This window comes from Homarus americanus, unplaced genomic scaffold, assembly GCF_018991925.1.
Source record: "Homarus americanus isolate GMGI-L3 unplaced genomic scaffold, GMGI_Hamer_2.0 scaffold18703, whole genome shotgun sequence".
Taxonomy (NCBI): Eukaryota; Metazoa; Arthropoda; class Malacostraca; order Decapoda; family Nephropidae; genus Homarus; species Homarus americanus.
Window position 1 is genome coordinate 2,142,281 of NW_024749779.1, and position 72,089 is coordinate 2,214,369.

General features: G+C 40.0%; 1 protein-coding gene across 1 annotated transcript; it reads right to left on the reverse strand.

Annotated features, from left to right (window-relative positions):
• Positions 1-15,646: 15,646 nt before the first annotated feature.
• Positions 15,647-51,627, reverse strand: LOC121853934 (carotenoid isomerooxygenase-like). Its single transcript, XM_042348345.1, has 12 exons — positions 51,502-51,627; positions 41,130-41,230; positions 36,186-36,297; positions 33,603-33,743; positions 31,654-31,798; positions 30,134-30,269; positions 28,310-28,509; positions 27,651-27,830; positions 26,452-26,598; positions 24,496-24,627; positions 23,914-24,012; positions 15,647-21,733 (listed from the first exon to the last, which is right to left on the reverse strand). Coding segments are annotated over exons 1-12 (1,572 nt in total). The 5' UTR covers positions 51,504-51,627; the 3' UTR covers positions 15,647-21,556.
• Between the last annotated feature and the right edge of the window lie 20,462 nt (positions 51,628-72,089).

Genomic DNA, 72,089 nt, shown 5'->3' on the forward strand with positions numbered 1-72,089 from the left:
CACTAATTAGCAGGTCAGTAAGTCCTCCTCTCATTCATTAGGAGGTCAGCAAGTCCTTCCCTCATTTACGAACATCACTACATGTCCTTCTCTAGGTCCTACACAATACTGAAGTCCTTCCCTCAATACTACACAATACTGCATGTCCTTCCCTCAGTCCTACAGTAATCAGTAGATAAACTTTCAATACACCGTTATAATCTATTTTAGCATTTATAAAGACTTGTCGAACCAACAGTAAATATTATACACAATACAACTTCCTGTCATGTCGGGTAGACTGACTTATTTAGGATATATTCATCTTTTTCTGTACACAGACATTAGGAGCATCAATTCACCCCCATAGTCACAAGTACATTAGCTCTCAAAGAGCCTCACACATCTCCAAGTTGATGTTCACAATATAGCCACAAACAGCCTCTGGTTGGATAAGACTATCCCTGACAACCCTACATAGTCCTTAAATCTAATATACAACCACCTATGATCATCACACAGCCCTAATTAGCCAAACAGTCCGTGGCGGCTGCATATACGCCCTGGGGGCCTCAATTAGCCCCTAGGAGTGACATACTGCCTCAGAACATTTACAACAAATACAAACTTTTTTTTTTACAATTTCAAAAGTTTGCCCACAGGAAATGCTCATTGGTTACAAGTAAGTTGTAAAGCTGTAATAATTACTTAATTTTACAGTAAAATCTTAAACTAACATCTTGTATTTCACTGCCAGGAAAAATAAAATATTTTGTTTTGCAAATGAAGATGAAAATAAAGTCCAAAATAATTAAGTTGAACAAATTACTTCCTGACTGTCTAGTTACAAATCCACATAAAAGATTACAAGTGTATTTGAAGATATAGACTTCGCAACACCACAAGTCTACATGGTCACTCCTTTACAAGTCCTTCACTCACTCAAACACAACAGTACAAGACCTTCCCTCACTCATACACAACACTACAAGTCCATCCCTCACCCCTACACCACACTACAAGTCCTTCCCTCACTCCTATACCACACTACAAGTCCTTCCCTCACTCCTACACAACATTAAAAGACCTTCCCTCACTCATACACAAAACCCTACAAGTCCTTCCCCCACTCCTACACCACACTAGAAGTCCTTCCCTCACTCATACACCACACTACAAGTCCTTCCCTCACTCCTACACGACACTACGAGTCCTTCCGTCACTCATACACCACACTACAAGTCCTTCCCTCACTCCTACACAACATTAAAAGACCTTCCCTCACTCATACACAAAACCCTACAAGTCCTTCCCCCACTCCTACACCACACTAGAAGTCCTTCCCTCACTCATACACCACACTACAAGTCCTTCCCTCACTCCTACACGACACTACGAGTCCTTCCGTCACTCATACACCACACTACAAGACCTTCCCTCACTCATACAACACACTACAAGTCCTTCCCTCACTCCTACACAACACTACAAGTCCTTCCATAACTCCGACACAACCCCGCAGGTTATTCCCTCAATCCTACACAACCCTGCAAGTCCTTCCTTCACTCCTACACAACCCTGCAAGTCCTTCCCTCACTCCTACACAACCCTGCAAGTCCTTCCTTCACTCCTACACAACCCTGCAAGTCCTTCCCTCACTCCTACACAACCCTGCAAGTCCTTCCCTTACTCCTACACAAAAAAGCAAGTCCTTCCTTCACTCCTACACAACCCTTCATGTCCTTCCCTTACTCCTACACAAAAAAGCAAGTCCTTCCTTCACTCCTACACAACCCTTCATGTCCTACACATTACTACAAGTATTTCCCTCACACTTACACAACCCTGCAAGTCCTTCCCTCACTCCTACACAATCATGCAAGTCCTTCTTTCACTCCTACACGATACTGCAAGTCCTTCCCTCCCTCCTACACAAACCTAGAAGACATTGCCTTACTCCTACATAATATTGCAAGTCCTTCCCTTATTCCTATGCAATACTAAAAGCACTTCCCTCACTCTTACACAATATAACAAAACCTTCTTTCACTCCTACACAATACTAGAAGTCCTTCCCTCATTTCTACACAACACTGCAAGTCCTTCCCTCACTCCTGCACAACCCTGCAAGTCCTTCCCTCACTCCTACACAATACTAGAAGTCCTTCCTTCACTTATACACAACACTGCAAGTCCTTCCCTCACTCCTACACAGTACTAGAAGTCCTTCCCTCACTCCTACACAGTACTAGAAGTCCTTCCCTCATTTCTACACAACACTGCAAGTCCTTCCCTCACTCCTACATAATACTAGAAGTCCTTCCTTCACTTATACACAACACTACAAGTCCTTCCCTCATTTCTACACAACACTGCAAGTCCTTCCCTCACTCATACACAATACTAGAAGTCCTTCTCTCACTTCTACACAACCCTGCACGACCTTCCCTCACTCCTACACATCACTTCATGTCTTTTCCTCACTCCTACACAACACCACATGTCCTTCCTTCACTCCTACACAATACTAGAAGTCCTTCCCTCATTTCTACACGACACTGCAAGTCCTTCCCTCACTCCTGCACAACCCTGCAAGTCCTTCCCTCACTCCTACACAATACTAGAAGTCCTTCCTTCACTTATACACAACACTGCAAGTCCTTCCCTCACTCCTACACAGTACTAGAAGTCCTTCCCTCACTCCTACACAGTACTAGATGTCCTTCCGTCATTTCTACACAACACTGCAAGTCCTTCCCTCACTCCTACACAGTACTAGAAGTCCTTCCCTCACTCCTACACAGTAATAGAAGTCCTTCCCTCACTCCTACACAGGACTAGAAGTCATTCCCTCACTCCTACACAGTACTAGATGTCCTTCCGTCATTTCTACACAACACTGCAAGTCCTTCCCTCACTCCTACACAGTACTAGAAGTCCTTCCCTCACTCCTACACAGTAATAGAAGTCCTTCCTCATTTCACACACACTGCAAAGTCCTCCTCACACACTCCTGCAAGTCCTTCCCTCACTCCTACATAGTACTAGAAGTCCTTCCAATTCTACACAACACAGCAAGACTTCCCTCACTCCTACACAGTGCCTAGAGTCCCTCCCTCACTCCTACACAACATACCAAGCCCTTCCCTCACTCCTACATAATACTAGAAGTCCTTCCTTCACTTATACACAACACTACAAGTCCTTCCCTCATTTCTACACAACACTGCAAGTCCTTCCCTCACTCATACACAATACTAGAAGTGCTTCTCTCACTTCTACACAACCCTGCACGTCCTTCCCTCACTAATACACATCACTTCATGTCTTTTCCTCACTCCTACACAATACTAGAAGTCCTTCCCTCATTTCTACACAACACTGCAATCCTTCTCTCACCCCTACACAATACTAGAAGTCCTTCCCTCAATTCTACACAACACTGCAAGTCCTTCCCTCACTCCTACACAATACTAGAAGTCCTTCCCTCACTTCTACACAACACTGCAAGTCCATCCCTCAATCCTACACAATACTAGAAGTCCTTCCCTCGTCTACACAACCCTGCAAGTCCTTCCCTCTCTCCTACACATCACTTCATGTCCTTTCCTCACTGCTACACAACACTTCATATCCTTCCCTCACTCCTACACAACACCGCATAACCTTTCCTTACTCCTCCACATCACCGCATGTCCTTCCCTCACACTTACATAATGTTGCTTGTTCTTTCCTCACTCCTACAGTGCTACAGTATCTCTACAGTAGACAGTATATAACATTTCAACACACTGTTATAATCCGTTTTAGTATCTATGTGGACGTATATAACCAACACTTACATATATACAATAAAACTTCCTGTCATATTTGGTAGATTGAGTTATTTGGAGAATGCTCATTCTTTACTGTACTCTTGATCGTTTCTCTGGTTCATCTTGATGTTGCCTCGTCATCTGTACACCAAGTTATGGTCCTCATCCTCCCTGGAGTAGTATTTTCTGTTAATACCTGTGAAATTAAAGTTGTATTAACCAAAAATAGTATTTTTTGTATATATTGCAGGGCGACAAGAATTAAAATCACTCTTTCTTCATACTGTTATGCCAGCACTCCTCTTTTTCAAGAATTTACCACTAGTCAAGTCACACGAGTGGTCACAACAACAACAAGCAGGGTAAACACTATGATGACTCTTATATTATCTCCATCAGGTTCTCAATAATAACCCTCAGATTAACTCAAAATGTAGGTATCATGTTGAAGATGAGTCATGAAATGCATAACTTAGCATTATAAAGTTAAGAGACCACAAACAAAGGTCAAGTAAAGGAACAATTTAAGTACACTACAGATGACCACAGCCTAAACTAACCCAAAACTCAGCCTCACCATACACTAGAAAAGTACAAAAGTAAACACCACTTATCTAAATATAAATATATCCTGAGTCCAGACCAATTGTACGACACTTGCACCAAACACTATCACCAGCCAGGCTCGTCTACCTCCCTGCACTTGCCGTGACCCACACAATGTGGATACCATGCCGCCAATTACCATATTATTTTACCTAACAAATGCACAACGTTAAGCTGATTTACTTATTACATACTTATTATAAATTAATATGTATATATAACATACTAGACAATGTTTACATACAGGAACATATATAAAATATAGTCCTACCTACTGAAGAAGTAGTGTAATTACCTCTCAATCAAATATATTCAGTGCCTTATAAAACTCTCTCCCCAAAGATAAAACACTTGTGTTTTATTTTCAGTCTGGTGAATGAGATAGAGCATTTGCTACGAAATTCTCTCACTCCTACACAATATACCAAGTTCATCCCTCACTCCTACACAACATACCAAGTCCATCCCTCACTCCTACACTACATACCAAGTCCATCCCTAACTCCTACACAATACTACAAGTCCTTCCCTTACTCCTACACAATACTACAAGTCCTTCCCTCACTCCTACACAATACTAAAAGTCATTCCCTCACTCCTACACAATACTACAAGTCATTCCCTCACTCCTACACAATACTGCAACTCCTTCCCCGACTCTTACACAATACTACAAGTCCTTCTCTCACTCCCACACAACATACCAAGTCCATCCCTCACACCTACACAAATTCCAAGTCATTCCCTCACTCCTACACAATACTACAACTCCTTCCCCGACTCTTACACAATACTACAAGTCCTTCTCTCACTCCCACACAACATACCAAGTTCATCCCTCACTCCTACACAACATTCCGAGTCCTTCCCTCACTCCTACACAATACTACAAGTCCTTCCCTCACTTCTACACAATACTACAAGTCCTTCCCTCACCCCTACACAATGCTACAAGAGCTTCCTTCACTCCTACACAACATACCAAGTCCATCCCTCACGCCTACACAATACTACAAGTCCTTCCCTCACTCCTACACAATACTACAAGTCCTTCCCTCACCCCTACACAATGCTACAAGAGCTTCCTTCACTCCTACACAACATACCAAGTCCATCCCTCACGCCCACACAATACTACAAGTCCTTCCCTCACTCCTACACAATACTACAAGTCTTTCCCTCACTCCTACACAATACTACAAGTCCTTCCCTCACTCCTACACAAAACTTCAAGTCCATCCCTCACTCCTACACAACATACTAAGTCCATCCTTCACTCGCACACAACATACCAAGTCCATCCCTCACTCCTACACAATACTGCAAGTCCTTCCCTCACTCCTACACAATACTACAATTCATTCCGTCACTCCTACACAATACTACAAGTCCTTCCCTCACTACTACACAATACTTCAAGTCCTTCCCCTCACTCCTACACAAAACTACAAGTCCTTCTCTCACTCCTACACAATACTATAAGTCCTTCCTCCTTCCCTCACTCCTACACAATACTACAAGACCTTCCCTCACCCCAACACAGTTAAACAAGTCCATCCCTCACTCCTACACAACATAAAAAGTCCTTCCCTCACTCCTACACAACATACCAAGTCCATCCCTCACTTCTACAGAACATACCAAGTCCATCCCTCACTCCTACACAACATACCAAGTCCATCCCTCACTCCTACACAACATACCAAGTCCATCCCTCATTTCTACAGATCATACCAAGTCCATCCCTCACTCCTACACAACATACCAAGTCCATCACTCACTCCTACACAACATACCAAGTCCATCTCTCACTCCTACGCAATACTACAAGTCCATCTCTCACTCCTACATAACATACCAAGTCCATCCCTCATTTCTACAGAACATACCAAGTCCTTCCCTCACTCTTACACAACATACCAAGTCCTTCCCTCACTCCTACACAACATACCATGTCCTTCCCTGCAGAGTTGATCACCATCTATTAAGTCTCTGATTCTTGTTTTTCATTCGACTTCTGAACTGTAATTAATTTTGGTCACTGTAAACTGCAATTCTCTGGTAGGTGTTGCCAAGATATATGTTAAACTTTTCCAATGTCATATGCAGAGCCACAGCTTCTTTCTCTATAGTAGAGTAATTTCATTGCACCAGCCCCAACATCACTGGTAAAACATAAATTTTACTTACGAACCATTCAAAATCCTGTCTCTGCCTCGTCCAGTTCAACACGACTTCAGTCCATCTGGCAGTCAAACCCGAGGCCTCCATCATCCACAACAGGTACCTTGCCAGTGAGCCACCATACTGTGTTGAATAGTATATACACCAGTGTCAACATTAGATCGGGTCAAAAGGGCATACATATTTTAAATTGCAATTTAGAATTTGTAATAGTCTAGAAAAGTTGCTCCTATATAAAGTTTTTCAAACTCCAACACATGGTATTAGTTTTGTATTATTACAGTAAAAGATGGCACCAATTTGCAGCCCTTAACTAATACTACGTAGATCTATCCATACTATTAATACTGAAATGTGCTCCTTAATTTGGGTTACTTGATCAACAAACACCTTTCCCTCAATACCAATATTTTGTTCTTTTTTTCCACCAGTATATAATACAGTTAACTCTTATTTTTCCTCTTCAGTGTACAACAGTTTACATAACCCTTCATCATCTCTGACGTTTGCCTCGAGCTGCCCACCATCCGTGCCTCCACACTCGCCTATTTTATTTTTCTAAGTGGCGCATTTTCACCTATATGAAGGCGTTAATTCATGATAAGAGTGTTAACAAATTATGTTTGATGAATATTGTTCACTTCTTTGATAACTGCCCTGTTCACACGGCACGAGAGATGAAGCGCTGGTCAGAGGAAAGGTAGAATGAAATTGACCTTTTGGACTGGCCAATAGAATAATAATGTTGTATTATATTGAAACACTTAATATCACAAATATAATATTGTATAGGGCCTTGCTTGTGTTAAGATATTACTATGACTGTTTGTGAATGCTACCCAGACCTCAACCCTATAGAGACCATTTGGACCCAGATAGTGAACGCGTGGGAACCCGAAGACAAGCTAAACACTGGTCCCGACTCTTCCTACACACCCAGGACGAGTGTGAGCAGTTTGTGAGAAACCAACCACCTATATAACCTTGTGTCTCAGTCCCAAGAAGGCTCCAGGGGGGCAATATAAAAGGGAGGCCATTGGACAGGCTATTGATATTCTGTAAGACCTGTGTTGGTAAATATCAAAAGTAAATGTGATTTCCACCCTCGTATTTTTCAATATTTATCCTCATATCTACGTTATTATAAATTTCTAATTACTGGTGATTAAAACCTGAACAACAACTTAAAATTTGATAAATATAGAAATGGATGGTACATTATAATGATGTATTAGCCCGTCAGACAGACCGTAATACTTATATTAATGTGGGCTACAAACATTATGTTTATATAATTACATCACCCACGGTACCTAGCCTATGAGCCGCGGTTAAGATACTAAACGCCTGGGCAATATTTCTATAATGTGGGATAGTTTTTATAAGACACAATTGAAGTGATTGTGATTGTGGTGATAGTGTAGACTGTAGTGGTTTTCGTGATGACGAAGATTGTGGTGAGCGATTGTGGTGATAATGTAGACTGTAGTGATTTTGGTGATGATGAAGATTGTGGTGATGGTGGTGAAGCGATTGTGGCGAAATGATTTTGGTGATGGTTAAGTGATTGTAGTGATGGTGAAGTGATTGTGGTAAAATGATTATGGTGAAGTGATTGTGGTGAAGTACTTAAGTATTTAAGTGGGTGAAAGGAATCAATAGAGGAGATATAGATAAAGTTCTTATAATATCCGAGCAGGATAGGACTCGTAGCAACGGATTTAGGTTTTAGGTTTAGGAGGGAGATAGGAAGGAACTGGTTCAAAAACAGGGTGGTGGACTTATGGAACAAGCATAGCAACTTTGTAGTAAGTGCTGGAACGCTGGAAAGTTTTAAAATAAGGCTAGATCGATTCATGGATGATAGAGAGTGGTAGTAACTCTCGACAGGAGCTGCCATGCATAGGTCAACCGGCCTATTGCAGACTCCTTATTTTCTATGTTGGTGAAGTGATGGTGGTGAAGTGTTCGTGGTGATGGTGGTGAAGTGTTTGTGGTGATGGTGGTGAAGTGATTCTGGTGATGGGGTGAACTGATTCTGGTGATATTGGTGGGTGTTTCTGGTAAAGTGATTCTGGTGAGGTGATTGTGGTGGAGGTAGTGAAGCAGTTGTGGTGAAGTTCTAGTGGTGAATTGATAGTGGTAGAGTGATTGTGGTTAAGTGATTGTTGTGGTGAAATGGCGGTGGTGAAATGATTGTGTGGGTGGTGATGAGAAAGTTGTAACAGCACCTTTTGCATTAAATAAATAGTCACCCAAATGAATAACACCAATTATTCACTAAGTTATTAAGCAATGACTTGGTAGTTGTTCACGTTATACGCGGCTCAAACTCTCTCAGAAGTCGAGCGAGGTCACCTGACTAATAAAAACACAGCTTGACGCCCGCTTCTCCGCTCACACGCTCGGAGGAGAGGGCCCAGAGTCTTACCACTAGTTAAGGGGTGAACATGTAACTTAAGTGTTCATAATATAAGTGTACTCAAAACACTTCCCTGGAGATAATTCACAATACATTCTCTCCCAAACTAAGTACTGTGTATATAATTACTTCAACAATAAAGAAAAAACCCAAAAGAAGTGTTTACCTCAGCCTTGCCAATTAAGAGTTCCAGAAATTATTTAAAACAATTAATGTGATACACAACAGGTATTACAAAGTGATAAGAACAAAAGAAAATAAGGAGTCTGCAATAGGTCGGTTGGCCTGTGCATGGCAGCTCATGTCGTGAGTTACTACCACTCTCTATCACCCATGAATCTATCTAGCCTCCTTTTAAAACTTTCCAGCGTTCCACCACTTACTACAAAGTTACTAAGCTTGTTCCACTCGTCAACCACCCTACTTGTGAACCAATTCCTTCCCATCTCCTTCCTAAACCTAAACTTATCCAACTTAAATCCGTTGCTACAAGTCCTATCTTGCTCGAATACTATAAGAACTTTATCAATATCTCCTTTATTGATTCCTTTCACCCACTTAAATACTTCTATCTTATCTCCCACACTCTTCGTCTTTCTAGGGAATGCAAGTTTAGTTTATTTAACCTATCTTGATATGGAAGGTTTCTAAGTCCCGGAATCATTTTCGTCATTCTTCGCTGCACCGACTTCAGTGAATTGATATCCATTCTATAATAAGGGCACTAGAACTGAACCGCATAATGGAGGTGCGGCCTGACTAGCGCAAGATATAGTTACAATAAGACCTCTGCACTCTTATTACTTACACTTCTAGATATAAAACCTAATAATCTGTTTGCCTTATTTCGAACATCAACGCACTGTTTTTTAGGCCGTAGGTACGTGCTTACAAGTACCCCTAAGTCTCTTTCACAAGTCGGCTTCTCTAGATTGATTTTGTTAAGGCTGTATATATGGACAGTATTTGTTCTTCCAATAATAAGTACGCTGCACTTGCTGGTGTTAATTTCATTTGCCATTTTACTGACCACTTCTGCAGTTTAATTAAATCCTCCTGTAGTGTATTTGCATCCTGCCCTGAATTAATCTACCGCCCTATTTTGGTGCCATCCGCAAACTTACTTATGTTACTGCTGATCCCAGTATCTAGATCGTTTATGTAGATTAGGAACAAGAGTGGGTCCAGTATTGACCCCTGGGGAACCCCACTGGTTACACAGCCCCACTCAGATTTAACACCATGTTTGCTGACCCTCTGTGTTCTATCGGTAAGTCATGATTTTATCCAATTTAAAACTTTCCCCTCGATACCATGTGCCTTAACTTTTCTCAGAAGCCTCTGATGCGGTACTCTGTCAAACGCTTTGCTAAAGTCTAAGTAAATAACATCGTAATTTTCGTCATTATCTACTTCCTCGAAGACTTTCCTAAAAAAAACGTCAGCTGATTTTTAGACAAGATTTTCCCTTTGTAAACCCTTGTTGAGAATCGTAGATTAATTTGTTTTCTCTAAATGCGATCGGATGTTATTTGCTATAATTGATTCAAGAAATTTCCCCACTACTGACGTCAAACTAATCGGCCGGTAATTTGACGCTGATGTTCTGTCACCCTTTTTGAATATGGGTACTACATTTGCCTGTTTCCACAAGTCTGGCACAACTCCCGTGTCTAATGATTTTGTAAATAAATTTACGAGGGGTCCGCTAATCTGTTCCTTACAATCTTTCAAAACTGGAGGGAAAATTTCATCCGGCCCTGGGGATTTTGTCTTCTTTAATTTATTTATCTTCCTAAGAACACCCTCTTTTCTCATAGTGATATTCTTTAATTTCTCTTCTTCATTTCCGTAAATATCATTGAATATCTTGCGAAGGTCACAAATATTTTTTCCCACCACAGTAAATACGGTGATAATGGAAAGTAAACTATTTATTTGACCATTATACTTCACTTGACTATGTAATAATTTATAGAACAAAAGTATATTATTCTACTTGTCGAAAATATCACCTTTACACTGGTGATTGGAGGTTGGCAAGTGAGTTACCTACCACCACCACAGACACTTCCCCGCCACCACCACTATAAACACTTCCTCACCACCACCACTATAAACACTTCTCCACCACCACCACTTCCACACCAAAGACACTTCCCCACCACCACCACAAACACTTCCCCGCCACCACCACTATAAACACTTCCCCGCCACCACCACCACCACTATAAACACTTCCCTACCGCCACCACCACAGACACTTCCCCACCACCACCATTCCTCCATAGTGACCAACTGATGTACTCAAGATGGATCTGATTGTTCCTGGCTACAATATTTGACTATCAGGTGAACAAGGTAACACCGCCTCTTACACTGGGATTTAAAACGCTCATAGAAATCGTGTTTGGTTTAAACAAGATAAAATTAAGAAATCACGAAGATATGGCAGCAGACCATCTTATATCACCTGAAGATTAACTACCCTAACACCCCCCCCCCCCCCCAAAAGTGGCAATTCTGTGTATATAAAGTAAAATCTGATTGGGTGCCTAATTTTCAGGTGATGGCTAATGTCGAGCTGAGTTTGGCTGAGCTGAGTGGTTAGTTGCTTACTGTATATTGTTACATACGTTTTAGCCTAAAAGTACTGTTTACATTTTGTTCCCGACAATCATAGACCACTTAGAACACTTATGAATACACCAATGAAGACTGAAGGCATAATGTACACAGTTAAGACATCTCCATTACGCCGACTGGGAACAACCACTTATAAGGTTTGATCATGGACAAGATTAGGTGTTAATCTAATGTTCATAAACCTCTAAAGTCGTGTTAAAGGACTCCGTATAAATGCTAAACCGGATAATGGTCTTGGGGAGTTGGTCGGGTTAATCAGCGTGGGTGGTCGCCTTGTTCTGGTACCTAACCTTAAACTCCTACAAACAAATCACGTTGAAATGGATTTCTACCCCACTGAAGCTGTCAAGATCATTCAGTATAATTAAGTCCCAGTCATCAACATTTCTATACAAATAATGGGCTATCGAATTGACGTAGATTGGGGAGAGAAATAAGTTGTAAGGGAAATATGCACAGCGACATACCTTACAATTTTCAACACCAACACACACATGATGGCGTCTGTATCTTATAATCCTTGACAACAGGATGTATTAATTTAGGAGCATTTTGTAAACGTTAACTTCCGTCACACATCCACTAATCGCCTCGACCGTCTTACTACTGGCCGGCTCCCTCCCTCCACGTCTGGCTGTCCCTGGTATAAAGTTCATCCACATCACCACACACTGAACCATCTCCAGTACGAACATATGCTCTTGTGGTGTTGAAGCACATGATATAAAGCGTCACTTGCGAACCTTAGCAATAACACTTAATCGGATGGCTGGCGTGGCCATATTTGTTTTGCTTAATTTGATACCATAAGAAAGTACTGATACCTTCCAAAGTGACAACTGAGAGCTCGACTCCCAGACACTGAACCACCCGATCGAAATTTCTATCTAACCAACGCTCTTGTAATGATAAGGACCGGATATTACATGTAAATGCTCACTAACAGAAAAACTGAGTTGCTTCTGCAGGAAATAATGGGAAACGTTTTTTATTCAGCTGATCAACAAAAATCACAGATTGTTCAGAGAAATGTGGCTCCAAGCTCGACTCCTAATTCAGCGCTTCGTTGTGGTGCCCAGCCACTCAGAACTCTCGATACAGATTCAGCGCTTCCTTTGTAGTGAGCTGCCACTCAGAACTCATGATACAAACGACAGGTTGACATATTCCCATAGGTAGAGGTTCAGCATGCTGAATACATTCTGAATAAATTACACGTAATGTCATGCAGATAATCTGAATTTATTGCATATGCCAAGCAAAGATTTTTATTTGGTATATTACGATATATTTATTTTATAAGAAAATCTACAAAATGGCGTAAACGAACCGAAATAACCACTAATTTGTACCAACTGACACTGCTGGTAAAGGCGGGCGGGGGAGAGGGCTCAGGGGTGGTAATGTGTGGTGTGAGTGATGATAGATGATAATGACTAATGATGATGATGAATGATGACGAAAATGATGGCGTATATGTGATGACGATGATGAATGATGATAAATAATGAATTATGATGATAATGATGGTGATGATGAATAATGATGATGATTGATGCTGCCGAATGATCCCCAGTTATTATACGACAATTCATCATCACTACAGACACACTTGGTTTGATTTACGGGGGTGAGGTTAGGTTAGGTTTCATTTCACCCCACATTATGGCTTCGTCCCTATGCAATAATAACCTACCTCAGACTTTCTCATTTACTATTTATGAATGTTCAGTCATACTAATTCCCTCAGTGGCAAACCTCTGGATGAAAGGCTAAATATAAAATGATAATACACGCGTAGTTGCTAGTGGCGTGGTTGCTAGTGGTGTAGTTACTCGGGGCGTATCCAAAGGCTGAGTATTTTTGTTTATAATATATGAGAACACCTGATATCGGGACACAAGCCATCTGGGTGGTTAGATTATCCAATGTTGGTGCAGGCGAAAACCGGATATCGTGCTACGTCAGACATACATTTAAACCAGAGGCGATTTGAACCCTGGACTTGTGGGAGAGAAATACGCACGTTACGATATACTGTAGTGGATTTCTCCCATACAAACGCTGTTTGTCGCCGAGTAGCCGACCCCACCAATTCCCCAGTGTATGCCTCGTGGTCTAGGTCAACCAGCAGCGCCATACATCACGGAGCTGGGGTCAACTACTAAGCCACGCCTACCTCCCGCTATTTAAGACCTGACCTCGTTGTGACCTGTCTCTTTCTACCTACACCACCAGCCAGCAACACCTCCTCCTCCTCCGCCGCTGCCTGGCGGCCCTCGCTCCCGCCGGCGAGCATCCTCGCTCCCGCTGGCGACCCACAAGCTGGTCCTCCTCTGAGCATCCTCACCAACCAGCTCTCTCTACATCACGCTTGTAACCATGCTGCCTTCCCAGCACCAAGATGCATTGTACATCCAATACAACATGTATACAGAGAGCACATCGTGAGTTTCCTTTCTCTAACCCATCCTGAGTGTGAACACAAACATTACATCCCCACAATACAACCCAAAATCCAAGTGAACCCCTGTTGTTGGTTCGTCTCCTTCTCCCTGGCTGGATTTTCAACCTGAAGTGATTGCCCTCGGTGGACTGCTCCCGAAATCCCACGTGAACCCTGTTATTCTCTGCAAATACCACCTCTCCAGGATCGCCCACTGGTTTCCAGGTAGGGTCGTCCTCTACACTGATGGTTCTGTTGACCCTGCTACAGGTCGGGCCGGGGCTGGTGTCTACATCTCCCGTCCTGATGCCCCTGAGCCTATCAAACTGTCTCTCAGAGTTTCTGATGGGGCATCCTCCACTCTGGGGAAACTAATAGCCCTCCTTGCTGCCCTTCTCGCTGAAGAAGAAGCAGATGGTTTCGGCCCCTTGCTTGTCTGCTGCGATTCCAGGTCTGCTCTCGATGGGATCGCATTTGGATCAGAGGAAAATAAGGACCTCATCCTCCGAATACGAGGCTTAACATCCACACTTCAGGATCCAGGCCATCCTGTGACATTCCTATGGATACCCAGTCATGTCGGTATCTTGGGGAATGAGGCAGCAGATGGCCTTGCCAAGACTGGCTGCAACAAGGCCACACCTGACTACGTTGTTCCTCGAACACTTTAACAGCTTAGGATCCAAATTCGCCGCAAACAGAGAGACGCTCGGGAAGCAGCCATCCCCCTGGACTCCCCGCCTACCTGGTACGATGTCCTCCGTAAACTTCCTGACCTCTCGTATGTCTATGGGAAAGGGTCCCGGTAAAGGGACGTGATTGCTGCCCGTATCATCATTGGGTTTGACTTTGCTTGGGGAGATTGGTATCCCCGCATCCCCTGAGCAACGCTCTTGTGCATTATGCAGAAGACCCAACAGCCGCACCCTTATCCACTACCTCCCAAGATGTCCCCACACACAACGCTTCCGTGACGCCTGCTGGACCACCACCCCACGATCCCCTGACGGAGACACGATGATCCTCCCCATACTGGCCAGATATTATGTAAATAACATTGTTTATGTGTTAAAGGAATATCCTTCCTTCCTTAGGCTTTAGTAAGCCCCTTTACAATATTTATACTGTATATACTTGACACTTGCCAGATGCTTCTGGTGTTATTGTACAGGGGTACCTAGTGACAGCACTAGGATCCCGCTTCCTCTATCAAGGAATAAACAATTGAAATTGAATTGATCCAAGTGATGCGCTCGGTATTTACACTATCAAGGGCAAATAATTATATTGGAAATGTTGGTTAGTGATCCCATTACATAATTTACTTCAGCAATAGCAGCATATGGGCCCCGGTGACGATACCTACCACTCTTACCCTAACAAAAACTTCAACTGAACAAGGTGTTTAACATGAAATAAGCAGGCTCTTGATACATGCAATAATAGATGGCCCAGTTCTTGAACACAAATAAATATTCTCAATACCATATGGTTCTTACATGACTGCAGTATATAAATGTAAGTTTAGGAATCAAATTAGAGAAATTATTTGCATTTCATTTTATTTGTGCAAAAAGCTTGTTCGTATAAATTCATTATATAGTAGGAAGCCCATAAAACAATGTAAGACTGTATTCCAACTACATATTTTGCACAGTCTTCAACATTCAGCTCAAGCTTGAATCTTCTTATCTTCTTACATATAATAAAGAACTGATAAAGAAGCAAGATACTGCATGGTATTTATTTCCTGAAATATATAACAATTATAAGGTAAACTTACTGAAAGACAATAAACCAAAAATATATAACCACAGATACAAATATCAAAGTGCAGTACAAGCTTGTAAGATCAACTGTCATAATGTTGACATTACAGTACAATACACAACCCTCTCTGATATGAAAGTCCTAATGATCCAGCAATACAAAGTTTAAATACAATACAACCTGGAAGAAGTTATCTTTGCACATCACCTAGTATTACATAAATATTATTTAACTTCGGTTTATAAGCTCATTTTTCTTCAATAATTGTTTATTTCTATATAATACAGCTTCAGCTTAATTCTCATTTAGAACCAGTTAAAGGATACAAAATCTTATGACACACTTATAGTCCCGAGGATATACTGTATATTGTACAGTACTGTATATAGCCTAAATATCCTTTAAGTCTTTCTTCAATACATATCTAAGATAGGTAAATGGAATGTATCACATTCATAGACTTTATTTTAATAACATTGGTAATCACCGAAATGTTATCTATTACCTGTATTTACTTAGAAATACTGTATATTCCTCATAAAAATAAAGCTTCTCACCATATAACAAAATTTGCCTTTGTACAATTTTTGTTTAGTCGATTTAAGGACATTTGTAAATTATATATACTGTATACTTAATTTTTTTTATTACTGTATTTATACAATTATATAATTACAGCGAACTATTGCTTATAGAATAAGTTTTCAACATTACCTGAGAAATTTTGTTAAAAAACCTTATCTGAACATTTTGTTCATAGAGATTGAGTATTTTGAGTATATAATAACTAGACATTTTATTTATACAGGATACAGTAGTCCTTTGAGCTACTGTACACCTAAACATCCAGAAAGTCTAGAGACCAGACTGGTTATACAGTATCTAGACACTTATAAATTTCTGTATAAACTTTCTCCACAAATTTCGGTAATAAACATTCAATCGACTTTTGGTCGTATCATATATATACTTTATATGAACATGGTATGGTTAATAATTTTTTCCAAGCCTCTCAGTAACAAAGGTCAAACCAAAAAGATTCAAAACAAGTAGTGGCGAGTTCTTAATACACTGGCAATCATATCAACGAAGCAGGTTTGCAATTTCTTTGCATTAACAGATAATACAAATGAAAAGCATGAAGGCTGACTCGAGTACAAATTAAAAGGAAAATATATAAATAAAAACAGGGAAAACTAAAATAAAAAACTGGAAACTTTAGTCTTTGGTGGACTATGGACTAAGAAAAGTGGCAAATGTGTCCAAAATGGAATTGCCTATACCCATGTACATTAACTTCCATGACCAAACAACTATGCAAGTAGAACTGTATATGACTGCCCTATAATATAGCACCTTAAGAGACTGGTGTTCAGATTTATACAGCTATGCTTTACATATCATCACCTCCTCTGCCTTTCTGTGTATGGTAACTTGTGTAACATCAGAGTTAACATCAAAAGCTCTGCCTACACGAGAATGAGGTGCCTACATCTGGTTAGAAACAATTTGGATATCAAGGAACCATAAAACTAGCTAAGTGAACTTCTTTGTATTTTGTTATACAATACAGTAATTAAAAATGTTCAACAATGAAAACATCAAGTAAAAGTAAAAATATAGAATCAAAAGCTTAAAACACATGATTAAATACAACTGACACTGCGATATCAGCATACACCCACAAATTCGTGGGGATATGAAAATTATTAAAGTGGTAAAGTATAAACTACCTAGAGGTAACTTTCCTGCCAGCAAAGAAACTGCTTACTGTGTCTCAATGAACACAGTTGGCTATTTAAGAAATAGACATTTAAGACAATAAGGAAATAAGAAAATGGTCATAATATGTTTCATTTAAGTAATAATATTCATAATGCTGTATTCCACTGTACTTCTACTTCACTTAAGTGACTGCTTTCTATGTAGCCAATAACAAACTGTATCTATCAGAATATAATGCCTGTACTGTAATAGTAATAATGTCTTGTTGTAAACATTCCTTACAGCATAGTAGAGTAAAAAACTAGAAAATGCATTACAGGTTGACAACCCTTTATCCGAAATTCCGAAAACCGAAACGCTCTGAAAACCGATTTTTTATTTTATTTTATTTTTTTTTTCTTAACAGGGATCAGCCCACCCGGGCATAGATCACTGACCCACATCGGGGCCTAGGGGGCCAAAATGTAATAGTAATAATAATTATTCTGCCCCAAGGATTTCGGATAAGGGATTGTCAACCTGTAGTAATAAGTAATTGAATACAATGTTATCTAATAAGAACAAGGATTTTTAACAAAATATTCTTTATTACCACCGAGTCTCTCATACACTCCAGATACTGTACAGGTGAACATTCTAACAGGTCAAATTTATAAAGGATATTGTGAGGGGAGAGCACGAGTGAAAACAATGCATGGATAAAGGCACCATGGAAAAGTGGTTCTAATGCATGTTAAAATATTCCCAGGAGTGAGTTGCTTAAAATAGAACAAAGCTTTAAGATGAATGAAGTGGCATAAGTACAGTACCCATGTAAAAACAACTTTGCCAATTACAGCTTTAATAATGAAGTTACAGTACAGCTAATTCCATAATGTTCAGCATAATAATATACCTTGTACGGTAATAACTTTGACTGCTCCCATACTAAACCCACCATAAAAAGTATGTGGCAAATAATTAAATATATCGGTAATTAAGTCGGTAATGTGTAAGCCTTCTATTCAAATGTAACTAAAGTATGAACAGTGATGTAAATGGTTTTCAGAAACTGGGCACATGCTTGAGAGATGGAAAAAATACGAAAGGGTCCACCAACCAAGCAAAATATTTGAAGGTTTTGTCATACATATAATTTTACTGTAAATATATTACCAATCTTAAAACTTCTGCGATTCAATACACATTCTAAGTAGCATTGAAAATACTGTATGTAAGTAAAAAAAAAATATGGCTCAGAAACTAGGCATGTGGCATATACCTATGTGTACCCCCATTTTCATCCCTGGTTATAAGGAAAGGAAAAGTGCAAGAGAGGAAATAGGAGTTGATGAACCAAGTACAGCCATAGGTAAAAGGAAGGAATGCAGAAGGGCAGGACAAAGAGGCGAGTTATGATGATGTACTACCTGTATATTTATACATATGTTTGTGCTTGTAAGTAAGTACATAGAAATTCATGGAAGACTATCTATATGCTCAATTTTTTGTGCATGTGCTCATACCTGTGCATATATGTACTACACACGGAAGTGAGAGTCACGCATGCACATAAACATGCGCGCACACACACACATGTATGTATGTATGTACACATGCACACTTGTGTACCATACACATAAGCACCAACACACTCACAACAAGATGTTCACAACTGGTAGATTAGAACAATTCCAAACAAGAGATATTACATTGTTACTATTGGTATGGATTAATTGCCAGGTTCTAATGTAATTTCATGATTGTGTAATAGCAAAGATGGTTACTACAGAGAGGAACATGCATCATCATACATCCTGAAGCTTTGCTTTCTTCTGTGGGTCACTAGCAATGTGAAAACAATTATGTAGGCAAAATAATTATCTAAAACTATCTTTGAAAAGCTTGCTAATGTCCTCATTCATGATTCCAGAATCATTGATAAAATTATACAGTCTTAAGATTATTTTTAAAAGTATTGTATTGTACAGTACAGTATAGTATAGTAATATACAGGTAATTCTCTTTTATGTCTCTTACAAACATATTAAACAATGAACCTCAACAAAAACTAGTCTTTAATATTAAATATTGAATGGAGAATCTGACCACTTCTCCTACAACACAATATGTTTTGAGTTTGAACATTCAACAATTTCCAAGCTAATCTCTTTCCATTACATTTAATACAGTATTAATGAACTGCATACTTTAGTACTGCTCTATAACCTCTTCTGATTCATATTACAACTGCATAATATTCAAACTCACTGTGCTATTGGAATATCAATGTTTTCTAGTGGGTAATGTCACAAAACGGTTAACATTTGGAAGGGGCAATTCGTAAGCTGTAGTTTTTTACAAATTATACCAGGGTCTGTGCACATAAACTTGCATATGCATACTGATAATATAAAGGGAGAACTCAAGGTACCTATATGATGATTGGGAAGGCCCAATTGGTACGGACTAGTGTAACTACTGTATTGTGAAGAAGAGCGACCGTGTCTGAAGGTTATGGTATTTATGTCTGTGTACGATTAGTAAACATAGCTACCTCAGGTATCAAGAGGAAAATATGAGAGAACAATGATCTGGAAAAAGGATAAATGTACTCCAAGGAAAATATCTTGTGTACCACAGGGTGAGCCCAATACACCTCGTTACCCCATGTGACGAATAGCTACGAACAATGCAATGATTGGAGAATCTTATGAAAGTGTTAAGACAACTGCAAAGTGTGGGGGAGGAACCACACATTCTGAATAAAGTGAGGTGGATATACCCAAGCGAAAAAACCAAGGTTTTGTTCGTTCTGACGCCCAAATCGCCCGTGGCTTCAGTTTCGAGAAAAAGATATACACTATAAGGCATAAAGTCACAATATCTAAGAAAGTGTAAATGTGGGGGCCAGAAAAAAGACATGGTGATTTGTAAACATTGGCACCCATAGGCCTAGTCATGTGGGAGAGGCAGAGGCTTACCCTCAGTAACTCCCCGCATCTTAAACGAGCAGGTGTATGGGCCTGTATGGGAGAGGGTGAGCTGTGTCGACCATGTATGCAGGCAAGCGAGGTCGAAGGGAATGCTTGGCCCAGCAACCACTGTTCTACTTTGAGGAGCCCACCTAGTGTTGTGGGTAATGCCTGGGACCACTATGCAACCTCCAATAAGGATTTCTGGATATCTCACACTTACGGCACCCTGGATGTGAAGAGACGTTGTTGCTACTTTATGTGCTTACGGTCGCTACTTTAAGTGACCTAATGATATCGGACGCAGAACTAGTCCTGGTATGAATGTCCGGGAAGGATCTCGTCTAACTAACAAGAGTAGAGCGTGAGACGAGTACTGGCTGTGTGTACCTTGGTGCTAAGAATGAGCTACAGTAAGTATTGTGTGTATTATCAAGTGCTCCTTATTAAGGTGATATCGAGTATTTTGGTGATATTGGAGGAGTGCTAGTTAAGGAGGTCAATAATTTAGTATAGAGAAAAGACCCTAAGTATTGGGAAGAAGGTCAAGTATTTTTGTGTGGTTCAACTATTTTTGTATTGTGACAATGCAATACTTTTAACATGTCTAAAATAAATTAGTTAAGATACTGGTTGGTGTTTCACCCTTCCTTCCATTCTCAACTTGATTAATGAGAAACATGAACTCACAGTGCCTAGACTGCTTGCCAGCTACCCAAAGAACACTACACATACTGTCTTGTGGTCTGGTGGCAGTGATCTTAAGTTAGGAAAAACCTGGTATTAAGTGACTGCAATAAAGGGCAGACTAAAAGGCAAACAAAAATATTAAATAGTTCAAACCAAGGGAGTACATTTGGTTAATGTTAAAATTATAATCCTTGCAAAAGCAGTTAAATTTAGCAAGAGGGATATAAATGAACCGGTTATCAATATGAAAATCTATGTTTAGCACTTTGGCCAGCAGTAGCTTTTGATGACATTTATTGTACTGTATATCACAGGTTGCTTACTCTTCAGAGGCAGGAATGTAATGACCATGCAGAGGCATTGGAACAGCTGATGGAGTGTTCACGGATGCCCGACATATTTCAGTCATATTTGCAGCATCTAAAACCAGAAGATAAGTTTTCTTCTCATGTTGTGAATCAATACACTGCAGCAAGAGAATTCCATCATCTTCGTTCTTAAAAGAAGAAATATGATCATAATTAGACACAGACTAACCTCATTTGGAAAGAAGAAAAACGGACTGTGAAACATTACAGTATGATCTGTCAGCTTCAGGAGTGGACAAAGGTACGGTATATGACTTAAGATTCAACCTCAAGAAATGGGAAAAGATTCACCTTGTGAATACCAATAGAAAGGAGGCATATAACATGTCCCCATGTGATGAAGAAACCTCAATAACCGAGACCAAAATTTTGAAAAGGTTCTGGGTGCGTATGTTGGTGGTAAAGCAGTAATGCGCGTAATTCTCACCAATATGTCGAGAGTTCGAGCTTCGGCCCGGACACGTGAGAGAAGGGTTTTACCCAGAGTGACTACTAAACACCACAGGTTTCCCAGTCCCCAGTTTCCTCCTGTACTAACAAGGGATAGAGCGCACAAACAGCTGGTAGGCTGATTAATGGCAAAAATGATACAAATATAAATAAAAGAAAAAAAGAAGAAACTGCAGCAGGCCTATTGGCCCATACAGTATAGTCTGGATTTACGCGGTTTTTGTTTATACGTTTGGTCATTTACGCGGTGCCTTGCCAGAATGAAATGTTTTAATTACGCGGTAAATTTAATAATAATAATTAACGGTTTATTGAAAGAGCTTGGCAGCCAGAAGGCTGAAAATATGCAGTTACATATTTGGGGAATGGGTGAGCACACGGTCGCCCAGTCATCAAAACATTACCAAGTTCTTCACCCGCCACCCACCACAGCCAGCCCAAGTCAGTGATAGTGAGGATATGGACTTAGAGGGGTTTGACAAAGAGGCCCTGCAAGCCTCTGTGGTGGATGGTGATACAAGTGATACAGGTGAGGGACAATAATCTGCCCTGTGCCTCGGAACCAACCCCCCATCCCCGTGTTCCCAGCCATCTTTTATACTTACGTAAGTGTTAAAAAACCTAATATTATTGATATTTCTCTTAAATATTAATTGTACGTGCATACCATCATAAAATTAAGATGTCATTTTTACTACAACGTACGTATTGTGTCGGAAAAAGTGGAGTTTGGGAGCCGGCCCAGTTTCTATTTCAATTAATCCCATATGTTCTGTTACTGTATTTCGTTTACGCGTTTCTTGTTTTACACGGACCTCCACGGGTTCAATTGACCGTGTAAATGCAGACTATACTGTACTAGATAGCCCCATTTTGGGACCCAACCCCTATCACTCATATTTGTCCAACAAATATTTGAAGATTCCAAGCACGTTTGAGTTAATGATGATCAGTAACTTTTTCCACTCATCTACTACCGCACTCTACTGTATTTCCAAACCTTAAAGGGCACTACAGTAATATCTCCATTAGCCGGAATCCCTCAAACCCAGAACTCTCCGATAGCCGGAATTTAAATTTTCTCGGAAAATCGTTCCCAAAGCCGTAATTTTCCGGAAAATTCCGGCTTTGGGAAAGATTTTCCAAGGCGCACATTTTCCTGGAAAAATACGACAAAATTTCCCGCTACCAGTAAAATTCCGGGGATGGGTTTTTTCCGGGTTCGAGAGATGAAAATCCGGCACATTTTCTGGAAATTCAGAGAAAAATTTTCGTTACCCAGAAAATTTCGGTGATGAAGGATATTTTTCTGGGTTCGAGATATGATGTAATGGGCAATTTTTGGAACTTCCAAGAACATTTATCCGTTCCCCCAAAAATTACGGGGATGAGGGATTTTTTTCTGGCTTTGAGAGAGTCGTCTCGTTACCCGGAAATCTCTCATTCCGGAAGTGCTCTGCACCAATTGTTCCAGCTAACGGAGACATCACTGTTCTCTGTCAAATGTATATATTCAGGGCTAGCAGAGATCACAGCCTCAAATTAATGAATCTATCGGTACAGAACACTGTAAAATTTAGATTCTTAAGAATAACAGTTGAAAACTCCTGGAATAATCTTCAAGAGAAAGTTATGGCACCTAGTGCGAGCTTATTTAAGACCAGACTTGATCAACGCTAACACAGGTTCAGGTACACTTACTGTACATTCAAGAGCTCATACAAGGCAAGTACTTGCCAACAATGTGTAACAGAACAGACCAACCACCCAACTAGTTTGTAGGAATATAACTGAGGAAGAAGATAACTAAGCAAGCAAGAAAGACCATGTACATTTAGTTCGTTTAAATAATACTTACAGCAGCATCTGGTTTTGCGACAAACTCTGGTGCACCACAATATAATTTGTCTTCAGTAAATATTTTGTTTTCTCCAGAAAAAGTATCCAGTTTCAGCACCTGTCATGAAAACAAAAAAAGACCAATTCAGTATATTAAAGCAGTAAAGTTTTGGATCATTGGGGGGAAGGGGATATTGGTAATGAACTTGCTGACTTAATACATGCACCTCAACTTCGACTCTTCATTCCACAATTGGTGTACTGTATAGTATAATAATGCTCCTAGGTTGACAAGATATGGTAAAGAATCAATTGATTGAAAACTTGCAAAGACCATGCTGATGCCAGCAACGAAACTAACTCAGGGAGCCAAGAACATGGACAGTTATCCTGTTTATACTATAGTACTGTATATATGAGCAAAAGGAGATACACCATTTTAAGAATTATACAAAAATACAGCTTATATAAACAACAGGTTTGATTCTGTGACCTAGGAAATTATCATAAATAAGAATGGTCTTAAAATGCAGTGCCTGAAACCATAATTTATGAACTTAAATTTTATATGGAAAAAAAAAATTATGCACGAACTACTTACGAGGCCTGAATCTCCTCCATCAGGATTTGGTCCCATACCCCAAAGATACTGATGTTTTGTAGCTCTCTTCGTTGGGTTAATACATGGGTTCTCAATTGGGATGTGAGTTAGCTTCTCACTCTGAAGTACAATCTGTAAAGAAATATTGATCCATCATGAGCTTAGTCATTATTATGGAGATATCTGTATAGTATTTATTTATTTTTTACTTTATCTTGAATTATATCATATGAGGGGAAGGGCGAGTCATATTAGTAAAGAAACAGTGAGAGTACAATTTATGTGCCCTAAAGTGTATCTGCACTACACCAGATCAGTACAAGTTACATTCCTAAAAGGACAACCATAATCAAAACTGGCATAAATAAATATGGGTGTCTACAGTAGGAGGGTGGAGGGGTTTGTTCACTAGCTCAACCTAGTCTTCCCTTTGATAATATTTGTGTCCTGTGCTAAATCTTAATGAATGCACAACATTTATGATGATTTAATGTAGTACCATATGTGATCATTGGTAGGTTTTTATGCACGCAGGAAGGGGAAAGTAAGCCATGCGTTTCACCATGACGTCAACTGAGATTCCGTACATTTCTTGGAGAATAATAACTTATGCTACACTTGTATACCTCTACAACATGTACTTTACAACCTACAACAGTTATGAACAACCTTCATTTTCAAGTATGTACAGTATAACATATGAGGTGGTATGAGTAGCAAGAGCAAGCTGACAAAAATAATGTTTTAAGCATTAGATTTTTTTTTCCTATTTTGTTTCATATCCCATGCAAATTTTTAAAAAATTTTGTGTCTTATCTTAGTTTGGAGTAATACATCATGAATATGTCCGAAAAATGTTTAACATCCCATATGTCCGAGTGCTAATGGTAAAAACTACCTGTACAGTAGTAATAAAAAGTAATAAAACGTTTTATGATATAGATTTACAATTTGCTGAAACTTTTAATCAAGATAACATCAAAAACATAGTCAGAATAGGTAATAATGAAAGGATTCACACTCATCATAACCTGTCATGACCTTCTGCTTGCCTGAAGAGTGGGGGGAGGGGGATTAATAACGCAACAACATCATCGTCGTCTGGTGCAGCCTCATTGTCGAGGACTCCTGCAGCACCCTGTGCTTCCCGTTCAGTCACCAGGTCCGCATAAAAGTGCTTGTATGTGGTCTTCAGATCCTTAATGTCTTTCAACTTAATTTGAAGGGGGAAAATGGTAATAATCCTGTGTTCCTGGGTAGCACATGAAAGAACATGGTTTGAGCTACCAGGAACCACAGAAAACAGATTTTCCCACATTTGGTCAGCTCACTCTTGCTACTTGCAATGCCTCATATAAAATGTATAAAATTACGCATTTGCCTTCATATGTCGCCTGTGCTTATGCTATTGACTCCCGAGGTAGACAGAGCAGTGCATAATATTGTTGGAGGCTAGGCAAAAGTTTTACGCCCGCATTATTAAACAACATCTTCCCTTGAAGAGGGTCGTCGTGTTTCAACCCGAATTTTAAACTAAATGAGTCCTGAGGGACACAGCAGTACAGTACAGCACACCACCCCGTTAAGTACAGTACTGTGGTATCCCTCAGGACTCGTTTAGTTTAAAACTCGGGTTGAAACACGACGACCCTCTTCAAGGGAAGAAGATGTTTAATAATATGGGCGTGAATCATTCAATTTGAATGCTTAGCTAATCTAACCTAAGATTATCAAATTTACAATTTCAATAAGTTACAAATTAGTTACACCTATATACCCAAAGGAAACTGAAAGCTAATTAAGCTAGTTTACTACAACTGGGAACAAACTTTACACCAAAAAGCCAAGATAGTGAGAAGCGAGTCATCAAATATTTAAAGTAAAGGTGAAGTTAAAGAAAGAAAATGAAAACTCAAAAGACCGATAGAGATAAACATTACCATGAGAGTAACTTGCCTCCTGTGCAGACCAAGAAGCTGTGCAAGAAGTTCCTGGGAGGGTGATCAACTTCTCCTTGCCTTTAGTATTAAGAGGAATAACAAATCGGTGCATTGTTGACCTGAAGGAATCTACATACTCTTGTGTGTTCCTCCCTCGCTGTTCCTGCAAACCCAATCAATCATTACATTTCATTGCAAAAATTTTACGAATATAAAAACACCGACAGTTCATAACAAGCCATTTCCTTCCATTTGAAAATCTTTGACAAATATAATAAAATTCTACAAGCTGTTCCTACAAATAGTAATGTAAAATTCCATATATTTTTGTAATTAATGGTGCCTCATGTGCAATTATCTTGTAGTTTTGCACTATTATTCATATGCAGCACAATATAAATCAACACTTTCTAATTACTGTACTTTTTTATTAAACTTCAACCCTACTTTGAGAATACTGGTAAATACTAGAGATACATTAATTTTATTTTTTCATCTACTATACTCATATGAATGTAATTGGTCTCTGTTGCCTATCATAAAAAAGTTTTGCATTTGTGCTCTAAATATGACACTTTAAAGTTGGGGAATTAGATCTAGGACATTGTCTACCAGTCCTCATGTCCTATGGGTCCAAGATTTGTTGGTCAATCAGAGTACCATCCTCATACCTGAGGGTTGGTAACCACAGCCCTCCACTAACATTCTCTGGCTGTGTTTTGCCAATCCTGTATGGTTTTATCTCTCTGGGGACCCAGTTTTTAATTTAATTCATTCCAGTCTCTATATCCAGGCCAGTGATGTGCTCAAGACTGACCCTTGAGACCATGAATGAGACCAAAATTATTTTAGCCTTTATGGATCACCTTAATATTACCCCCCCACCCCCACCACACCACACCAGATTGTCTTGTGGTGATATAACTAATAACTGCAGCTGTGGAATGAAACTTCAGGTGAGCACTTTGGGGTTAATCTTACGGTGATCCATAAAAGCAAATATAGGATTGTGAATGGTCCAAATATTTCTCCTTTTTCTTATATTTCAGAATCTAAATTAAAAGACAAATAAACAACTTTCATCTATCATTCATCTGTACATCAATCAAACAGCTCATTCTGCACCGACTAACCATTATTTTATAAGAATAAAATCTAATTCATGCATCTAACGAACCAGTAAATTGTTTAAGTCAAAGAATTATCAAAACTTACTCTAAGGGTTTTAATGAACATGTTGTGCAACATTGAAGAATTCTTGTAGGTTGGCATGTCAATTACGATGTGTTCCCCTTCTTCATAAGCATTGGCTACGTGCATGAAGAAGAATGGGTCTGTGATGTATCTTGTTTTCACTTGCTTCCAGGTTTTTCTATCAATAATGTGAATGAGCACCTGGAAATGAAGTACTGTACAGTAGAATGTAAAAAAAATATATACTATATATATATGTAATTAGTACTGGCTTCATGCATACGTACTTGTAGGAATCCTACAAAATTAGGTGGAATTAGCTTAAAAATTTTCCAACGGGTGCTTGTTACATGTAGACTCAAGCAAGACGTTCACATTTTGCTTCCTAAATCATTTAACTCCGAACGACAATGTTTATATACAGTATATAAGTTTGGTGTTATACATCAGTCGTTTAATTTTGAAATCACTTATAACACTCATTATTAATATTATTATGGAGTATAATACAGTACTACTGTACTCACTGTTGTTTACCCTCCGTACTTTGCTGTTACCCCTCGTTTAACAATAATTTCACTTTATTTTATTTTTTTTTTTTAGGAATGCAACCTTGCCAAGGAATACCTGTACAGTATATGGAGTGCAGTAAAAATACAAAACATGTTGCAAACACTTACTGGATCATTGTGCCACTTGAGGCCATCAATGAACGGTGCATTGCTTACAATATCACTCAACAATTCTGAGAGAGACACTGCTAATGGTTGTTCAATAAGAATAGCATAATTTTCAGTCATAGCCATAGAGTGCATGTATGCTGGAGAGAGTCGCCAACGTGCTGGTACAGTTGCCACAATCTTCCCCTGCTTCAGGTTGCCTGTCAAAAGAAAATAGTGTTATCTTGGCAAGACTGAAAAGCCAGAAAATGAATGCTAGAGGTCAGTAAATGGACATTAGAGATGCACCTTGTACATGAATGACCAGAGCGCGTCGCATCAAACAATTTTTAGGGAAAGATGGGACGTAAATGAGTGATGTTAAAGTGTGTGAAGCAATAGCCAGAGTAAACTACATTTGAAGAATAAATGGATAACAAGAGTGCACTTGTTCGTGATTCTGATGACAAACATGAAAAATGGGGCTGTGTATTCATATCAGCTACACTAATTATGAGGTCATCTTTATATTAACCGAGTTAAACCGAACCTCATAGTCAGCTACACTTCAACCAATGTGGGGAAGATGATAAAAGTACAGTATAGTTGGTAAAATAAACATAACACAGGAATACCTCCCACAGTAGACTACCATACAGGATTTGTTATATTCGATTCTTAAAAATGCAAATGAAAATTCACAATCACGGGACGTACAGTATTTCATGAACTACCAGGGCTACACAATGGAATATCTTTATAGGTATCCATGGTTTAGCAATCGCTTACTGCGCGATATTTCAGTTTTGCAATTTAAAATTTTTAACACTGTTGTTTGAACGATTTGCTATTTTTGGTTTACCGATCTTCCGAGTCACTGGGAAATATTCGGGAGGGAAGTAAGAAAAACTGGAGATTCGGTGCTCAAAGCGTGCATCATTACAATACTGTAATGTGGCTTATACATCCAGAAAATACTGTACTGTATACAGTACAGTATTGTATAGTTTTATAGTATACAGTACTGTATCCTATAGAACTATAAAATGAAGAGCATGGGTGTGTATGTGTGGGAAGTGAAAGTCTGCATTGAGGCAGTGACTGGCCAGCCGCACTATCCCTCCCCCATATGTGACGTCATGGCATACAGGCAGCAACCATACACGTCTCTCTAGGCCGCTTGGCGACCGACCTGATGAACTGTGTCGCATATGTACAGTACTGTACCAGTAAATGTGATGAATAAAAAAATAATAATTATAAATAAAAGAAAAAATAGAACTGTACTTAGCCATTTGGCAATCCTTTCATAGAAAACGAGACAAAAGCCTTAAGATCCCTACGCTGCTCCTCGCTCCCCCGTTCTGTCTTCTACCTGCCGACCATGTAAGAACTGTTTAATCCCTATGTTTTTGATCTTATGGTAATTATTTTTATTTTGTTTGCACTTTCTGGATGAAAGATTGTTTGTGCATGTAAAAGACTAAAAGAAACTGAAGAAAATTATGTATACTGTATAGGTATCTACCCCAAATTACAAGTTGAACAGTAACATACCTCACAGCTCGGCCTCATCCACTCGAGTGGTAAAGGGTTGCAAGTCGACCAGTCGGTGACTCGGCTACACAACTATGTAGCATCTCCACGGATATTATTCCTCGTTATCCCGTTTAGGAAACTATTTCACTTTTCCGTTTGCTTCGCAATCATTTCACTTAGCAATCTCTTTCAGGAACACATCCTCATTGCTAAATGACGGATATTTATTTTGCAATAAGTATAATCCATTCAAAATCTAAAAAATACTAATACCTGTATCAAATTACGCGATGTTATACTACATACCATCAAGAGGGAATCTGAGAATGCTATATTTGGGTCCTGTCACCCCAACACCCTGACCCACGGTGTAGACTCCATCACTTGCTAAAATAGGGTGGGGACTCTGCGTCATCAACCCATATCTCTTGTTGACATTTATCTGCAGAAACATCAATGTTAGACTCATTTTATATAACACTATATTCATATACAGGGTATTTACAATGATTTACAATCCACAAAAATAAACTAATTTCAAGCAGCATAAAGGTTAGAGTAACATCAATAACAGAGACTGAGTTTTAGTACCTCAGGGTTTCATTCAATAGCAAATCATTCTCGACTGAACTGAACATCTGGGAAAAATAGGAGGGGTACCTTAGTAAATATTGAGTAAGAGATTGGCATTTGTGGGAGTTCTTGTAGAGGGTGATCTTAAAATAAGAGAAAAAGTGAAGTTGCAGAGAAGTGAGTTGCAGAGGTAAGTTTTGAGAGCCAAGGGTGCAAATTAAGAAATGGGGAGATAGAGGTTATGGCAAGTAGTGAAATGGGAGGGGGAAGGGATTAGAATTGTAGACAGGCGAAATATAGAGTTGACGCAGGCAGAATAATTTAAATGCTATACTTGGGACTGTAGGTGAAACAAAAGTTATGGATAGGTTGAGTGGGATGCACAAAATGGAAGGAGACTGAAGATGTGTATGACAGAAGAATGCTCAGGAAATTGAAATGGGTGTACAGAGGAGAGACATAGGGCTGAGGAAAGAGGAGGAAGAATTGTTGGAAGAAAGAGATGATGTTGCCTTGGATACTGTGAGTATCACTCAGTGACAAGTTGAAAAATGCAGTTATTAGAACAAGAGTAAGAAAGACATGTAAAAAAGTAATATGGAAAGAGGCAAGGCTGGGGTAGTTTGCTTCATGGAATAAAAAAAAAAAGAGGAAGAGATGATCAAGAGGTCCTAAAGTCACCCATATCATCAATGTGCTGAACAATTGCATTGAATTTTCAACAGAAAAACCCAAATACAGTACTTGTATATTCATATAGATATATTATACTACTACAGTATTATACTTTCACATACTGTACTGTAGAAATTAATGATGTACAAGAAACTGCCTCCCTTGTATGGCAAATTTCATAAACTATTCATTTATGCCTTGCTGTTTTCATTCAGTTTCTGCCTTTGCTCGGAGGCATCACTGAGGGGAGGCCACAACACATTAAGTATCTGTTAATTATGTTACTCCAGTGAAGTGCTGCAATTAATTAACTATGTTAGCCATATAAAAAGTGTAACCAATTGGTATACAGTACTACATTAAGTCCAGGGATTACTACATTCAAGAGTTTACAACACAGTCTGCATATTGCTATAATTTTACTGTAGTATTATATTCAACATACTGTACAGTATAAAGTTCCTAACAACTACTGAATTTATCACTTCACAAAAACTACAATATAAGCATTTCTATTTCACATGAATTTCACATAAATGCTTAGCAATGGTGATTTTTTAACACTATAATTTACTTACTCTCTCTTTAGTATCAAGATTGTCTGGGTTGACTTGGATCATGAATGGGGTTTCACACATGGCAAAGTGCTGACCACCAATGCCAATGACTGATACTAAGGCATTGTCAGAAAACATCTTCTCAGGATCCATGGCATCTAAAAACCTGAGAAGAATTCAAAGAATCAAAATATGAAAAGGTCCATGTCTACATAACATACCCTATACAGTACAGAGACTTATTTTTGTTGCTTGCAGCAAGGGAAAAAGTGGAGACACCTAATTTAGTGTAAAATGTGGAGTAGTAAAGTGGGCAATGAGGGAGCTATGGGTTAAGGAGTGTCTTGTTTGAGTGGTTATGGCATTAAGTGTAGGCTCAAAATCCGCTGATAGAGTAAATAATGAGGAAAGGGAGGAATTTGAGGTAAAGGTAGGCGTTCATCAGGTGTCTGTCTGAAGCCCCCATCTGTTTATCATGGGTCTAGAAACCACATCAAGGGACTTCAGGCTTGTCTGCCCTAAGAATTGTTGGAGGCTGATGATTTCATGCTGGTAGCAGATAGTATTGAAAAAGCAGTGGAGACACTTAACTCATGGAAGGATGGAACAGTCGAAGGGTTTGAAAATGAATGTGGCAAAAACAATACAGGTTAGTACGGATTAGCAGCATGGATGAGGGAACCATGGTAGAAAGTGGATAATGGACATGTGCTGTCTGCAAGAAAGGTTGGCAGCAATTCAACAATGTGCAGTGAGTGTGGAAAGTGGTTACGTGATATGTGCAGTGGAGTCGATTGCTGACTGCAAGATGTTATTGACTAAGTGTCCTGTAAGAACAGGTGTCCTTATTAAGCCTAGAGAAACGTAACATGGGATACGTATATCCCTGGACTGTGTCGATGAGTTCTGTTACCTGGGTAACTTGTTCAGTGCTGCAAGGGATGCTGAAGTGAGGTCAGTTGAAAGATTAAAAAGTGGTTGGAGAAAGTTTAGGGAGTTGCTACCTTTATTGACAGGAAGAGGACCTTCCATTTACATGAAAGGAAAGATGTATGCAACCGACATGAAAATTGTAAACTTGTATAGCAGTGAAACAAGGCCAGTTAAAGATGATGACGTTCACAGGCTTGAGAGAGCCGACATGAGAAGATTAGGTGGATGCATGATGTGACATTGACAGGTAAGAAACCCTATTCAGAGCTCAGCGAGTGACTGCGTATTGAGAGTATTGGCCATATTTTGCATAAATGTAGGCCGAGATAGTTTGGGTAGGTGGAGCAAATGGACAAGACCAATTGGGTCAAGAGATGCAGGAGTCCTAATGTTGAGGGGGAGGAGAACCAGGGGTATGTCAAAAATGAATTGGAAGAGTGTAAGAAATAACATTTGAGTGAAGAATCTGATGAGAGAGGCAGTAAGAGAACATGCAACATGGAGAACTGCCATCAGGAAATTGTGGCTAACCCATGGAAACATGAAAAATGGCTGCAAAATGAATTTCAGGTTGTTAATGATTATACAGTACAGTACTTAATTCTGGAAAACTATCAATAATCAAATCATACTCTATTCTCTTCTACTCTTCTGGCAGTCATGAGCAAGTATTTATCGTGTAGATTAGTGACACTAGTTCACACATCTTTGGGACTAACAATATGGAAAACATGCAAATATTGTGACCCAACAGACAGGCAGATAGTCTATCACAAATCAATATCACCACATGAAGATGGATGCATAAAAAGTTGTTAAAAAACTAGTTTCGCCTTAGACAACGAGCCATACCAGGTAATTATTCCTGAGAATAACTACTGGATTGGCTTTGTATTAATATTTTTGTGCAATGACATACCCATTCTCCAAGTTACAGAAACACAGCAAATGTCTTCAACAAACCAAGATAGACTTTGTTTACACGAGTTTATGTTTTCTTAAACCACATTTGTATACATAAAAAGTGGTAGAAGCACCTTGAGAACATGCCCTTTGAAGCTGGGGCAGGAGTGCCAAACTCGGCTCTTGTGATGGCACCAGCTGCTTGGTTCTGTTCGAAGGTTTTTGACCGCACAAAACGATTGCTGTACATGACTTTTCCATCTGAAATCTCAAATCTGAAAAGAAAGTGATAATACTATAATCTATTCATAAAGCAATAGTAAGAACTTTACAGTTGAACATTCATCATTAATTTGAATCTGACACCATGCAAGAAGAAAATTTTTACAGTTAATATCAGTTTGCTTTGGTATTCTTCAGTCATTAAGGTATGGTAATGTTTAGTTTGATCCACTGTAGCAATGTAAAATAAACATTGAGTAAATTTTAGTAGACATTATCTCACAACTACTAACACCACTGCTTCTTGCCACACACAGTTACAGAATTACTGATTTAGTTGTGTTTTCTGTACAGTACTTTTAAGACATTTCTATAATTCACACGATTTTTTCTGACCGGGTATTTTCTAAAATGGTAACTAAGAACTTGGCTGTGACCACTACAAAAAGACACCCAGGTCCACAGGTTGTACAGCATCCAGTAAATTTGTATTATTGTATTTGTAGGCATAAAGTACTGTACAGTACTAGTATGCTAATTCAACATCATAATGTACAATAACTTTGCTCTGCTTATGTATAATATGTACAAATCAATTGTACTGTAATTAAACAATCTTATACACATTGCTTCAAAATATCCAAAAAAAGGAGGACTTGCCACCTATACTTTCTGCTGGCACCCTAAAATCCTTATTACTAAGCAAGCAGCAATCAGACAACTCATGTTGGTGGTACAGCAATAACACATGTATCTCAGCAATACTGTGCAGTATGTCAGAGGTTCGAGTCCTGCTTGGCCTGGACACATGCGAGATGGGTTATCCGATTGACTGCCAAACATCACAGGTTTCCAAGTCTCTGGTTTCCTCCTGTATTAACGCTGAATAGTCCAACTGCCCTAATGGCTACTAAGCTGATAATGGTAAAATCACAGTCAGCAAGTCTAGGAGCTAAAAACCAGACTTCAAGGGCTTGAAACTTGTGAAAGAAGGTATAAAATTTTTATCCAGTATACAGCAATTTATTACAAAATTTAAAATCCTTCTCGACTATACAGTACAGTATACTTTATTCCTTGAGCAAAACTACTAGGTATGGTAATTCCCACAAAAAAGAAAATTTTGGGTCTTCATTGCCATATAAATAGACTTGCTCTCTAATCCTATTTATTTACGCCAGCCACAAAACAACAAAGATCAATTCCATTAGTTCCAGCACACTCAGCCAGCCAATGGGAGGAGAGAAGGGAAGAGAGTTGCCTGAACCAAGCTCGATTAGAAAATTAAGATTTTAGGTAGGAGGTGCCAATAAGCTTCTAGTGGTCAAGTAGTGTTGCACCCCATACAGGCTGCAGTAAAACAATTTAACATCACTTTTTTTACCTTTATCCTTCTTCGCCACTGATCGGCTCGTTAGCCACTTGGCTCCTGAATGTATCTGAACCTGCTCCAGTGTTGGTCAAGTCTGGTCTTGAAAGGGCTCACACTCGGTGCCAGCACAACACTCTCTGGCAGGTTGTTACAAGAGTTCACAACTCTCACTCCGAAAAAGTTCGCCCTTACAGATTTCTGGACTTGAGGCTTCAACCTTGAGCGGTGACCTCTTGTGGGGTGAGCATCCGCCATCTCCAGGTAAGAATACTAGACCGAGTAGTGCCCTCGAGTTGTTTATAAACCTCGATTAGGTCTCCCCTTGCACATCTGTAGTATAAGCTAGGCAATTGCAGGCGCTCTAATCTCTCTGGGTAGCTGAGGTGCCAAAGTAACCGCACCAGTCTGGTGGCCCTCCTTTGGACATTTTCAATCAACTGACGGTCCCTAGCATATCTCGGGGACCAGACGGGGTGACAATACTCCAGGTGGTGAAGCACCTCATTCTTAAAGATCATTTTCAGGGACGGACCATCTAGATATCTGATCGACCTTCTTGCCTAATAATTTAGTTGCTTGGTTCTCAAAATGGCCCCGAGAACTTCAGTTCATTGTCAACATACACACCCAGGTCCTTTTCGCATTCAGTCTCAATTAATGCGGCCTCTTCGTCTTGTCGGGACATAAGATATGCCTCCTTACCGTTGGTACATCCCAGGTGCATCATCTTACAATTTATGACATTGAATCTCAGCAGCCATTCTTTTGACCATTCTTGAAGCTTACAGAGATCTTTCTGCAGCTCTTCACAGTCTGCCTGGTATTTAAAAATGCCAAACATAGGAAGAGAAAGAGTTTGTTTCTGTTCACAAGAGTAAAGGGAAATGCTTAGTCCCTGCTAAGGGTAGTTCCATGCATGAAAAAGATAGTCTTGCCTAATTAAAGGTAGGATGGTAAAAGAAAGCAATTTTCAATAATGGAATTCAGGAACATGGCAGGGTTTATATACATCAACAGAAAATGTGATAGGGTTTAGAACCTCGCCCAATAGGAGTAAACTGCATTGCTGTACAAGTCAAGGACGCCCCAATCCCAGTAATATGGAGGTGGTGGAAGCACTCACTTCTGGAGTAAAGCCGAGGAATCAAAGGCATGACGATATTCATTTTGGCCAACCTTGGCGAGACCAGGCCCATTGTAGATGAGCTGTCCCTTCAGCCACTCAGGCAGTGTTCCTGGAATGGGTAAAGTAAATTTGGTACCAATCCCAACTTACACAAAAAAAGCTTTAGAAGAAAAATTATACTGTATATATATATATATATATATATATATATATATATATATATATATATATATATACACACACAGTAGTACCCCGCTTAACGTGGTCAATAGAACCCACAGGGTACCGTGTTAAGTGAAAACCGAGCTAAGTGAACAACAGAACATATGGGATTAATTCCAATAGAAACTGGCCCGACCCCCAAACTCCACTTTTTGACGACACACAACTATGTTGCAGTAAAAATTTTATCTTAACTTTATGATGGTATGAAAAAACAAGTAATATAGAAGAGGTTAGGTAAGGAAAAATAAAGGTTAAGTTAGGAAAAATAAAGGTTAGGTTAGGAAAACTAAAAGTTATGTTGAATACTTACATTAGTAGAAGAGATGGGTCGGCGTACGGGGATGGAGGCTGGTTCCGAGGCAGAGGGCAGGCTACTGGCCCTCAGGTGAGTCACCATCACTGTCACCCACACTTGTCATGGCCTCCCTGACAAATCCCTCAAAGTCATCTTCACTGTCTCTACCTCTGTCACTATCACTGGCTTGGGCTGGCTGTGGTGGGTTGCAGGCGAAGAACTCGGTTATGCTTTTTTGACGGCTAGTGTTAATGTTGTCTTGATACACCGTGATGTACGGCTCCATAGCCTGCACCAGCCAGGTATGGAAGACTTCATAGCGGTCATCGTCATTGTCGCGGGAAAAGAAGGACTTCATTTTCTCTGCACACTCCGTGGCACCCTTAATATCACTATGACTTAAACTGTGTTCTTCGGAAAATGACGCACCTTCTTCCTCCTCTTCACTGACGTGATCTTCTTCCAACATCTCGTCGGCAGTCACTTCAGGATCTCTAATCACCTCCAGGATGTCTTCGTTGGTGGTCTTGGAGAAGCCTTCAGCTGTAATATTGAGCGCAGCTTCTCTGGCAAGGTCCACTGCTACTGCAACAGTCTGAACCTCACCAGTCACAGGTTCACTCCTCGTCTCAGCTGGCAAGCCATGTAACACATGTCTCCAATAGACAGCAATAGACAGCTGAACCCATGCCTCCACCAAGAAGTCTACAGCTTGTTTGACGTTAAACTTCTTCCAAAATTGTTTGACGAGAACTTCTTGAGTCACCACATCTTGTTCCTTGTCCCCGTCGCTTTTACTCTCGCTGTCGGTGTCATCCAGCTTACGCAACTCATCCTTGGTGCTGGTAGAGTCGTTCAGGAGCTTGAACTTCTTTGCAGAGTACGCAGCTTTCACATTGCAGATCAACTCCTGGTCCATGGGCTGGATTAATGATGTAGTGTTGGGAGGAAGGAAGACCACTTTTACGTTGGGGTGACGATCCATAAGTAGGGCCAAGTGTCCAGGTGCGTTGTCAAGGAGCAACAAAATGTTGAATGGAACATTCTGTTGTTCGCAGAATTTCTTCATGTCGGGAACAAAACAGTCGTCAAACCAGAAGCAGGACAGAGAAGAGGACATCCACGCCTTACGTGCGGTTAGCCAGTGGACATTAAGCTTGGTCATGTCCATATTCTTGTAGGCGTGCGGCTTGCGGGCTGTGTGAATCACCGATAACTTTGGTTTACAGGTACTGGAGGCATTGGTGGTAAACAGGACGGTGATGCGTTCCTTCTGCATCTTCCGGCCCCGAATCTTGCTGGCATTCTTTACTACGAAGGTCTTGGAAGGTAGCTTTTTCCAGAAAAGACCAGATTCGTCCATGTTAAACACCTGGTCGTCAGTGTACTGTCCTTCCTCCATAACCTCACGTAAGAACGGAGGAAAATCTCTAGCCGCCACACGGCCAGCACTCGCTTCCTCACCACCAATGTTGATGTTGGTGATCTTGTTCCTCTTCTTAAACCTATGCAGCCAACCAGAGGAAGCAGTGAAGGGTTTGGGCTCTGCAATTCCCAGCTTACGTGACACTGCTGCGTATAGTTCACGTGCGTACTCCTGCACTGAGCGCGTGTCCACCGCCATGTTGCGTCGCGCCTGACGAATCAAATAACTCACCAGCAAACTTTCCACCTTTGCCAGCACCCTATTCTGGCAATACTTGATCATTGAAGCACCTGCAGAATTTGTGATTTTCATGTGCTCTTTGATCTTGGCTGCACCCTTCTTAATAGTACGAATCGTAGATTCGTCGACGCCATGCTGGCATGCGAGATCAGCTTGCCGTGTTCCTTTCTCCAAATCTTGAATGATCTGGTATTTCACTTCGTAGCCTAGGCCACGGCGTGTCTTCTTTGGGCTTAGGGCGGCTGGGTCCAGGTAAGGAAAGGTTTCTCTCTGGTGGCGGTGGTGGTTCGGCGGAAGCCATTTCACAGAACAATGGATTCACGTATACACGGGGTGGCCTGGAGGGATGAAACTGCCGCGGCTAAGGTCAAGCATCGTCTTTCCTCCCTCCCTCCCTCCCTCCCTCCCCTGGGTGGACATGTCATAATACTTTAAGCCAATTACAGCTAGCAGCAGAGGGGGGTAGGGATGCATGGCCAATCACAGTCCGATATGTCATATGACGTCAGTGATAACGCAACAAAGACACACACACTGCGCAACCTTACCGAGTGGCTTGCCCAGGCGGAGGGAGGAGGGAGGGAGGGAGGGAGAGGCGAGGCAGGCGGGAGCAGCGGGTGGGGCGAATCTAAAAATAGCGTCTCTAGCCAGACACTCTGCGCGTATACGTGGAAAAAACCCGCGTTAAGTGAAAGTTCGGCTCTGGCGAGGCACCGCGTATACTTGACATCGCGCTAAGCGAAACCGCGTTAAGCGGGGTATGTATATATGTATATATATATGTGTGTGTATATATATATATATATATATATATATATATATATATATATATATATATATATATATATATATATATATATATATATATATATATATATATATATATATATATATATATATATATATATATATATATATATATATATATATATATATATAGTGTGTGAGAGTATAGGGAGCCTGAAAAGTTTCTTGGTAAATGTTTATAGACTGCCTGAACATAATAAAAATAAAGAAGCAGGGCTAGATAATAAGCAGGGTAATAACAGTAATGAAGACATCTGAACTGTTGCTGATAATGTATTTTTTTTCCGAGATTAGATTACCTATACTTCATACCGTAAAGGGCGAGGGACAATTCACTATTAGTGTACTGCCCACATCATTGTCATCCTTAATACCTCTTTAATTCACATTATGCTACATAACATTCAAATCCACCACGCTTGTAGAGTCTCAGAAAACGGGAAACTGTAGGCCTAGGTCAGTAAGAGACGCAAGGCGCCGTCCTCAGTACCACCACGTCTCTTATCAAAACCGGTCAGTGAACTCCATCGTGCTCCATGCAGCCCTAAAAATACTTATCTAGCAGTTTTTACATCTTAAAACCTTGCCTGATGCTATAAAGTGAAGTAATAGTTGTACTAGTGTGTGGTGATAAAAGCCCATCAGGCATTACGCTCAGTACCACCACGTCTCTCATCAAAACAGGTACCACGCGTTCAGAGCGTCGGCCATTACCACACTGAGGGACTCGCCATGTGTGGTGTGACTGCTTATGGCCATTATGCCCTTCCACTGTGAACCTGTGAAAACCCTACATATCACCACCCAGGATAGGAGGAAATAAGTGGCTATCCATACAAAAACTGCTAAAGCTAACTTCTCTATGGTAATATCTGCAAACAACTGGAATATACTACAACAGAATGTTAGGATAGCACTATGTAGGAGCCCCTTTAAGCACAGGCTTGACTAACATTGGATTAAGTTAAGATACTGTATATTCAGGAGTCCATGTATGCCTATTATTCGTCAAAATTTACCAAGTGCATATTGCTTAAACATTCGACCAAATGGCAAGATGACAAATGGGGTCACAGGCGTCACAATGATTTATGGCAGATTTTTCCAAGAGTTCACAATTCTCACTCTGAAAAGATTTGCCTTCACAGTTTTCGGGACTTGCATCTTCTTCAACCTTGAGCCGTAAGTCACAGCTCAAGGTTGAAGAAGCAAATTTTTTCAGAGTAAGAATTGTGAGCTTTTGGAACAATCTGCCAGAGAGCATTGTGACGGCACCGAGTACGAGCTCATTCAAGGCCTAACTTGACCAACAGTGGAGCAGTTTCCAATATTTTCAGGAGCCAGAGCATGTCCAGTGTCTGCCAACAGTGTGTATCAGAGACATGACCAACCGCCCAACGCCAAATCCGTCACTCTCTACGGTATCTAAGGTCTATTATGCGTTGGGCACTTTGGAGGAGACCTGGGCAAAACACAGTGCTCACGAAGAAAGTCTAAAGCCCTGTCGTTATTCTCATAAAACGATGAAATGGCAGCAAAATAGTTCCAGTCCCAGCGTGCACACAGAAACATGGCTGGCGCCTCAAGGAAAAAGATGATCGAGCCATTAGCAGATAATTAATAATCTTAATTCATTGGCTACAGCTCTCCCACAATGCACCTGCTAAGTGCTAATGCATGTGCTCTGGCCATTGTTCCCAACAGCCGCAGGGGTAAGAAGCTGTGGGTGCTTTGTGACCGACCAAAACAATTACTGTACTTAAAAAAATAAATATTTCGATAATGAGTAGTTTCCGACTGATGCTTATAGAAGAAAAAGTGCTTAAAATTGCATTATGTAAGTGGAAGGGCATTAGTACTGTATTGTTGTCCGTGAATTGGGAGTTATTATGGAATAATACCATCAGGCGAACATACACTACAAGGGTTTTTTCTGTTCGGGACTTACCTGTCAGCTGGCAGGGGATGGGTTCAGAGCTTTCTTGGTCACAGTGTCGGCAGAGCACAGAGAAGTCATACTTTCCACAATTGCTGTCCACGCTGGTCGACCTGCCGACCAAACGAAATACAATATTATTACTGTACAGGTTTCGTGGGAATGCAATAAGTAACAACGCAGCAAATATGGTTAATAATGGGATTCCATTCACACATTAGCAGTTGCGTTAGCGTCAAAAATAGATCACATTAAAATATACATATCTATATATATATATATATAGCTATATATATACTGTATATATATATATATATATATATATATATATATATATATATATATATATATAGATAGAAATCTAGATAGATATCTAGATAGATATCTAAAGAGAGAGAGAGAGAGAGATAGATATTGATAAAATCAAACGGGAAAATGGAAACAAGGGAGCACCTTAGCTTTCGTCTTTATTCAAGACATCTTCAGAGGCAACGTTTCTAATATATATATATATGTATATATATATATATATATATATATATGTGTATATATATATGTGTATATATATATATGTGTATATATATATATATATATATATATATATATATATATATATATATATATATATATATATATATATATATATATATATATATATATATACTGGATGGGATCTTTCCTGCCAAGTTGCTTCCAGCGTCTCCTAAACATGGATGTGTGTGGCAGTTATGATAATATAATCCCTGTGTCCACTACTGGAAAGAGTTTAGAAAAATTGAAAATTAAATGGTCACAGGAGACTGCAGTAAAAAAGGAAGTGAACCCCCTCCCCCAAACGAGAAAACACAAAAGTAGTAGTTCTAGAAGTAATCATTGTAATTCTAGTAGTAATATTTATAGTACAGTAGTAGCAGTCATAGTAGTAACTCAATTTTAACAGTACTGTAATAGTAGTGCATGTTGTAGTTGTAACACTAACACACTGTACACGTCGTATAAATATCTAGTTAGTCTGATTTAGAAAGATTTGGGGTTCGGCCGAGTTGTGAGGAGGTGGTGGTATGAATTGTGCATGGGATTATTGTACGTGTTTGAACTGACATGACTGGTGGCTGTCAGATCCAATATGAAACCAGATTCATGTGCGCTACCGATGCGTTGATAGCCGTTGTTGTTGCTACATAATGCTTGTGAGAATATGTTGTCTTAATCAAATCCAGATAATATGCACTGTATCACAACGCTTTCTGTGATCACGCTCCTCTGGCAGTTTAGCAGTTTCGTAATCCCCCCTGTAATGGTCACCGTGTAGTTGCAGGGGGAATATAAACACACATAATTAATACAGTCCATAATAAAGTCCACGGTCTCAGTGAGTTTGGTATTTTAAGTCTGGTTGTCACAAGACTGGCGCCAAGGTTAGCTTAGTCGCGCACCTGTTCTGTTTAGGGTAGGGTATACAGCATAGTTGTATTATTAGTGGTTATGTTAGTTTATCTGTATGCAAGATATCATAAATTACTATGTTTGATATTTTATTCTCCATTAACGTCGTGACGCGGTTTCAAAAGAGTGGATATTGGTGTAAAACGCAACTTAAGTTTGCTGATAGAGCTGTCACGGGTGAGAAAATGTACTGTTACATACTGACTGCTTAGTATTTTGTACTTTCTGCATATCTTCTAGTGCACAAATTTTGATTATTTTTTTTACCCCAACCAAAAAAAAACAACTACACATTGTTTCCTTGTGTGTATTTTCTTCTACGGAGTATATCTGACCCCAATCACTGTTGCGGTTGTTTTCATTCACAGTTATGATCTGATCATTTGTTGTTGAACAGCACTTCCCGAGAAATTGTGAAAACTTAATACACAACACAAAAAATCTCACGGTGGGGTCCTGAATCAGTTACAATGCCAACAGCTCCACCTTTTCGAAATACCTGTATATTCAGTAAAAGTAAGCACCAAACATCTCCAATCCTTATATAACATGACAAACCTTCCTCTTGTACATATCCTCCCCTCTCAATCTTCCCCTAATAACTACCCAGGTGCCGGGGGAAAGGAGCTTTCAAGGTTATGGATTATCCAGCGGTTGACGTTCTCTCCAAGCAACTCTACTGAGCCCTATTTCTTTACTTTTGTTTCTTGGCCCATTGTGGACGCAGTCAGGCAACACTAAATATCCCAGGATTGTAGAAGACATGCTTTTCCAGAAGTCTTCCGAAAGGAGGCACGTTATGTTTGGGTACGTGACCACCTGCTTAGATAAGCAAGTTGTTCTGTATGCCCAGAAAACGTGAGGAGATATTGTTATGCTCAGCTTACGTGACGAAGTGATTATCTTAACCATTCACCCATCCTTGACAAGTATATATTATCTTATACATATGTAGCTACACGATTCCCCGTGGTTATCAGCATATATATATATATATATATATATATATATATATATATATATATATATATATATATATATATATATATATATATATATATATATATATATATATATATATATATATATATATATATATATATATATATATATATATATATATATATATATATATATATATATATATATATATATATATATATATATATATATATATATATATATATATATATATATATTACGTTCAAAACTGATAAACATGCGATAACTTTAACTCATATCTTTCCTAATTACAATACACTCGACCCTAAGCACGACTTCACTATTAACCACCAAGGCCTTTGCCAACCGTCTACTACTCTAATGTTAGGCTCTGGATGTAGTCAACATTCAGAGTTCAAGCCACGCAGCGAGGACTGCAGGAGTAAATGTTTAACACTTTCCTAGATAGAACATGGAGCCATAACTTAGCACTTTCCTCGCTTGAGGGTGCCGCTATACACAAACCACTACAATAACAAAAATAAAAATAAATTATAATAGGTACTTATAACATTAACGTGGAGGTGCTATCATAATACTATCACTGGTCTTGCGAAGAATAGTTAAGAGCTCATTTCTAGCGACGATGCAATTTCAACCTCGCCAGGGGCACACCTTTCTGTATGCCCTAAGTTGGCCTCGCTAAGGATGAACAACAACTTGACAACACTGATGCAGGAAGCAGTATATCTTCCCTTACGACTCTTCTGTGCACTGTGTCTTAACGATGTTAAGAACTTTGGGCACCATACAGTATTCGTATCCAGATATTCTTGTGCGATGTTAGGATTCCAAGAAAACCAGATGTGAACCCAACTTTCCCTTTCCATTATGTTACGACCCAATTATTATAAAAGGGCATTAGCACTGGGACCCACTAAGACTAGGCCATATTTTCAATTGCTAACTTAGGTTACAGTCGAGCAAGACTAAGGTACACTTGACTAATGACCATGTACTTACAAGGGAAGCGGGACTCCCTTGTCACTATATCGGGGTCGCCGGGCGGGTGCTCCACCAAGGCGGGAAACTCCACCTAGTAACAGGTTTGCGGTGGTGCTTCCGTCCAGCTTTCTGCTAACGGTGAAAAGGTGAAAAGTCGGTAAATAAGACGATTACATTAAATTCTGAGTTGTAGCTGTAAGTAGGGTGAAAACTCTTGAATATTATGGGCTAACTTCATCACTAGCCTCTAATAACGTGAAGATGGTAGTGTACCACCTGCCACCGCTGACCCCTACACTAAGGATCGTGTCAGCCAGGTATTTTTGTTTAGCATTGGTATGATATCAAACTATCTCACTTGTTAACACTTGCCTGAATGAGTGTAGGTTAGTCGCTGGTACTTTTGTTGCAGCCGAGTGAGACATCAGGTAATCTCACGGCATGTCATCTTTGATACAGTCGTAGATTGGTTGATAGTTGAAATCGTCAGAGCTGTCCTGGGTTGTACTTGTAATTATCTTAGATTGCAAGTCAAACAAGACACACAGGTAATGTTCTCTTCACTCGTTGTTCCTTATATAATGTAAACACATATGGTGATTTTCTTGTTTTATTGGGTAGTAATGTCTGTACATTATTTGGTATCGACAGACTTATGAGGATTAGCTATTAGCTTGTAATTCGGTGAAATATTTAGAGAGGCACAGCCTGGAGAGCTGGTCTCTCGACATGACTTTTAAGGCAACGTGCAGGGCTGTGAACTAGGGGAACTGGGCTGTACTCTCTTGAGTCTGGTGCCTGGAGAGTAACCACACTTCAACACAGCCATTAACTAAACATCCTACCCACACACTGAGGGTCGAGTCTATAGTTTTATGTGCTGTCCACCCTAGAAGGTGTGACAGAACAAATGCTTATGTAGCTGTATGCTCAACAGTCTGGGTTATAGAATGTATATAATGAATACAAGTCATTAGCCCATATTTATATAATATTAATGTGACAGAGGCTAATACAATTTTTCCTAAATAAATACAACAGTTGTGACCTGCTGTAAGTGGAGACCAATATGAATTAGTAGTGTATGGTGTCACAAACTGCGATTACTATATGCTAAGGGATCGAGAAGAACTTGACACGGTTGTTGACGGTTCTTTCAAGTTTGGTGACAGCAGTGAGGGTGTACCGAGATGGGGTTGAGGTGGGGACTCGGGAGGGATTGAGCCCTGACAATGCGGATGTGCTGTCGCTGATAAGGAGCTGGTGTTCAGTGCGGACATCGACAACGTCCTCATGAACACCCGCATTAATGCCTATACTTCCTGTGGGTTTGGCACTCGTGGATACACAACGCTGCCTCAGCTCTCCCCAGTGTGGTAGACATGCAGTGAAGGGTGTGAGGCCATTAGTAGGGTAACACCCTCATACATTATCGTAAAGTAAATGAGTTGCATATAGAGTAAAGCTGGCTGGGTTATTTTTATTTTCTTTATAGAGTGTTGACAATTTAGAGTTTCCAGATTCACGATTTCAAAATATGAGACTTTTTGGGGGGTGGGGGAGTTAATTAGAAATATGTAAAATAAATGTGTACAAGTTTTAGCTCATTGTCAAGGACCTTCAGGAATTCTCGCTCACCCAAAAAGTTAATGAGGGTTACCGGTCTTAATTTACTGTTCTCTACTACAAACCGCAAGTAGGATATACGGAATTACTCAAGTCGCGATTATATTACGTAGTGGTGAGTAGCAAGGAGTAGCACTACACCCAGCCAAGTCATTGTCGCCAGGCCCTCACACCATCAGATGAGTCACCCTCACACACATCCTTCTCGCCCAGCAAGCTCTATCGTCACCACCACCCAGTAACAGATAACCAGCTTCCTGAGGCCAATTTATACAACAGCCATCTTAGTAATAACACGCCAACTACAACTATATATCAACAATACATCTAGTCCATTACAAACTACCACTCCTACTACCACTAACAATACCATTAGTACAGTATTACTATCAAAACTGCTACACAACCACTGCTACCACCCCTACAATATCACCAACACAATCACAACCATTTCTACCATCATTACCACCGTGCCTCTGTTGTATCTTCCGTCTTTAGTTCTACCGTCGTTTTACTCTCCCCATCTCGTCTAGTCTTTTACTCTACCCATCTCGTCTAGTCCTCACCATCTTACGCCGACACCTCCTGTCTCCGATCCCCATCCTCCAAAACTCATCCTAAATACCAGCTGCTTTCATTACATCCTCCATCCTCTCCTACCCCTGATATGTGGGCCACGTGACCACAAGCCAGATCTGGTATCGAAACGCTGTAGCCAAGGTTCACCATATGTAAACATTTACCTATATCCATCTCCTTCGGTGCTAAAGTTTAAAAACATCTCAGGCGATTGAAAAGTTATGTCTTGTACCTGAAGTATGTGTGTTAATTTTTTTTTTCGGATAACATGCAGGTTAGCCCCCTTCCCTTCCCTCCCCTAGATTTTTTTCTCGCCTTATGATTAACCATCGTAACCTAACTTCATCTAGCCCCCAGGTAGCACTAGGGTTTTTAATCATCAGGCGAAATAAGTGGGGGTGGGTAATCTTCATGTGTTTCATTATGATTCTTAACAATATGTAACACAAAATAGATTAAAAGTGTACAAATAGAACTACAACAAATATGCACCATACAGCACAGCGTGTTACTGTACAGCGCAACAGTTGTTACAGTAGCTACGTCAGCATCAAATGGGCTCTTGTGACAGAACCTAAGTCGCAGAGTAACAATTGGTTTTATAATTACAAAGGCGATAAAAAAAAGTTGTTCTGGCGGCATATGGTGTAGATAAACTTTTTAAAAATAAATAAATTCTCACAAGTATCTAAGTCGGATTTAAGCTCAGGACAATTTTGCGGAAAGGAGGAAGCGACACAGTTCACTCGGTTGGGGTGGATTTAAAAGTATTCATGTCTACAAAGTACATTATATGATAGTTACTTCCTGATACAGTGGCGAAGTCTCACTCAAGTCATTAAAAGAAGCTGAAAATATAATTCGCTATATTTTGAACGAGGACGTCTTCTACTGGAGGTCTCCTACAAGATCACCACGGGTTATAGCTGTAGGTTTCACATCTGCACTTCGTAAATATTTTAATTCCACACACATTTCCCACCTGTCGTCTGAAGTGATCCCCACTGAGCTTATACCAAGCCTTAAAAGTTACCTTAGAAATTCCTCACCCGCCATTCCAATATATTTTCCATAACCGATATTGATCTGTCTCTTCCAATATCCTATCTGGTCGCTGATATCAAACACAGGCAGTTGGTCTGTTCTTTGTTATGACTTATTGTTAATTGTTAGTACAGGAAGAAACCTGCGATGTTTGGTAAGGTCACACATATATCCCTGGCCAGGAATTCCCACAACCGTGGGAAGTACGTGCATTACCGCAGTATCACCGAAATATATTCATCGACGGAAAAAAATATCAACTTACTGACGGTACACAACAAACCACAAGTTCTACGTAACACTAAAAACTTGTACATTTCATTTGTGTTCAAGGGATTAAATTCCACAACACATCAGTCTTACTCCAATAACCGGCAGTATTTGTGACGGTGGTGTTAAAATATATGGCGTTCAGCTCCCCATCTTCCTCTCCGTCCTTGGGTACCGAGAACTCTCTCGGTTCTCAGAATTCGCACCACCAGTAGACCACATAAAAACTAGTTAGTCTATATCAACCCTCGTAGGCAACAATGGATCAAGAACCTGACAATCCTTCATATATAATGGAGAACTAAGGGGGAAACACAACCATCTGACTGAGTTGGGTTTCTTTAATTACTAACGTCTCGTAAAAACATTTTCCATCATCAGAGGCTAGAAAACAGACAAAAGGTAAAACAAAACAAAAATACAGGTAATATACAATAAAAACGAAAGATTCTAAAACTTACCTTCCGCAAGTTTTAAAAGACCATTATAATTTAAAACCAATAAAAATGACGGGAGACCTACGTACACAGCTAAAATCAGAAAATAAACATACAAGAGGTATTACCTTAATCGAGACGAGCCTTAGTGAGAAAAACAACAGTTCACAGGAAGCCGTATCACAAATGGAAGGCTTTACTTTGATTATATTTTCCATGGTGGGACTCTCCTAGCTGGAGTGTTGAACTTTTGCAGGGACTGGTATGAAAGTTGGGGCTACTGTAGGTAACACGTCGGGTGGCTCCCTGGCCAAAGCTGGGTCTTCCACTCTGGCAGTTTTTATATACAATGAGACTCATTCTTCAGGTCATTGGCTGCTATGGCCAATGATAAGGAATCTGGTAGTGCAATCTGCGAAGCCGTGCAAATGCCTTGCCCCTGAACCTGAGCGGGAGCACAGCTTATCTTCATTGTGTGATGTGCACGTACGAGAGATTAATTTTCCCAACATGAACTTCACAAGAACATCTTACTCCAGTAATTTAGGACTGTTGAGGGTGAGGTAGTAGACAGTAGGCAGCTATCAAACAGGGAGGTACTACCGCCTGGAAAGATATTGGAAGTATAACGTATTGTCTCATGGTAGACCCTGCTGTCATATGGCATCACGAAAATTGTGACGAAGTCCCAGGTTGCTGATCTGACTTTCTGCCTCATTTACACACTATTGCAGGAAAATTTTAACCAAGTTCCAGGTTGCTGATCTAACTTTGTCTCATTTACACACAATTGCAGGGTCTCTCTCAATTGTTTCTTTTACTTTGTCAACACAACATATATCGTTTCTCACTATTTATCTTTCATTTTTGTATATATTATTACTTTTATTTTTTATTATAAATTTTATTTACTATGAACCAATTATTATTATTACATTTTTAGCCCCCCCACCCCCGATGTGGGTCAGTGACCTGTGCCCGGGAGGGCTAATTCCTGTAAAAAAAAAAAAAAAAAAATACCGTCAAACACCGGTATAATTTAACTTGCAGTCCATTTTGTTTATGTTCATGTATGTGGTCGCTCTGGTAAGAGTATCAAGTAGGTTGCCATTTACAGGATGAAATATTTACGCCCCAGATAAAGTAACTGTAACCTGTTCAGCGACGTTACGGGTAGAGCCGGGGTTCCCGAGCATTTTCCAGTGCTCCCCGTCTTGTACTGTCGCCTATCCAGTGTGACCCCAAATCATTACATATGCTGTAAATATGACGACCTTAGAGTAAATACTATCGGATTGACTACATATTTAGCTATAAAAAGCAAGTAAGGAAAATGTATTACATAATTGAGAAGTCTACAAGTAAACACTGACAGAAACTGGCACGACTACGATGTGGTATATCTTGCCTTTAGCAAAGCCTTCGACAGTCCCCCACGAAAGACTAATAAGAAAAGTGGAGGCTCATGGCATTGGAGGAGATATTCTAAAATGGATTAGGGCGTGGTTATAGGACAGGAACCAGCGAGTGAGCATTAACGGACTAAATCCGTTTGGAGTAACGTCACTAGTGGAGTACCCCAAGGCTCAGTACTTGGACCATTATTATTTATTATATACATAGACGACATAGATATCGGCGTGGACAGCAACATAAGTAAATTTGCTGAGGACACTAAAATAGGGTGTGTAATTAAATCTGACGAAGACTCCGTAAAACTACATGAAGTCCTAAACACATTTTTCGAATGGTTTGAAAAGTAGCAGTTGAAATTCAATGTGGACAAATGTAAAGTACAGTACTTGGTCTAGATGTAAACAGAGAAACCAGATGAACAACGATGTTAAAGAAATCCGACTGAGAAAGATTTAGGAGTAATGACAAGTAGGAATCTTAATCCAAGTAAACAATATGTATTTCCTCGGAAAAAGGGGCTAATAAAGTACTTGGGTTCATACAAAGTAGGGTTAGTTCAAGACTAGCCTCAAACATACGATGCCACGGTCTTTCAACCATTATGCAAAATGGTATTCACAACTGCGGGCCATCACACATGCTACATCCTATTATTGTTGCCGGATACAGATAAATGGATACGGTATGGTGGTGGACAAAAGGGGATACTCCGACACCAAACAATAATGATGGCAAAAAATTAAAGGTTTAGTTTCCTCACAGGTTGAGTTAAATGTCACACTCCCTGGACACTGATAACCCGAGCAAGTGTTGTTCCAGGGAGTGCAACAACACCGCCCCCTCCTCTCCACATAGTTAATTAACAAGTGTTTTAATATTAAAAGAATATAAAACAAGCAAATTAAATTAGCCTCTATCCACATACTAGTTTAGGAGCTTCGGAACAGCATACAGTATCACGAGTCATTTGTCCAAAATAATGTTTGAGACGGTGACAATAATGGACCCAACACAGGCAAGTGCAGCATGCGGAGGACATCAACACGACGATTCTTTAATTTAATGAGGCCGTCAAAGTTAACTGGCGTCAACATGTGTAAGGAGATTAGCTCACACATGTGTACCACAACAAGCGTCCTAGATAACAGGTATAGTAGGAGCAACACACGAATGTACCACACCAGGTGACTATAGGTGTAGAATCAACAAGTGCCTGGTAATCTACACCACCAAACACGAGAGGAGGAAAATCAATATGGGTCCAGCCGACTCGGCTGACTCAATGAAGTTCTACCCCGTCTGACAGTCCTACTTGTACCACTAATCCCCAGGCCCACATAGCTGAGAAACGCCCTCTAAAGTTTCCATTTATACTATCACTCCACCTATGAATGCCACTGCTGCACTGTCCGTAACTAGAGTTAGCTGTCATTTAGTGAATGCAGCTCATTTATAGGGTATGAAGTTGTACACAGCGTGAGGCAGTGTGCCAAACAATCACATGTAATCTACCCCCCAACACCAGATCTGAATTTGGGCATATTCAAGACGGCCAGACTTCATGAGCAACGTTCACCTACACTTAAATAAGAATTGATAAATTAAGACATCACACTTACATTTTAGAGACTGCGTCTTCAACGTGGTGTCCCTTTAAGCTCAAAGATAGCTCCTCTTCCACAGATTTGGTTACGTTCACTGGCCCTCGCGCGGTCGCGTCCCACACTAAATAGGATGACGGGTGTTTAAAACGTAGGTCTGGCAGCGCAGCGTGTGACGTCCTTTCATACCCTCGTACGATAACTTTGTTTACCCTGAGATATTCAATGTGTCTGTAAATGCCAGTTTGTATTCGTAGTCAGGGATTACTTATATTCACGTTTGAAAATATCTAGGAGGAACGAAAGAGCTTATGATTCACGGCTGCCTCATATTCACATGACCTTGTAATGATGCAAATTGAGTTGTACTTATAACTAAAAAATGTAGGAGTTGTGACGGCAAAATAAAATCACCATAGTATTAATTGCTGGACAGGGATTAGGGAAAAGCCAGTATTTTAATAAATAAAAAGAAGATATTACTTCCTTAAAGTATAACAAGAAACGAATAAATCCGGGAGTCGAAAAAGAAGAATGGACGAGTACCGAGAATATCACATATTTTAACAGCAAATTAAAGATTAGAATACTTTAAAGAGTAATTAGTCATTTCAAATAAAGTGATATTTCTGCATACGAACAATAAAATGTTGGAAAGTTAATAAGTCATCTGGAAAACGTAGAGACTAGAAGACAGGAAAATTTATTTAAGTGGAAAATGGTACATTCGACTGCTGAAAAAACATAAATATACTCGTAAGCCACAGGAGCTAACGAGTTGATATATTTGGAACTCTTAAGAAATGGAATGTAAAATATGTTGTCATACTCGGTAAATATAAAGACTGATAGAAGTGAGAAAATAAGAAAAGCTAGTGTATGTTCTCTGCTCGGTCACATGCCTTAGCAGTAGATAACGAATATTGTACAGTAGAATTACTTTGATTAGATTTAGCTGCATGTTAATGGCAACACAGATTGGAAGCCATTATCGCTTTCAGTGATAAGTGTGTGTGTGTGTGTGTAATGATGAAATGGGTATGTTACAAGTTCAGCTTGGTACCATACTCTACTTAATTTCTCGAGCTGGAGCAAATACCAATAAAAGATAGTTTAATATTTTAAACAAGTTTGTTTAATATAACATAATTGTCTATTAGTTCATATGTTATTCAAATTATATACTATTACATAGGCACGTAGTTCCTTTTTGTAGCAATAAACATTTATTTGAATGTAAACGTTTGCAGGGGTGATAGGCAGGGACTGGACGCAACTGAATTAATTAATATATTGAAAAGCAGTGTATGACCCCAAAAGAGTGATAATATATAGCAAATATTTCCTCCGGATGAGTAGAGCACTGTTGAAGGAGAGTAGTATGAGAGTGAACCTTGGCCTCAGCTGCAGCTTACACTTGTTGGAATTGAGCGGCCTTCCCATTTTCCAGCTTATCCAACAAAAATTACAATTACGAAGAAACATCATTAAATGAGACCATTTGTGAAAAGTATCTGGGTTTGTATGTTTACAACGAACTGAAGTTCTCGGGCTAATGTGAGAAGAAGATAAATCAAGCAAATACGTTTGTACGTCTTATAAGAAGGTTGTTCGCAAACCTAGACGATGCGGCCCTCATAAATTGGTTGAAAATTACTAAAAGAGCTCCACCAGACTGGTGCCTGCACTCAGTACTCAAGAGATTAGAGCGCCTGAAGTTGCCTCGCTTAATTGTGCTATAGACGGGCAAGGGGTAACTTAATAGAAGTGTGTAAGTAGATCAGAGGACATTACTCAGTCGAGAGTTCATACCTCGAACTAGCAGATGCCCATTTCACTGCAGGTTACAGCCTCAAGTTGAAGAAGCCATAGGTTCAGAAAAATCTCAGGACGTAATTATTTTGGGGTGAGAGTTGCGAACTCTTGAAATAATCTGAGCTTACTCAAGATTTGACCATCGCTAGCGCAGGTACAGATATATTTTGGAGTCAATGCATCCCCAATACTTGCCAACATTGCTTAACAGAGACGTGGTCGACCGTCCAACCAGCTAAAGTAATACCTGCTCTGTTTGAGTCTTGGAGCTGGCGGACGCTCGCCCCACAAGGGGTCACAGCTCAAGAATGAAGAAGCAGCAAGTCCAGAAAACTGTGAGGGCAAACTTTTTCGGAGTGAGAGCTGTGAACTCTTGGAAGAATCTGCCAGAAAGTGTTGTGACGGCACCGAGTGTGAGTTCTTTAAAGGCCAGACTTGACCAACACTGGAGCAGGTTCAGGTACATTCAGGAGCCGGTGCATGCCCAGTACCTGTCAACAGTGCGTAACAGAGAGCCAGTACATGACTAGTATTTGCCAACAGTGCGTGACAGAGACGTGACCGATCGCCCAAGCGGCTAACGAGCCGATCGGTGGTGAAGAGGATAAAAGTAAAAAGTAAAAGTCACTCTGCCTCAGTCCCCGGCCTCAAATCCCTGGTGAGGGGGTGGGGGAAAGAAGGTTTTCTATGATAGAGTAATCTCGGTGGAACTAAAAAAAAATACCCGATTGTCTTTTTTTGGCCAAGAAATTTGTGCGTCATGTTTGTTGTGGAATAAAAGGGTTACTTGCTTTTGAGACTACTGAGAAGATTAGATGAGGCTGGGGCTGGTTGAAATAGGGAGATGACTTGCCATTACGAACCAGTTTGATGGATGAGATGGAGGCAGGTAGCATGGCTTTCACTTAATTTTATATACTTTACCTAATGGCCACCCAAGCTAGAGGTATCCATGCCGAGGAAAGAAGGTCAGTGGTCTGTGTAGGATCCCTCCACTGTTTTTGATAGTCTGTTATTGGCTATTTTTAAGCCAAGTGCTGTTCTCGGTTCCAGAGCTTAGCTGGTAGACTGCTTTCGTAGGTCTACCACCGTCTGTGTAAAGAAGTATCTCCTTATATTCGTACTGCATGACATAGTGGCGAGCTTGAAGTTGTGTCCCCTCGTGTTAGTGGTGAGCAACATCACGAAAAACTGGCCTGGGTTCATGTTTTCCATCTCTTTCAAGATTTTGAATGTCTCTTTGAGATCCACCCTACTGTGTTTTGTCAAAAGACGTGTATTCCTAAGGCCTTGAGCCTACTTAGTAAATAGAGATGATATTGTTTAGGAATCATCTTAGTCGCATTATAGGGGTTTTAAGTCTTTCTGGCGGTATGGTTTCCATGCTTGTATACAGGAATCCAGATTGGGACGTACCAGATGATTATAAAGAAGAAGGATTTTTCTTATTTTTGTATATGAAGGCAGGACATAATTACTAAATCTCGGCTGGCTGTTTCCGCTTGTTGCGCTGCCTAAAGTGATTGAATGATCAAAACGCCTAAATATTTATCCCTATCAACAGTAACCATAAACGTGTTCTCAACAGAAGAAAATGTGATAGGGTTGTTGTATCCTGCGTGCAGTCTTATATCTTGTAATGTTAAAAAGCATTTGCTAGTGTTGTGCAGATATTTTTGCATGGTTGTGAGTTCATCTTGACTTGCAATGTTCCCAAACTTGTAAATGATGCTCGATATATTTTCATACATGTCGGTAATGTGATTATAAACAGGGTGGGTCTAAGAATTGATCCTTGTGGTAATCCAGTGAGTTCTTTTTTTTCCATTTGGAATGTACTCCGTTTACGATCAAACTTTGTTGCCTGTCTTCTAGCACATTGTTAATCCATTTCAACATTGTGTCTGAGATGCGGTGTGCCTGGATCTTAGAGGCTAGTCGTGCCTAAGGGACTTTGTCAAACACCTAAGAAAAATTCAGGTACAACACATAAACTGGTACACCTTGGTCCACGTAGCCTGTTAACGTTTCAAAGAAAGTGAGTATGTGAAGCAGGACTCTCTCTCCATGAAACCAAGATGTGATGTGTGGTCGGTCGTATGTTGGGTGGTGGCGTCCCTCACAATTTCATCATAGAGTTTGCATATAATGTGATGTTAGACTGAATTGCCAGTAGCTTTCTACCGGATTTTTCTACCTTTCTTGATTACTGGGGTAACGTTGGCTGATTTAAAGTCCTTGTGCACTTTTCCTTGATCCAGAGATTTTGTTATCAGGATTCTTAGTGGAGTGCAAACCCTGTGTGCCATTTCCTTTATCATCTTGGTCTATGCTCCGTCCACTCCAAGGCTTTGGATTCTTTCAAGCTAGCTCTCTTTCTTTAGAAGATGGCGTCTGTAATTACTCTCTCTCTCTCTCTCTCTCTCTCTCTCGTAATTCAATTTCTAACCCTTTGGTACGTATTCTCCCAGGTACTTGCATGCTAGAAATAGCCTCTTATGTGAACACTGTTGCAACATAATAGCTTACGACACCACCTGCCTGTTTATCATCCTCCAGAGCCGCGTTATTTTCGTCGTTAAGAAAGCCAACAGTATCTTTGGTTTTCATTTTGTTCCTCTGATATGCATAAACAAACTTGAGCTCTTTCTTAATATTTCGAGCAAATTTCATCTCGAAGTGCCGTTAGGTTGATCTCTTTTCCTGATTGGTCACACTTATGGCTCTTTTGCATATACCTCCCTTGTATACCTGTTTAAGCATGACCATTGCCAGATGTGTTATATTAAGATCAACAATACTCGTTGATTAGGGCTAAGACATTAGAATAGCTCACATGCCATGACCACAAAGAAGCTGCACACAGAAACACAACCTATTATGATGGCTAGTTGGGGTATCCTTGATCAAATCGACTTAATACTCTTTGTTATTGTTTGTATACCTGTATCGTCTAAGCACATTGTATACCTGCACTGTCTATGAACATGCTAAATCAATATGAAATTGTATAACGTCTATATTTATTTTCATCTTGGATTTTTTCATTGTTTTTGCATTAATTACTGAATTAATAGCCACTGATCTAAACCCTATCGAATTAATTTGTAATATATCTTAATATACTGCATCAAATCCAATATAAAGTAGGACTGCTGGGTTAGGTTGCTGAACTGCCTCAGGTGCTCAGTGAGTGGCAGATTATGTGTTCAGGAGACCACGTAATATATCGCAACCTTAATCGCTGTGTATAAGCATGACCTCAATGAGATGTCTAGGAATAAACATGTAAAAAAGTATACCTTTTATACACTGATTACCTGGTCTAAGTTTAGTGGTAATATACAATTATTTCGAGCATACAACTTACAGCCTCTGTATCTCCAGCATAGTACAAGTACAACAAATAGTGGTTAATAAGAACGTAAAATTTTCAACAAACTATACAAGGCCTGCAAGAGATCAGCACCTTCTGTATCACCAAATATCAGACATGCCACCCATTCTAACATACCAGTTTACATCTGTAGGGAGATGGGTAGGTGAGTCAGGGTGGGTCATCTGGTCCCTTCATAGAAATTTATCATTATAACAAAAAACGAAGAAAGAATAAAGTTACAAAGAAAAACACATTACTCAGTGTTATTATTTGAAAGTCTTGGCAATAAGATCGAAATAAGTACTTTCATCGTTTAGAATTACCATGTGGTTAAATAATGAGTAATATTCAGTCAATTTAACCGAGCACAGCTGATTAAGGCATGAGATGCATGTTTCCAGTAGAGTCCTTATGTCAGCAGCATCTGGTGTTCTTAGGGGTAACCCATCCAAGTACTAACCAGACCCAACGTTGCTTAACTTCGCTGATCGGATCAGGATCATGGTGTAGTAAACTGTTGTTATTAGGGTGAAAACTTTGTGAGCTGGTGTTGGCAATATCAAGTTAAAAATCTAGGTCACAAGTTCGTAGAAAAAAAGTTATTAAAATCACGATCCTCGAGGTGAGTGAAGTGGTACGTCCTCCTCACCCATTTGAGAACAGTGTCACTCTGACCTGAAGGACGTCCCTCTGATGGTCGATGACTCTTAAGCACTTGTGAACGGGCTCCTTTCTGTGCTGAATAAAAAGTGGAGTCCCAGTGGTGAAGGGGCTTAAATGGCCATACTCAGTATCACAGTCGATCTCAGTCCTGTAACACACACACACACACACACACACACACACACACAGCACAACCACATCCAGCCCATAGGTGCACGTACTGATTGTTATAAGAACAGCCCAGTCCCAAACATTGTAAAAATTATCAACAACTTGTAGTCAACCAGTGTGTTAACTCCCAGCCAATATTACCTTTTTGCACCGTTACAATATTGAAATGCCCTGTAGTATGACCTTCTCCCCACCTTGTTATTACCTATCATATTTGTATCACTTATGTTAATTGGATATTATTTCTCAATTAAGTGACCCATTCCGCAATTATGTAACTGTATATTTTCCGCCTTCCGGCTGCCATGCTCTTTCAATAAACCGTTAATTATTATTTTTTTATTATTTTCACAACACACACACGCACACACACACACACACACTCACACACACACACACACACACACACACACACACACTTGATATCTTCCATCTAGTGACGGACTCATCAGGGGTGTACACACATAGACACGTGCCTCCAGTTGACCTTACCAAAAAGAAAAAAATCTATCACCATATCTTAAAATCATTAATATTAATTACGGGTCATGATCTTACCACCAGATTCACAGAAAAGTCAAATCAACAAGCATTTTTATTTCTGCGACCTTTACGAGTAAGTGAACTGAGATGGTTAGGGGCAATTGCCATTGATGATGTTTTATTATGATTCATGCGCAAATAATGACACATGAACGATATGTAATCCTTCTTGAGAACTTTTGAATGCCTTTCACTGACCAATCAAACTTCACAATTTATCATTACAGGTGTAAACAGCTGGTGAATGTGTGATGTGTAGTTGTTTGGTGTGTCATTTGTTCCTTTTACAGCAAACCGAAATTGTGATTTCATTTTTTTTCCATAACGCACCTCCGCCCCTACCTATCGATGTTGATGTTATAATACATGACCACTTCAACGACTAAGGTCTTTAATAAGGGGAGTAAGGAGGGAGCCTAGCACGCCCACGCGCCGTATTATTATTGAAACAGATATTGACATTGAAACAGTTTATCTAACCAGAAAACGCAGATACAGAGACCATAATAATAACAATATTAACATGGCTGAGCCAGTTGAGAGCCTCAGCTCTCTAAGGCACCTGATATATTCTGTACATTTATCACAAGGGAGTATTATGTAACATTTAGTATCATCTGGAATAGCACACATAGCATGGTGGTAGTAAGAACATATGAGAATGTTACCCCGATTATCACTTCGTTATTTATTTATTTATTTTGTACATTTATATTATAAGTACATACATATTTTACAGTGGAGTGATATATATTAATCTGATAAATACAGGGGACATAAACAGTCAGGATCATGTTTTGACGGCAAATATATAATTAATACAATGGTAATGTCTATCTATCTACGTGAAAATGCAATGGTTTTAGTGATACAATAAAACGAAGAATATAAAGTTAGTGTTACAAAATTATTAATACTTAGACAATAGATGTTTTTTTTAGAGATGATTTAAAGGAAGGGAGCGTAGTCTTTGCTCGGATGGGTGGGGGTAAGTTGTTCCACACCTTCACACCATGATATTTTATGGAGGTCTGGGACTGAGAGGAGCGCATATATTATAGGGGGTGGTCGTAGTAGCTCTGGGTGTCTAAGTTGTATCTCTGGTTATTCCGGAACTGGAAATAATTATTGTCAATCAGGTGATTGGCAGATTTATAAACAAAAAGCTTAGTTAGTCAAGAAATAACGACACCACACCTTTGAATTTCATGTTTCGTTGAAATCCATCCAAAATTAACATAACTAAGGAATTTATAATTTTTAACACTTACGATTCCACGCCACCATTATTCTCGCAATGCCAGCATTATCTTACAGCTTAATGAAGTGACAAAGAGGATGATTGGCAAAGAAAGAGCTAATTACCTGACGACAAAACACTTAGCTTAGAACGCAACAACCTCCTTGGTTGTGACGTCATGTCAACCTCTTTGTTACATGACCCTGAATCCCACGCACCGTATGCTACAGTAATTTTATTTCCTGACCATAGGTCGTGCTGCCCCTTGTCACAAAGATAGGTGGCAGCGATCACAGGCGACTTACTGCAGTTTTTGTTCTATTTTTGCTTCAACTCGTAGGGAGTATAGGGCCTAGAGGGCCAGTACCCCCCTTTTTCGTATTGGTTCCTCGGAGACGCCAAGGGATAGGGTAAACTTTTTATTGTAAATAATCTTGAGTAAATGATACTGGAACCCTGATATTAATTTCAAAACTTCCGAGAGTTCACGTAACGTTGGATAAATGATTTTAACGAATTTCACCTTTCTTGGTAGTATCTTAAGCGTATTACTCAAAGTGGGGCAGCCGACACAGTTGATCCTGTATTAATGGTTTCTGCCATCCATCACTTATTGAATCACGATCATGTGATGTTAAACCAGTCACTGAGCTCGACAATGACTCACCGGGCGTCACAGTTCGGTGTAATCATGACTTTAGTTAATCATGTGTCACTGTGGTCTTCACTTTTGGGTGCAAAGGAGCAGGTCTTTATATCTGGCACAGTATGATTATGTTGGTTCGCTCTTGTGAAAGTGGATCCCATAGGCATGACTGCTCATTAAGGACAGTGTGGACGCAGCACACTGTATACTGAACCTTCAGTACGCGGGTAGACAGCGTGACCGGCACTGTACTCAACCTCCTTTACTTTCCACTTTGTAAAATTAAATGCTCATTTACAGCGACCGTCAGGACAGAAGGTGAACGTTGTACCCAATCGGCCGTCGCAATCCTCCACTCTTGTTCTCATCAGAATGTCAAAAGACACCGATTATTTTTATTGCATAACGTGGTGTACAGTTCACGAAGAAAGATGAAGGTAGGCAACACAGGTAGACACGGTGTCAATCATCTTTAGACGTCCTCAGGGTTATCTACGCCTCAGGCTCGTCACAAACCATCCAAGCTTTCTAGTTTAACTTGATGCTTTAAAAATAAGGTGAGAGTAACAGTTAAGATCATCAGACAGTGATGTCCTCCACTAGCACTCACCCTCCATCAGTAGACAACCTTCATCCTCCACCATCGTTCTCACCCACCACAAACATCCCTCCCTTCCATTAACACCTTCACCAACACCTCTTTGGGAGCATTCACCCACTTGTTGCTGTTGCTATTGTTGATTCGGTTATTATCTTTCTCACTGACCATCCCAGCAAATAAACCTTAAAGTCCCGTGTAAGAAAAGTAGCTCACAAAACCGATATTTTTTTATTAGAGAAAATTTCCAGAATTTTTTTTTATATTAGTTTCCACATCTGAACTCTGATAACTTGATTTCAGCATAGATTTACCTAACACATCAAATGACTCCGTAGTTTTACCTATGACTTGGCAGATTTTCAGCAAAATACGTGTGCAGTATCCATGTCAACTGAGGTATCATTCACTGACCAAGCAGAAGTAAACCTGCTCACCATCCGAGAACACAACCCACAACCATCACTAACACACCCCACGACCATCACTAACACAACCCACAACCATCACTAACACACCCCACGACCATCACTAACACAACCCACGACCATCACTAACACACCCCACTACCATCACTAACACACCCCACGACCATCACTAACACACCCCACGACCATCACTAACACAACCCACGACCATCACTAACACAGCCCACGACCATCACTAACACAGCCCACTACCGTCACTAACACAACCACTAACGTCAACACCCATGACATGCTCTGAACAACCCTCTGATTCTTCTCTTGTGTCAGTTATCAGTGTTTACGAAATGGGTGACATGAAGGTCGTACTGTAAACTTTAATATTTAAGTCTTCCCATAACCTCTTTGTCTCCTTTCGCCTCTTAGTTGTGGTTTCCATATTTCCAAATGGGCATAACTGCTTTATTTTCTTGCTATACCCTTCATGAAACTTATTATCACTTCATATCCAAATCATACCCAAATTTGGTTAGGTTAGGTTAGGTTAGGTTAGTAATGGTGATATTCTTTTTCGGAATGGAATGAGTAATTTCTCAGCAAAATACAAGGGAAATTACACACAAATCATCATCATTAACTGTTTTTGTTTTAAGATGAAAGATAAGAACGATCATAGAGTAGGAGTTCATACCCAACAAGATGCATTCAGAGATAAATAAACGAATGGGGAAGAAGGGAGGCGAAAAATCTACTACGACGTAGATGAGAGTTGAGATAGCTGTCATCTGCAGGCGCCAACGCGACACAGGCTACCAAGGTGCATCTGCCTCTCAAGATCTGTTCAGGATTTGCTAATGATTATTAATTTTCTTGGTAGGGCTGGCTAGGAACGTGACCACGGCAATGATCTAAGGATAACCGGGAGGAGGAAAGAAGAAGGAGGGGGAAGTGGAGGAGCTGATTGGAGGTATTAATCAGGGTAGAGAAGGAGTAGACACTAAAGCGAAGAGGAAGGTCGTAAGAGAGGGTGGAGACTGAAACAAATGGTGTGGATGATTACAACCAGAGATGCTGTGTTGTTATTTGTATTCTCTGACTGAGGTAAGAACGAGGTGGAAGATTACGATGGTTATGAAGGTAGGAATAAAGATGGAGACTAGGAAGGAGTAGGAAGAAAGTGGAGTGTGAGTAAAATAAGGAGAGACTTGACACTTGGTGGGTTATGACGGTAGTGACTGGGGGTGGAAATAAAGATTAAGATGGAATTAGTGTCATATTGGGTGGTGTGTCATGGTGAGTGTCGCAGTGTTTTGTGTGTGTGTGTGTGTGTGTGTGTGTGTGTGTGTGTGTGTGTGATAATAATAATAATAATAATAATAATAATAATAATAATAATAATAATAATAATAATAATAATAATAAACGGTTTATTTAAAGAAAATAGCACCCATGAGCTGAAAATACACACTGAACAGAAATTATGTAAATTACATACTGTACGTGACGTTGCACAGTTGGGCGATCACACGGTGTAGTCAGCTTCAGTCTACATGGCATAGTCGGCCTCAGTCTACATGGTACAGTCGGCCCCAGTCTACATGGTACCGCAGAAGGGTCTAGGGCAGTGGTTCTCAACCTTGTTTGCCCCATGCACCCCTTTCACCATATGTCAGAATGTCATTCCCCCCCTCCTTTCCAAGATTGTCTGCCTCAAAAAGTGCATTCCAAATAATATGCATATAATACTGAAAATCCTTTATTTTTTCCATATTAGTACATATGCATTTACAATTTTACATGGATTATTTTTATAGTGGAGTTTTACAAATTAAATGCCAATTGAAAATGTTGATGGATTTATAAAACTTGAATAAAAGTAAAATAGTTTTTTTTTTATTTATAATGAATTACTTAACAGACCAAACTGAAGCATAATGCAATAAACAAAAAGTTCAATAGAATACCAGGATATTGTAAATTTGTAATTAATTTTATTCAGATGAAGATTACAGTCAATGAGAAACCTGTGATTGTTTTTTCTTCGCCAATTCTGGGATACGCGGAGGAGTGCTTGAAAGGGCACAACGCAGGTCATTTTCTACCTCTAATCTACTACGTTGCTTCGTTTTAATTTGCAACAGAGTTGAAAAGCCTGACTCACAAAGATATGTCGACACAAACGGAAGCAATGCACGGATAGCTCTTTCTGCCACTTTTGGGTAGGAATCGCACATCAAGGGCCAAAATTCTGTGATTGATTTCTCATCGAACATATCTCTTGCTCCCGAATCAGTTTCCCCCCCCCCCTGAAAACCTGAATTCCCCCCCTGGGGGGAATTCCCCCCTGGTTGAGAACCCCTGGTCTAGGGTTTTGCACTTGGATATGGAGAAGTACGGACTGGTACCGTCTAACTCCGCCCCTCGCGAGGTCTGGCGCCATACTGATGTCTCCGTTGTCAACATTGTTTCTATTCTTCTCGGGTTAAAATTATTACTAAATGAATTGATCAACATTCCTTGAAGTTGTTTCTTGGTAGGGAGGGGGGGGGAGGGGGAAGCGGGAAAAGGGGAGCCATATTTTGTCCCCGTGGCTGCTCCTGCTGGTGTAAGAGTACCTATGTGTTCTTTCTTATATCCATGTAATAATGTCTATGCTACTGACTGTACTGTTATTTCTGAGAGCATTCAGCTACACCCCAATACATCACGATGCCCTCCCAGAGTTATCTGCATTTCAGCGCCAGTCACAGGCTTCTCCTTTCTGTTGACAGCTGGGTGTAGTTGAGACTATTTTACTATTTATGTGTTTACCTACAGTAGACTTTACCAGTGCCATGCAGTTTATTAAAGAGTCTTTCGGGTAAAAAATACGATAATAATTTTATCCATTCTCTGAGCATTTCGACTGGTATTGCAGGAGCTGGGTTGCCTCTGAGTTTATTATTATACAAGTGGGAGCTACTGGTGGAAACGTCTCTCCACCTCATCTTCTTAACACCTTCCACGTCTCCACAACTGTTAAAGCAGGTTTTACTTCAACCTACAGAACAGCTGTTATAAAAACAACAATGACAAGCTTTTCAGCAGTTACATTGGCAGGAACGCCAAAGATGATGATAATGATGATGGTGTGTGTGTGTGTGTGTGTATCTTGGTGGGTGTGAGTACCATATACATGCGAGTATATGTACTGTATAAAGCAGTTTATAATTTAAATATACCTACATATATTTATCAGTGTAAAATCAGCTTTTTTTTAAATTACCTTCTTGCCGTCCTTTACACAAAACATATTTTATGGAACATTTTAGCTATTTATTCAATAGTGGGGATAATATCTGTCCCGAGGAAACAGTAAGTAAAACATGATAAAAACCTTGACACCATGATAAGGGGGAGTAAATAATGCTTAAGTGTGGATGCTCTTTATTGCGTCAACAAACAAAAGTACCTTCATATTACGTTAAACTCATACAGTACACATACAATACACATACAGTATACATACAATAAACATACAGTACACAGCGAAAACATAGAAATATCCTGGCGTCCCTCTATCTTTCTAAAATAAAACCTAACCTAAACAACACAACTACAGCCTTACATGTTTACACCCATATAGGCGGTTTTCACTATATACTGGACTTACGGTTTAATTAGATGACTACCGTTATATAAATGTGCAATACTGTATATGTATAACGATATAGAAATGACTCTTAATTTTCATTGCTATAAGTAAACAGAAATTAATTCACAGATGGTAAAAATTGACTCTGTTTCATTTTTGACGTTGAATTAGGTTAGGTAAGGTTAGGTTAATTTGGTTTGATTCGGTTAGGTTAGGTTAAGTTAATTTGGTTAGTAATGGTGTCATTTATTTATAGTTTGTGTTATGGTTATCTGCATGATAGACCACATATGGAGTCCCGTTTGAATTTTTGAAAGAAGAGAGAGAGAGAGAGAGAGAGAGAGAGAGAGAGAGAGAGAGAGTACATAGCGAACAGATCACGAAACAGATCATCGATAACATTAAGTTTAGGATATATTCAGCTATCAGGAACTATTTGTATCAGCTGTTAATGCCTTACCAGAGAAGTTTGATGACGTCACCAAGATAGTTGCTTGTTTCGTTACTGTTCATTGTTTGGTTTACAAGTGTTTCTTAGTATACATAATCTTGATGATAATTTATATGCCTAAAATGTTTTATACCATAATTCTAACACGGTCTTTAGTTTGTTGTTCATACATTTAAGTTTCATTAAATATATAGATTGAATAAGAAACTCGGCATATTCAATCAGTACAGGCCCTTGCGCATTTCAGACTTGCGCATTATCGTGAACTCAATCACATTAGCGAATTGGTCTAAACGAGCTAATTTGGCGTCTGTTCAGGTAGTGGATATATGCAGTGTTACCTGTATAGGAGTTTATTTTCCTATGTATGGCGTAAGATGGCGTAGCAGTCGCCTGTGGTTGGAAGCGGGGAAAATCGCATATTTACTTCTAGACGCTCACTATTTACTTTTCTTCCCGCTCTTCTCATTCGTGTCTTAATACTCGACCTCATCCACTTAGCACTACTTTTCAGTTGTTGAAGTATTAGTGGTAGAGCAGAGCAAAATAAAATGTCCCGACGGCAAAGGGGCTGGGTAGAAGATGACAGTACAGTACCGGGAACATGGCAACACTCCCCTCAACTTACATAGATAATATAATCGGCTGTGCAAATAGGCTTCCTCACACACACAAAAAAAAAGGAAGCAGAAGGAACTGTATGAATCGATAACAGAAATCATTTTGATGTTGAATTCTACAAACTTAAAAGGGCCAAGTGTGTTACTGCAGGTTACCAGATGTTGCCACCGCGGCTGGTGAAATATACAAAAACAGGTGATTTAAATGAAAATATACTGTACATGAGTTAGGCTGGGTGATTTTATTTCTTCAGAAAAGTGGGGTTCAGTGAAACTCCAACTCTTAATGGCATGATTCTCGATGTAGATGAGACACGCACACTCGGCAAACAGGATAACCCATTTCATCAAATAGTTTATTCGTGCAACCTGTGAAGTTACACAAGAGGAGAAACCATAAACGTTCAACCAGAGAACAACTTCACTTGTTCAAATTACCATGTGTGCATGTCTGTCGTCAAAACAAGCATCAGATACAAGCACAAAGTCATCCCACAAATACGGAGAGAAATTTAACAGCATTTAACTGTTCATCCAGACGTCCATCAAACCGCACGAACTCGAAAGCTAATCCAACAGCTGCATGATTTCGGTATGTCACTTATGTATACCAGAAATCTCAAGATTAAGACTCAAATTACCAGTGAGGATAATGAAATAATGTTGATTTTGTGCAGACACCTTGACTTTATTAACAGGAGAAGTGCTGTTGAAAATAATTTATGGAATCTAATTCGAGTGTCCTTGTTGTTGTCACAGGTTTCGACAGTTTTGCCGACATATATTTGTGATACATACGTGCTATTTGAGTACTATGTTTGTTAGCTGTAACATTCTAAGTCAGTCGTATCTTATGATGAAGAACTACTGTGTCAACTCTATATGGATAAAATCAGCGGTAAGCTGAAAAAAATTGCCACCAACAAAGGTTGCTCTCACCCCTATTCACAGGCAATGACTTGGTGGCAGAATGGTAAGCCACAACAGAGATGGGATCTGTAGTATAATATATATAACAAACATGAATATAAACATTATATCTTATCACATGAATGGTGGACAAGACGGTGGCTAAAAGTTCGCTGCTTTATCTGTAAACAGCTGAAAAAAGGACTGTCTTAATTATTTGGATTTCTGGCGAGAAATAAATACCGGTACTGTACATCATACTTGAAATCTACCGCCACTCAACTAATGTCAAGACATCACCAGGAGTCTCTTTACCTGTCAGTTTACATAGAGATGGACAATAACACTTTATTGTTAATTATGAAAATAGTAGAAATCTACGTTGGCAGCTACAACAGTGTGAAAAGAAGTTCTGTACTCCATGGGCCAGAGGATTGATCAGTATCACTCGGCGGTGCCAAATAGGTAATAAAAATGTTTGTTGGGCATTTTAAAAGAGTAGCTTTATTGTTTTATCTGCATTTTAAGTCTGCGCTCATGGCCAAATATTGAAATACCTGAACTGTATTACGCCAGCAGTTACCTGAATTAAAAATTTCAACCTTAAAGTCACACAACAAAGATATCCAGAAAACAGTGTTGGGTATAAGAGATAAAAAAACTTTCAAAATCAGTATTTCACCTCCATTTGCTACCAACCGGCCAAATTCCAGGACTACTGTGCCTGATATAACCAAAGGAGGTTCATAACTTTTACCATCTTCATCATCATAAGATATTTAATGAACAGGCCATAAACACACTGACCTACAATTGAGCGAAGTCAGTTACGAGCCTCAAACTAAAAAAGCTGTGGTATTGCTTTCGGAATAATAATAAGTAAGTGTTAATTATTCATACTGTGCTTTGGCAATATCCTCTGATTTCACTCCTGGATGAATTATTTCTTCCGACTGAACCATTTCTTTTGGTGGACTAAACTGTGCAGGAAGATTCCTTATAAAGAAGCTACTAATTTATCATTGATTTGCTTCGACGCCTACACTAAACGTCATTTCCTTTGCACGTGGCACGCTGGCTGCAGTGGCGCTAACGGAGTTTTAGAGTCTGAAATCGAGGAATTTTTTGCGAAACCATGACTCCCAAAGGTTCTTAAATGAAAAATAAGAATCGTTTTTTCAGCGGGTGATATTAAAAGCTGTGAAAATTTTAAACATTTCTACATCAGCTACAAAAAAAAAACCACACAAAAGAGAAGTTACATGAGGCTTTATAGTATACAATAATATTCATACTTGTGTTTTATGTTGAACTTGAAAGCATGTATATAAACATTTATTTTATCTTGTTACAAAAGCTATATTAAATGAATTTCAGACTAAATGAAATGTCTATAATACTTTGACCACAAAACAAAATTAAAGATGTTTCGTATAGTTATGCTTTCCAGGTGAATATTTCTGTAAAGTATGTAAAGAATAACAAGTACAGTTTCGGACAAAATTCCCTAGACACTTGATAGTATCCGGTATGTAAGTTCTTGAGGATCAAATAGGTTCCAGGAGATTGAAATTTTAAGATATTTACACAGATTTGTTTTTGTGTTAAGTAGTATTTTTTTTTATTCCATTTTGTAATTTCGACACAATAAGGAATGACATTCAGTATTATTATATATCTACCAAACATATATATGACCCAAAAGTAGATGGTATAGATATTACCAAGTATTCCGGGAATTTTGTCCGTTTTGTCCGCAACTGGACGTATACTGTCTTCCTAAGGTTTGGCTAATACATCATGCAGGGGAAGTGGAGCAGCTAATTACAAGACCTGTGGACCATATTAGCATGTGAGACTTATAAGGATGGATCATATAGAATATTAGTATGAATATTATTGTAGAGTATAACAAGTAATTCTACCGACTCGCTGGCTATTCATAAACAAGAACATATGGCCTAATATATTCCTAAGCAACAGGATTTTAGCAGCCAATTTCAAGATCACTGGAAGTGGCCTCTGTGTATTATGCATGTAAGAGGATATAACTGATTTTACTAACCCAATTGTAATTCGGAAACACGAGGAGGCGATACAGAAGGATATTTCCAACAACAAAGGAAGAAACGTACAACAAATAAGATGAATGGATGCAAAGAGAGACAGGAAGGTGAAACACAGCAGACTTTAATAATATTGTGTGAGGAGAACTTTGATAAACTTCTTGAAATATACACTAGAAAAAGTCAAGCAAAAAACTTGTAACAAAATAAGGTCGAGGACGATTCTCGATACAACACCTGGAGAGTGATCCTCGAGGTAACGCAGGGAGAGTGATCCTCGAGGTAACGCAGGGAGAGTGATCCTCGAGGTAACGCAGGGAGAGTGATCCTCGAGGTAACGCAGGGAGAGTGAACCTCGAGGTAACGCAAGGAAAGTGATCCTAGAGGTAACGCAGGGAGCCGAGTCAGACTAACCAGAGAGCTACTGGCATATCATCGCTTGCAGCAGGCACACGCGCTCCCAATACACCCTGAAGGAGTAGCCCCATTGGTACAATCAGCTTCTGCCTGAGCTCGAGCCATGCAGTCCCCACTACACATTTTGTCATGAATATCATTAGGGTCACACTGCAATTCCGTCGTTGTGGTGCTTGATGTTGTAGTGGTGCTAGTTGTTGTAGTTGTAGTTGTTGTTGTAGTTGTAGTTGTTGTGGTAGTTGTTGTAGTGGTAGTTGTTGTAGTGGTAGTTGTTGTTGTGGTAGTTGTTGAAGTTGTTGTAGTAGTTGTTGTAGTGGTAGTTGATGTAGTGGTAGTTGTTGTAGTGGTAGATGTTGTAGTGGTAGTTGTTGTTATGGTAGTTGTTGAAGTTGTTGTGGTAGTTGTTGTAGTGGTAGTTGTTGTAGTGGTAGTTGTTGTTGTGGTAGTTGTTGTAGTGGTAGTTGTTGTAGTGGTAGATGTTGTAGTGGTAGTTGTTGTTGTGGTAGTTGTTGTAGTGGTAGTTGTTGTTGTGGTAGTTGTTGTAGTGGTAGTTGTTGTAGTGGTAGTTGATGTAGTGGTAGTTGTTGCTGTTGTGGCTGTTGCTGAAGCTTGCAGAAGCTGTTGGAAGCTGTTGTAGAAGCAGCTGTAGCGGTAGTTGCTGTAGTGGTAGCTGATGTAGTGGTAGCTGTTGCGGTAGTTGTTGTAGGTAGTTGCTGGTTGTGGTAGTTGTTGTGGTAGATGCTGTAGTGGTAGCTGTTGTAGTGGTAGCCGATTTAGTGGTAGTTGTCAGTAGTAGTAGTTGTTGCAGTGGTAGTTGCAGTTGGTGGTGGTTGTTGTAGCGGTAGCCGGGATGTAGTGGCAGTTGTTGTAGTGGTTGCTGTAGTGTAGCTGTTGTTGTGGTAGTTGTTGTAGTGGTGAAGAAGCTGTAGTGGTAGATGTTGGGTAGTGGTAGTTGTTGCTGTGGGTAGTTGTTGTAGTGGTAGTTGTTGCAGTGGTAGTTGCTGGTAGTGGTAGTTGCTGTAGTGCTGCTGATGTAGTGGCAGCGTTGTTGTGGTAGTTGCTGGGGTTGTCAGGTGGAAGCTAAGGGAAGCTGGTTGCGGGTTGTTGTTGCGCGGCAGTTGTTGCAGTGGCAGTTGATGTTGTGGTAGCTGGATGGCAGTTGTTGTAGTGGTAGCTGTTGCAGTGGTAGTTGATGTAGTGGTGAAGGTTGTTGGTGGCAGTTGTTGAAGTTGCTGCAGCAGTGGTGAAGGTAGTAGCAGAAGCTGTTGTTGTTGTGGGTAGTTGTTGAAGCTGTAGGCAGAAGCTGTGAGAGGTAGTTGCTGGGGGTTGTTGCAGTAGTTGTTGTAGTAGTAGTTGCTGTAGTGGCAGTTGCTGGGGTTAATAGGAAGTTGTAGTGGTAGCTGCCAGTGGTAGTTGTTGTTGTGGTAGTTGTTGCAGTGGCAGTTGGTTGTAGTGGTAGTTGCTGTTGTGGTAGTTGCTGGGTAGTGGTAGTTGCTGTAGGTAGTTGCTGGTAGTGGCAGTTGTTGTTGTGGTAGTTAATGTAGCGGTAGTTGTTGTGGTAGTTGTTGTAGTAGTTGCTGTAGGTGGTAGTTGGCGTAGTGGCAGTTGATGCAGTGGTAGTTGTTGCAGTGGTAGTTGTTGGGTAGTGGTAGTTGAATGCAGTAGTTGTTGTTGGTGGCAGTTGTCAGTTGTTGTGGTGAAATAAGTTGAAGCTAAGGTGGTAGTTGCTGTAGTGGCAGTTGTTGCAGTGGCAGTTGATGCAGGTGGTAGCTGGTTGTTGCAGAAAGGTTGTAGTGCAGAAGCCAGCTGGTGGGTAGTCGATGCAGTAGTAGTTGTTGTTGTGGTGAAGCTGTTGTCGGCAGTTGTTGTTGTGGTAGTTGTTGCTGTGGCAGTTAAGGTAGTGGCAGTTGTTGGTTGTGGTAGCTGCTGTAGTGGTAGCTGTTGTAGTGGTACTCCTGTTGCAGTGGTAGTTGATGAAGTGGGTAGTTGCTGTTGTAGTTGCCGAAGTTGTTGTGGTAGTGGTAGTTGCTGTAGCGTGGCAGTTGTTGCTGTGGTAGTTGCTGAAGCTGTCGTGGCAGCTTGCTGAAGTTGCTGTGGTGAAGCTGTTGCAGTGGCAGTTGCTGTATGGGTAGCTTGCTGGGGCTGGTTGGGTGGTAGTTGCAGTGGTAGTTGTTGTAGTGGTAGTTGTTGTTGTGGTAGCTGGTTGTAGCGGTAGTTGCTGGTAGTGCAGAGTTGCCGAAGTTGCTGTGGTAGTTGCAGTGGCAGTTGACGTAGTGGTAGTAGTTGTTGCAGTTGTTGAAGTTGTTGTGGTAGCCGAAGTTGTTGTGGTAGTTGTTGCAGTGGTAGTTGCTGTAGTGCAGAAGCCGATGTAGCGGTAGTTGTTGCTGCGGAAAGTAGTTGTTGCAGGTAGTTGGTTGTAGTGAAGTTGTTGAAGTTGCTGTAGAAAGGTAGTGGTGTTGCTGGTAGTAGTTGTTGTTGCGGTAGTTGTTGTAGTGGCAGTTGCTGTAGGAAGTTAAGCCAGTGGTAGTTGTTGTAGTGGTAGTTGGCGGCGGCAGTTGTTGTAGTGGCAGCTGTTGTTGCAGAAGTTGCTGTAGTGGCAGGTTGTTGTGGTGAAATAAGTTAGAAAGTAGAAATATGTAGTGGGTAGCTGATGTAGTGGTAGTTGTTGTAGTGGCAGTTGCTGTGGTAGCTGTTGTTGCAGCAGATGCTGTAGTAGTTGCTGTAGCAGTAGCTGATGCAGTGCAGTTGCTGTAGTGCGGCAGTTGCTGTTGTAGAAGTTGTTGCTTGTGAAATATGCTTGCTGTGGCAGTTGGGTTGTAAGTGGCAGTTGTTGTAGTGGTAGTTGATGAAAAGTAGTTGTTGTAGTGGTAGCTGTTGTTGTGGTAGTTGTTGTTGTGGTGAAGCTGTTGTAGTGGTAGCTAAGCTGTAGTGGTAGTTGCTGTTGTGCAGTTGCTGTAGTGGTAGTTGTTGTTGGTGGTAGTTGTTGTAGTGGTAGTTGTTGTAGTGGCAGTTGGGCTAAGCCAGGTAGT

Coding starts and splice junctions, on each gene's coding strand:
- LOC121853934 (XM_042348345.1), bottom strand. Junction 31,799..33,602: donor TCAAAGGGCATGTTCTCAAG/GTGCTTCTACCA, acceptor AATTCTTCTCAG/GTTTTTAGATGCCATGGATC. Junction 30,270..31,653: donor ATCTTGATACTAAAGAGAGA/GTAAGTAAATTA, acceptor ATGTTTCTGCAG/ATAAATGTCAACAAGAGATA.